Source organism: Desmodus rotundus, chromosome 4 (genome assembly GCF_022682495.2).
Source record: "Desmodus rotundus isolate HL8 chromosome 4, HLdesRot8A.1, whole genome shotgun sequence".
In the NCBI taxonomy this organism is placed as follows: domain Eukaryota; kingdom Metazoa; phylum Chordata; class Mammalia; order Chiroptera; family Phyllostomidae; genus Desmodus; species Desmodus rotundus.
The window spans coordinates 151,332,636-151,396,295 of NC_071390.1; the positions used below are offsets into that span (position 1 = coordinate 151,332,636).

The window sequence follows — 63,660 nt, forward strand, 5'->3', positions numbered from 1 at the left end:
ACAGAAAAAAGCATGCGATTTTATAAGTCCTCCGAAGATAAGAAGCATCCCTGAATGGCTGTCTTCCTTGAGGACTCTTTGTTTTCAAGTTTTTAGCTGGCTAATTGGCGATTTCTTACCTCCTATTCACACTGTCACCCTGTCTTCGCCCACGTGTACTCCCGAAAATGTCCCTTTCCAGCTCAGCCCCGAGACTTAGGCCGAGGACGCCAGGACAATGTCCAAGCTGGAGACGGCACCAGCCCTGCAGACTGGAAAGGAGGGGAAAGGGAGAGGCGTGCACATGCCCTTTCGGGAGAATCCAGAAGTGGCCGGGTCACGAGGAATCCCCGTGTGCGTGAGAAAATGTGCCCGGGGCCACAGGCCCTGGTGCAGGGGGTGGCAGAGCTCGCGCTCGCAGCTGGGCGGGCTGCAAAGCCCACTAACATGCAGGGAAGCAAGAGAGCCGGGAGCGGGGAGGGGGGAGCGGCGAGTGGCGGGCAGTCCCTCCCCGCCTGCAGAGCGCAGGCGCAGGGGCTGGGGTGCAGAGGCGGCGCAGGGCTGGCGGTGGCGGCAGCGGGCGCGGGAAGATGGCGGCTGCGGCAGCTGCGGCAGCGGCCGAGCAGGTCTGTGAGCCCCGCCAGGGCAGGGGCTGGAGGGGCAAGCGCGCCCGGGCGCTGCCGCTGGGGCCGCTGTAGGGCTTGCTGGCGGGGGCAGGCGCGGGCTGCCAGGGGCCAGTGCTGCCGAGCGGGGCTTGGCAGGGTGGGGCGGGGCTGAGCGGGAGGAGCTGTCCACACCCGAGATGCTGGCGAGGGCCGCTCGGGGCCCCGGGCCCCAGAGCGGGGAGGGGAGCAAGTTGCTGCCCTGGGCCTTGCCTGGCTGACCCTCGGCTGGGGGAGCGGGGGTCGCTGTGCCGAGAGTCCGGAGGCGTCGTGGCAGCCGGAGCCTGCGCCAGGACGTGCCCTCCGGCTGCCAGGATGTGCCGGGTGGCCGGCGAAGATGCGGGTAAAAATAACCTCAGCCCCGGCGCCGCAGGCTCCCCTGACTGCAGCCAAGAAACAGTCAGCTGTCGCCGGTGTCTGCTGGCAGCCACTTCTTGTTTCTGCCGTCCCCTACAGGGACATGCAGACGTCCAGGCGGCGTCTCCGCTTTGGCTTTTGGAGCGTTAGTCACCAGTGTAAAACTGTCTCCTGTCCGACTGGTTTAAAATAATTTTTTAAGTGCTTTATCTAGTATTTCCTGATCTGCATTGTGATCTTGTAACTTAGAATAGCTTCAAAAGCTATTTTCCCCAAAATGCAAGAGAATATATATATATATGTAAATATATAAAATATATATATTCTCTTGCATTTACATCCATATACATATATGGATGTAACTATATGTACTTATAGTTACTAGGGTGATCTCTTATAACAAAAATAACTTTCATGGTCACTTTTTTCCCCTTTAACTGTTATTTCCCTTAGGAAAAAACCAACTATGGTGACATAGTTTCTTTTGAAAAAGTCCCATTCTTATGTATTGTTTAAAAAACACGAATCAAGTAACCAACATTCTGTTTGCAGAAAATCTTTTTTTTTTTTTTCTGGATAGATTTTCTTAGGTAATTAACTGCTTTCAGAGACCTATTAGATAGATGGATCCATGGATCCATCACCAAAAGAGTCATTCTAAGGGATATAAAACACAGAGGACACAAAATCTGCCCTCAGGGAGCTTAAAGTCAAATTGCCTAACAAATGCAGAACAATCAGCAAAAGACAACAGGCAAGCTACACGTTGTAACAGTAGAATAGAGTGGAGTAGACGGAAGAAAAGGAGGGGAGTGGAGGGGAGAGGTGAAAGGAGACAAAGCTTGGAATTGTTGAGATTAAAATTGTTCTTCGAAGTTCCTGATTTCCCTCCTAATTTATCAGCTTCTGTTTTAAATAGTTCTTTTTGAGTCAATCACCTATTGATGTTCTTGAGGTTCCACCCAGATTTTATTCTTGCTTTACACATAAACCAGCATCCCTCCATCTCCACTTCAAAGTTAATGCATTTATCTCTCTATCCCTGAATTTAACTGAATTTTCCATGGGCCGTTCAAACTCAAAATGTTCAAAACTGGATTGTACTATATTTACTATTAAAAGGGCTCCAACCATTCATTCTCCTGGTTAACCTCACCAGAAACTTGGGATCTGGGCCGGCTTCGGGGTGCTCAGAAGGGACCCGTATTTTGTCTAATGCCGTGCTGTCCCAGGCTTGGCATTTGAAGGAAGAACCCCATGTTGCCTTCTTTCCTTCAGATCCCACTGACTATGCAGCAGGCCCCACTTGGGAGTGACCTCAGGCCCCATTCGGTCTCATCCACATCCAGTCCTTCACCAGGCCCTGTCAGTCCTGCCTCTTACCGCCTCTGCCCAATCTTCTTCTCATGTCCGATGCCAAAGCTCCGCCAGGCCCTCATTTGGGACTGTTAGAGAAACCTGCTGTTGATGTCTTCAACTCTCAACTCTTCTATTCCAGTTCTCTTTTGGGGTTGATTTTGCTATAATGCAAATCTGATTGTATCACTAACATATTTTAAATTTTTGGTAAAATTTGGTAATATTTAAATTTTCCCCATCACCCTAAAGATAAAGTCCATTGTTCTTGACATGGTGCTTACGTCCATTCATTTACTGGCCTCTGACAACATCTCTGACCTCATTTTTCCCCACTCAGGTACTTATCCTGTTCCCCACCCACTTAAAGCCACGAAACTAGTTTGCCCAGAGATACTTGTTGCCAGAATTTCCATGCTGTTCCCTCTGCCTGGAATCCCTTTCCTTGCACTGTTGCCTGGCTAACACCTGTTCATCTGATTCAAGATTCAACTGAAACCCCAAATTGTCTTAAAAACCTTCAGCTGATACCCCTGCTCACTACGTAGAATTGCATTCCTCGCGCGTACCCTTTCGGTATCCTGTGCACTGCCTCACTATGGCATTTACTCCCCAGGTTGACCTGCAGTTGGTTCTGGCCTTGTCTGTCTACCCTGCTTGCTTGCAAAATAGGTGCTATACCTTGCTCATCTTGGCAGTCTGAGCGTCTGGCACAAGTGCATCTAATGAGTATAATACTGTGCACGAGCTGGCAGAGAAGAGTAAAGAATGCATCCAGCAGGGGGGAATTTTGCCCTGCCCTCCTTCATGTAGACTGTATTCAAACTCGCTAAGACTTAAATTGCCCACCTCTCAGCCCCGTCACAAGTGTCTGTGCAAATGAGAAGAAAGCTCACCTCTCTCAAGGTACTTTACGACGCTCGGGGGAAACTATCAAGATGCGCGTGCCACGCTAACACGCCTGCAGTCCGTGCACCTCACAGATGTTGCACCGCCCGCAGCTATACGACCCACACAACTGCGTCGGAGTTCCGCTTTGTGAAAAAAATCTGCCGAGTAGATTCACTCATCTTCTACCAGGCCTTCCTCACTACTTCGTGGGATTTTACGATTTTCACCTGCCACATTACTCACCGTGATTATTCCTGTCTTTTCCCACAAGCCATCAAGCACCCTGCTACTCCTGACATGAGACGGCCTTGCCTTTGACAATCTCAGGAAAAAGAAGAATGTTCGCCCTTCCTTGCGCGAACCATTGCAGTGACAGGGAGCCCAGCCTTGACGACTGCTCTTTCTCCTGTACTAGGTCACTTTCCTGCTCCTGTGGGTGGCATTCCCCGCATTACCCCGCTCTACTCTGAGCGCTCTGGTCTGCCTCTCAGCATGTTTCCCCCTAGCCATCAACCATGCAAGTCCTCCCCCAAGCTGGGGGAGGGAGAAAGGGTACTGAGTCAAAAGAAGCACTGTTTTCCTCTGACGGTACATAATTCTTTGGATATAATCTTCTTTCTTTCCTCTTCTTCTGGACTCGAAAATAGATGTATACATGCTGGCATCTTTTCCAGGCTATTCCCTATTTACCAATTTGCTATATGAAGTTCATGTTTGAAAGTTACAGAGGCACTTCCTACAAAATCAAGTTCAGCAACACTGTACATCTCGGATTTTCTTACCATTTATTGTATTTCTTATTTTTCCTTTGTTCCTGCACATGTAGTTGCCCAGTACTACGTCTCATAGATTTAACTTACCTCGAGGCTGAGGGCTCTCAGACCTGTATCTCTAGTCCTGATGACCTAATACACCGCCACATCCTTCCTGCTGCCTTTGAGTCCCGTGGTCATTTCTCATTCAGTTCAAATGCAACATGTCGTACCTCCTCCTCCTTCATTCCGCATATTGAGCTAGTCACCATTTAGTAAACATGAGACTCTTTTTCTTAACATGGCTACAGGTTCAGTTGACTTTTCTCTTGAAGTATATTTTTTATCTATCCTGTCTCATCCCACCCTAGTTTAGGACTGCATTACCACAAACCTCTATTCCTGCAACATCTGAACAGCCTACTTCATGGTAGTCACTTTTCTAGCTCTCCTACAAATGCTCCCGCGTGCAGCACCCTGAAACATGTCGTTCTTGTTCCGAAACTTCCAATGACTCCCAAATAAACAGACTAGCATTTGTGCCCAGCAGTCCCAGAACGCTCACAAGCTGCCCTTCTTTTCCTGCTTTATTCTCCCTAAATTGCCAGACCCCACCAGCCCCCTCCCGCTGGTTTCCCTGACAACTCCAAGCCACCCTGTCTCTCCTCCCATCAAACTCCACACCATGTAGTGTCTATGGCATAGACAAGAGACTCTATCCTATTGGTTTGGGCACCTGAACATAGAGAATACTGTACCGCATTACTGGTTTACGTGCCCTAGTCACATTTATAATGTCTAGGGGGTGAGGGTCCTGTCCCGTGTTTCTTTTGCTTTCCCATTTATGGTATTGGTGTTTAAGCATAAAGTGCTTCCTAAATGCCCACTCAGTAAATGCATTTTCTCAGGGCTCTAAAGCACAGGTAAGTTGGGCCGTGTCCATTTCTACCCGTTCCCTTTGTGTTTGTGTTGTGTTATGCAACCGTAGTCCACGTCAGGGTCTCGGACTTTTTGGTCCCAGGTCCTCTTTAAACTCTTAAAACTTACTGAGGATCCCTAAGAGCTTCTGTTTACACAGGTTACATCCATTGATAGTTACCATATTAGAAATTAAAACTGAAAAAAGTTTTAGCACAGGAATACACAAAGCACCGTTTCTCTCGCTGTGGGAGCAGTGATGTCGTGACAGGTGGGCGCGGAGCCTGGGCAAGGCTCCCCTGTGCATTCATGAGAGGAGAGTGAAAAAGGAAGTCACATCTTAGTGTTATTATGGAAATAGTTTTTACCCTCCGGACCCCTGAGGGGGTTCAGAGCACCCCTCCAGGACTCCCCAGCCCATACTTTAAAAACTGCTCTTCTAGGGTAATGTTAACTTTAGCCAATTTTTAGCTTTGATAAATAACAAAGTCTACCGCCTTTCCAAATTCTTTTCATGTAAATGAAAGTATATAAAATTAAAAATAATGTATAAAGGACCCATGGACAAAGACAAAGGGGGGAAGGATTGAGGGTGGGAAATGGGAGTGGGTGCGGTGGGGGAAAGTAGTGGTGGGAAAATGGAGACAACTGTACTTGAAACAATAAAAAATATTAAAATACTACTACTAATAAATTAGTAATAAAGAAGATTACCCACTATAGGATGTGCATGTCCACTCTTCCCCCAAATGAGCTAACCGTACACTTTAGTAAAGTAGAACAATTCAAAGCAAAGAGTGGAAATGAGCTATCAAATGGTCACACTGAAAGTTCTCTACCCCCTTCTAACACGGTGATTAATGTCCATGCTTGGCGCACGAGACCCAACACGACTTGAAGTGTGTTAGTGGAAAATACATCACTGACCAAGTCAGCTTTCTTTGGTTACGAATATGCACTTAATAAGTGACTGTGTATCAAAGAGAGCGAGTATCTGTTCCAACATGTCGTACTTTGTTTTAGCAAAGTTCCAACGGTCCTGTAAAGAAGTCCATGCGTGAGAAGGCTGTGGAGAGAAGGAATGTCAATAAGGAGCACAACAGTAACTTTAAAGCCGGCTATATTCCAATCGATGAGGATCGCCTCCACAAAACGGGCTTGAGAGGGAGAAAGGGCAACCTGGCCGTCTGCGTGATTGTCCTCTTGTTCGTCCTGGCCGTCATCAACCTAACTGTGAGTGTGGAGCCGGGCCGCTGCTTTTAGTTACACGGGGAGTTTTCTCCTGTCTGCCAGTGAAATCGTGGGCTTTGTTCCTATACTGCCTTCTGGGACCCTCTTCCTCCCTGCTCTTCTAAACGTGTATCTCACATTGAGTGTGTGTATGTGTGTGTTAGCACACTCATGCTGCCCTGTATTCGTTGTCTTTAAAAACAAATGTGTTCATGGATTCTTACCTTTAAAGGTCTTTTAAAAGGTTAGAATCAACTCAATAGAAGAGACCTTTGCCAAGATGATTTCATTGCTTCACCTCCTGAAAAATATAATCCTTTCTCCTTTCGTTCAGTTTTTCCCACATTCAATCTTGTCTTTCCAGCTAGATTTTTAAAGTTGTAAACCCTTGGATGGCAATGAGGGGTGATATTTTATAGGCTTAAATCTCTGTTGTCCAAGCTGAAAGCATGGGGTATGCTACCTTCCACTAAAGTGCTGGGACGTGGCATGTTGCCTTTTTCAAAGATACTTGCTTTTTTATGGAAGAGCACATTTAATCCAGCTTATAACTCTCTGAGGGTTACATTTTCAGAGAGTGATTATTGGTATACCTAAGACTTTGAACATGGACTTCAGCAGTTCTAAGGTGATTTCATTTATTTTTTTACTTCTAAGACTTTCACGCCAGTCCTTTGTGTTTACATAGAACTAAAACTCTAATTCTTTACTTAAAAAGAGCTGGTACTATAAATAGCTTACTAGGAGCACATATTCCAAAACTATTTTATTTTGTTAATTTATCTTATTGGAAACTTTTGATTAAGGTGACAGATTAAAGACATTTTCATTCCATTTCTCTCTAAAAAAGCTCATCCCTGGTAAAACATCAATATCTTCCAAGAAATATCTTGGAAGAAAGTGGGAGGCAACTGAAACCCTAAAGCATAATGTATGGAGACAAAAAGGAGGGGGAGCAACAGCAAAGAACTTATCAGAGGAGAGAAACTGCTGAGTGTGCTGGGGAGGGGTGGCAGGGTGTGCTGGGGAAAGTGCCTTGCAGAATCCTGAGAAGCTTCAGGAATGAGCAGTACCAGAACTTTGAAAAGCAAGGGGGAGGTGAGAATTGAAAACAGAGTTTGCTTGAAAAATCTGTAGAAGGAGCCGTGAGATCCCTGGCCTTCCTCTCCCTTCCAGCCAGCAGTCATACAACCCTCCTAACCCCACACAAGAAAACACTGAAGCAGAGAGGGTTCCTACTGCCTGAGGCTACCCCACTGAGGGGCGCAGGGGTGGGCTTCCACACAGAAGGCTGGGAAGTCTGAATCCTGAGTACTGAGATTCCCTTCCCAGGCCCCCTCACCCTCATCCTCCACCTCCAGCTTCCTGGCACCAAGCTGATATATATCCCCTGGGCAAGAGATTAAGCTCCTTCTCTGGAGAACCTGAAACACCTAGAGGAAAGAGGTGAAGATGCTGACTCTTGGCAGGTCCCAGTGAAAAAGCCACAGGGAGCCTCAGTCACAGGCCCTGCCCACATAGAGAACCTTCTGTGGACTTTCTGCAACCTCACTGTTAATTATGAACACTGAGCCTCCAGGGATCAATATATATTTTTGGAAAGTTCCCAGAACTGCAAAATGATAGAGATAAAAAAACATCCAAACCATGGGGAAAGTAGGAATGCAAGAAGATAAACAAATCATAGAAGACTTAAAAAAAAAACCACCTAAAATCAGTATCTTCAGAGAAAAGAGGATATTGCATCCATGAAACAAGGATTACATGCCATTAAAAAAGCGATTAAAGAATAAGGAACTCATAGAACTAGATAGATAGGTAGATAGATAGATCGATAAATAGGTAGATACTGGAAGACAAAGAAAAGGAACTCTTCCATAAAGTTTAACAACATTAAAGAATTAATCCAGGAACTGTAGCATTCTGTTAATAGGTGTTTCAGAAAGAGAGAAGAGGGAACACACTGGGGAGGAAGTTTTCAAATAAGTAAGCTAAGGAAACTTCCTAGAACATATTGAAAGTACCATCCTGGGTCCAGCATAACACGTAGAAAAGACTCATGCCGAGGCCATCGATTTGAAACCGAACCAGGAATAAAGGGAAGATCCTGAAGTCCCCCAGAGGAAAAAGAAACAGGTTATGTGTAAAGAATAGAACATCACAGTGGCGTCAGACCTGTCGAAAGCAGCACTGGAAACTAGAAGGTAAGTAAGCAAGGACCTTCAAAATTTGGAGAGAAAACAGTTTCAAATCTAGAAACGTACACAAAGCTAGTCTATCGTCAGATGCAAGGGATTATAGACTTTCTAGACATGAACATTCTCAAAAACTTTTACTTCACATACATTCTTTCTAAGGAAGCCATGGGAGGATGTGCTCTACTGAAAGGGGGTACCAAAGCAAGAACGCTGAAGGCAAGGATACAGGAAACAGGGTATATCTGCAGGGAGAAGGACAACAGGAAGTTCCGGTGCGAAAGTGGGGGAAAAGCTCTGACCACAGCTGTGCAGCAGACCCCCGAGTGAAGTCCAGATCGCAGCCAGAAGACAGGGGCCCCCGAGAGAAAGAGCACTCATAGGTTCTCCGAGAGGTTTGGACTTCTAGACCATTCTATTGAGAGACATTTGGCAAAAATGTTGGAGGGTTTGAAACGATTTAGTCAGATTTTCAAAGACACTAAGCAAATGGAGGGGAGACTGTTACCCTCTGAGAGAGATGCGGCACCGGAAAGCAACTGCTGTCACGGTGCAGTGCTCGGCTTAGCAGGGGATGACACTTACATGGTCACAGGGGAAAATACTAAACGTGGCTTCAGCCAAAATCCGAGATTGAACTTGGAGGAGAAGAAATAGAAAGGAGCTAAAATTCTCACCTGTTACAATAGAAAATTAATAGGTAAAACCTAAAATTGATGAGAGAAGAAATGATACACAATATTGTTTTAAAAGATGAAGATAAGTTCCAGGCAAAATTGATAACATAGCTGAAAGGGGTTGTCCCTGGATGAGAGACGGAGGGGTGGAAGAAATAAACTGCTCTTTCTCTGTTACAGACCTGGCAGCGGTCTTGACGTTCAGGTATGTGTGGGGAACCTCCTGGTAGACGTTCAACGGTCTTGTCTATAAGTGGAAAACCCACTGATAAGTTCATCTCATGCTGAAACACCTTAAGAAGTTTTAACCTTGGGTAGTTACCTTTCCAGGTGTGTTTTCCAGTCCTGCTCCGTGTTTGCGGCCTACTGACAGCGGGCTTGTGTCCCTTTTCAGATAACCCTCGTCATCTGGGCGGTGATCCGCATCGGCCCCAACGGCTGCGACAGCATGGAGTTTCACGAAAGTGGCCTGCTTCGGTTTAAGCAAGTGTCCGACATGGGGGTCATACACCCTCTCTATAAGAGCACGGTCGGGGGAAGGCGGAATGAGAACTTGGTCATCACTGGCAACAACCAGCCTGTGAGTCTCCACATTTAACTGAGGGGCATTAGATAAAGATTCTTCGTAAAAAAACTAATTTGATTATTGCAAATGGATATTTTCCTTTAGAGAAAAATCCATAATATATTTAATGTTATTGTTGGTTTTACAGTTTATTAATGTTAGATGTTTTCTTAGTACTCTAGATTTTGTTCACGGTCGCTCGTTCTGTGATAGATATAATTACTATAGGAATACATAGTTTACTCCTTTCTTCTGTATACAGAAAAACCACTTTAAAAAGTACCTTCCCAGGTTAAAACACCCTCTACTTTCTGGGAGTCTAGAAGGGAATGTGCCGATTCACCCAGCGGCAGCCCCTGCCCACTGGCGGCTGTGGCGCAGGTTTTTAACTGCCCAGAACCTCAAGGAGGTTCCCTCCTCCCTGTGCTCCGCGCCCCACGTACTCGTGCAGGGCAGTGGAGCAAAAAGTCTGTAAGCCCCGCTTTCGGGAATCTTTCTCCCAGGTGGGTGGAGGGGACAGACAGATGCAGTTAAAATTATTTGAAATTAGTCTGTTATTGTAGAGTGTTCTTATAATGTCTTGGTGAGTTTTGGGTCCAGTGTTCTTTGAAAACATATTCACAATAAAGTGTTTTTCTGAAGATTGTTTTTCAGCAAGGGACAACAAAGCTCAGTGTAGAAAAGAACAAAACTTCCATTACAAGTGACATTGGTATGCAGTTTTTTGACCCAAGGACTCAAAATATTTTATTCAGCACAGACTATGAAACTCATGAGTTTCATTTGCCAAGTGGAGTGAAAAGTCTGAATGTCCAAAAAGCATCTACGGAAAGGGTATGATTTATTTTCTTTGCTTTATTAATGGGAGGGAATTACTGTCTAATGCAGCTATTTTCAACCTTTTCATCTCATGGCACACAAAAACTAATTATTGAAATTAAGCAGCACACCAAAAAGATATATTTTTTGCCAGTCTGACAGAAAATATAGGCATACCTTTGATTCAGTCACACGGGATGGTTTTGGTCGTGTTGGCTGTTGTCATTTTTTTATTTGACGACTTGAGGGAAAAGAAGTCAGTGCCCCTGACTAAATCAGGTATTGCATGCTTTTAAAATTCTTGTGGCGCTCCAGTTGAAAATTGCTGGTCTAAATGTACAGAGTGGGAGGGGACTTTTACTGTTTCATAGTGGCTCGAAAGAAACTCCAGAACAGTGGAAAGGATGAGTTCTAGATGCGCCGTTACCTCGCTTGCGTGGTCGTTATCAAGTCCTCTCTTTCCCTAGCGTCTGTAAATCATGAATAAAAACATTCGCCCTGCGTGTTTCCTGGGTGAAACTCCTATTCCTCTATCTCTGATAGTAATTCTCACTTTAATTTAGAAACTCTTTTCACTACTTTTTTTTTAATTTTCAGATTACCAGCAATGCTACTAGTGATTTAAATATAAAAGTCGATGGACGTGCTATAGTGCGTGGAAATGAAGGAGTGTTCATTATGGGAAAAACCATTGAATTTCACATGGGTGGCAACATGGAGTTAAAAGCAGTGAGTATTTTTAAAGAATTTTAAGAGAATGATTAGATTCTTGGGTACATAAATCTGTATGTGAAACAGTGTGCAATTATTAAAAATGGTATTGTAGTATATTTTTTGATATGGAAAGATGTTCAAAATGGGTTGTGAAGTGAAAGTTACAAAATAATTTGTGAAATAACTCATTTTTATTTTGTGGAACATATGTATGTTTATAAAATCTGGAAGGGCATGCCACATGTCAACAATGGTTAGCTATGGGTAGCAGGATAACAGATGACTTCTATTTTTATTTTTATTTTATTTCTGCTTGCCTGTAATTTTCTTTTTAAAGAGTTTACATGATGATACCTGTATTATTTTAAAATACAAAAACAACAACAAAAAACTTTCAAAAGAGAATTCTGGAATACCAAAGTAAGAATACATTCTGTGAAGTTGTTTCGTTTATTTTCAATTAAAGATTTTCATATCCCACCCCGGCTTGTGTGGGTCAGTGGATTGAGTGCCAGCCTACGAACCAAAGGGTCGCCAGTTCGATTCCCAGTCAGGGCACATGCCTGGGTTGCAGGCCCAGTTCCCAGTAGGGGGCACACAAGAGGCAACCACACATTGATGTTTCTCCCTCTCTCTTTCTACGTCCTGTCTCCTCTCTCTAAAAATAAATAAATAAAATATTTTAAAAAGATTTTTCATATCCCTTCCTGGATTTTATATCCAGTGATATGAAAATTAGCAAATGTATAAAATGTAATTTTATTTATATACCTGTTATTAAATTCTAAATGGAAAAGATTTTGCTTGTATTCTAGCTTTTGAAAAGTGAGATTTTCTTTGTGCTTCACAGATTATATCTGAATTTTAATAGGTACGTGTTTCATGTAAGGGAGCCATGAGTCTAAGAAAGTTCTACCTGCTCATAATCCTGGTCAAAGTATGTTTATTCAGAGTGTCTTTTGGCACCTGCTATATGCTACTTAATTAAATCTAATTAATATTTTTTTTACCAAGCATTAATTACAAAAATGAACTTAAACCAAAGGGCTTTTATATAATTCTTTCCTCTATTTAAATTTTACAGTTCTTAGAAAAAATACACTTTAAAAAATTAAGTCCTTTCACTTTCATAAACTGCTTTTCCTCCCTAAAGTACATATGTCAATCTCTAAATAAAAAAATTAACATAAAATTTGATTCTTGTCAGAAATTCAGTCGCAATACTTACCATTTTTTACATACACTGTAGTAAGAGACCGTTCTTCTGAGAAAATAGAGTTGGATGGTCCCAGGGCAGGGCAGCTGTTGTTCTCTACATTGGAAACTCAAAGAAGCAACAGACGGGATAGATTTGTACCTAGCCATTGGCAAGCTGCCTAAATCTTTCCTCTGTTCCTCCTGGAAATTCTACCTGTTGTTAATGTGACAAATATTAAAATACTTTGAAATGCACTTATACACATATCAGTTTTTCCATAGTTAAATAAATAGAAGTCAGTATTGAAAAGATAATTTTCTTTGTGATTCAGTTAATATTAGTGGTTATTTTTAAGTGTATAGCTAATCATTAGAGTTTTATCAAAGTGCTTTAAAAAAAACTGGTGTAGCAATGTAAAGAAAATAATATTAAATGACCACAAGATGGCAGCGTTGGAACAAAATTGGAAAATTCATCACAATTCTATTTAGTCCATAAACTATCCTTCCTGGTCAATGGGCTATCTCCATTACTTCATAACCACCTTTTCTCATTGCTTTAAATGTCCGCTATAGGCTTGTGAGTCTCAGATTTGGAATTTCTGCTTTTATCTCTCCTTTGAACTAAGATTCACATATCCAACTATCTTCTTACCTTCCCCACTTTAATATTTAATAGGCATCTCAAACTCGGCAATACTAAAATCTTCATATCTTCCCTCCCCACACATTCATGTCTCTCAGGGTTCCCAGGTGGTTCCTATCAGCCCATCATCAAAGCCTTCGGGCTCCGCTGCCACCACAGCCACCCACCACCGTGGTGTAAACCCCAGCAGTTTCCTGCCTGTGCTGCTGGAACAGCCTCCTAAGTGGTCCCTGCTTCCTCTTTCACCCCTGCAGTCAGTTCTCTGTACAGCATGCAGAGTGATCCTCTTTGAAAGGTCACATCACTTCCCTACTCAGAGCCCCCCAAATGGCTTCCCCTCCGGTTCAGAATGAAATCTGAAGTCCATTCACTGGCCTTACTCGTCTGGCCCCTACTTATTTCTTTGACTCATCCCTTAGCAGTCTACCCCCACACTCCCTCTGCTTCAGCCACACTGGCCTCCTGCTTGTTCCTGAGCCCCAGGCACATCTTCACCGTGGCGCCTTGGGGTGTGCCGTTTCCTCTGCCCAGAGTGCCCTTCCCTGGTCCCCACGTGGCTTTCTCCTTCACGGGACCCAGTTTCTGTGGGACAGGGGCCTTATCAGAGAGGCCTTCCCTGACCACGCTGTGTAAAGTAGAGCCCCCGCCTGGGCACCCGCTCTCTACTTGCCCTGACTTACTTTCTCCGATGATGCCCGGTTGTGTTCCTGTGCAGGTATATATTATCTGCCCCCGCGCCCACTTAAATGTCAGCGATTGAAGACTTGGGCTTTGCCTGTCTGTTGACTGCTGTGCCCCAGCACCTAGAATAAATAGTGTCTACCATGTAGTAGACATTTCATAATTATTTGTTGCACAAATGTAAGGAAAAGGAAAAAGAGGAAAGAAGGGAGAGAGAGGCTTCGGAGCGCCTACAAAGAAAGGGCCTGCAGTTCAAGGATGTTCCTGGCCCAGCGGGACTGCGGAGGGGACCCTGCGGGCAGTTTCCGAGGAGGAGTGCCTGGTCTTCGGAATGCCCTGGTTTGAATCTTCATTCATGGTGTTGCAAAAGCACTGGAAATTAAAGTTAATTGTCTCTGGAAGAAAATGTTTTTTCTTACCATCATCAGAAACTTATCAATCAGTAACTTTGTTAACACTCTCTTACACAGTAAATAAAAGGGTCTGAGACTTTATCAATAATAATAGCCATATTATGCACTTAGGAATTTTGATGTGATTTTAGCTAACTCACAGGAGAAGGAAACTGTTACAAGTGTATTGGTAAACATTATGAACTATTACTAAGAGGTGACTAATCTTGACATCAGTATTGTTTCCTTCGTCGTTGTTTTGGTTATGAGTTCACTCTTTCTTACTGCCTTCTTTTCTTGTTAATATTCCCGTAAGTTTTGTTTATTAAATTTGTTGTATTCACATTTGTGGAGGTAAACAACTTGTATTATTATTATTCTCCCAACAGGAAAACAGCATCATCCTCAATGGAACTGTGATGGTCAGCACGACCCGCCTGCCGAGCGCCTCCAGCGGGGACCAGTTTGCTGCGGGCGAGTGGGTGCGCTACAAGCTGTGCGTGTGCGCCGACGGCACTCTCTTCAAAGTCCAGGTGACCTCCCAGAACACGGGCTGCCGGGTCTCAGACAGCCCCTGTGGAGACACCCGTTAAAGGGCCAGAGAGGTCCTCGGCGTGTTCATGTCGTGACTGGACTTTTGTAAGAGTATGCATGCGATTATGTTTTTACCGAGTCTGTGATAACTGGTGATTATTTCATCTGCAGAGCACTACTGCACCTATTACATGATCTCCATACTTAAAATATTCTCAGAAAGCCTAAACTCGCGTACCTTTCATCGAGTTGCACTGATCTTCAAGTTATAGTTTGCCAAGATAATTATCAGAAGGGAATCAAAATTAATCTTTTAAAAAGTGTTCTTAAAATTCCACCATTTCTTGAGCAAAAGGGCTGGAGCAGTGGTTCGGCCTCACTGTAAACCAGCCGTCGGTACCCAGTGGGCGTAGGCGCACTCCCCACGTTTAACAGGTACACCGTCAGTATGTGTTACACACTCTGTGTTTCGGTTTCTAAGGGGAAAGACAGGTTTGTAGCGCATTGACTTTCAGCCGTATTCTCTCACGCAAGTGAAGTCATTAAAGAACTTCACGGATGTGCGATAGGAAGAAACTGTGGTTCCTTAGCTTTGCACTAGGATGAAATACTCTAACAGAATGTTTACGTGGTAAATATTAATAAATGTTAAGTGTTCACAGTGTGGCAGGAGTTAAAAGACCATCCCAGCTTTAACGTTCCGACAGTGAGGATAGCTGTCACTTGCTAAGCGTCTGAGACACCCTCGGCATTGTCCTAGGCATCGCGTGTGGTGGCCGTCATTCTCTCCAGAGCTCTGCAAGTAGGCGTCCTTAGCCCAGTTGTACCATTAGCCAACAGAGGGTCAGAAAGTTAAGAAACTTGCCTGATGTCACATAGAAAATAGCGGAGTTGGGATTCAAACCTAGATGTACCTGCCTCCAAACACCTTGTTATTTTCACTATCTGCAGTAGTTTTAATTATTTAAAACTGTACGAGATCAACAAAGACTAATTTAAATTTGCAGATAAGAATCAAACAAAGTAGGTATGCATACTCTAGTTAAAAAACTCAATCAATCTCGTGTCAAAAAAAAAAGTGGCCTATCCCTGTCAGATTTTAAACTATCCTAAGCCAATTCCAAAACTATATCAGACATAGGGAGGTCAAATGGGCCTAGTGATGCATTAACCCGTTTCTGACTGATGGGCGTGCTCACTGGCATACCTCAGCTGGGGGAAAGAGTTGCCCAAATATTTACACCCTCAGCCCTCAGGACAACACAGTGAGAGGTGGGGAGCCCGTGGCCCCAGGCAAGTCCGCTGGCCAGGAATGGCCTGGTGGGTTCACCCCGGCGTGCGCCATAAAAATGCTACCTTTTTAACCATGCCATGCCTTGAGAACAGTTGGGAAGCACCGGACTAAAAGGGTGCTCGTGCAGAAAGTAACACAAGTAATTTTTGAGTATGAGAATTGATCTCTCTGCTGTGATGTCACCATCCCATTGTAATGATTTGCCACCCTCCAATCAGTGATTTTCAGCGTCTTTTGTACTGACTTGAAGGAACACTCTGGTGTTATAGGACAGGCACGGTGTCAGGGACAGACTGCAGAGCGGTTTGCCGTGGGAAGCGGTGTGGTCGAGCGCGTGCCCAGCCTGCACTCGGGCGGAACAGCTCCCTGTCGTGGTCGCCTGGAACTGTGCCGACGGGAGAGTCCAACACGCAGTTTGCATTCAGTGTGGCCACAGTGCTCTCTGACAGGAAAACCCAGAGCCTTAGGGGTCGCAAAGTGTTCTGAAGTGTACCAAGACGGAGACCAACGTGCTGAGTCATAAAGCGCCCTTTTTGCACGGAGACCGACGTGCAAAAGCGCCCTTTTTTAAATGAAGATGAGTGAAATTGATGACCTCTGAGTGTTACTAGTTGCAGCGATATTCAGAACCTATTCTAATATATTCAGTATCATTTAATATCTGAATGATATTCAGAAAAAATTCATTGAAATTTTCTTTTAGATGTCCAGTATACTTTTAAATTTCACATTCGTTACTTGTCTGCTCTATTTAGATTTGTTTTGAATATTTCTTTATTTTTTACAAAAACTACAGAACACTATGTTACAACACATATTTATTGAATGTAATTCATGAAATAATCTATTTTTACTTCTCTTTGAGAGATACTTGTGTTCTTGATACATTTCCAGTAAGTGCTTTTAACACGAGAGGATACTTTCACGTTTTCATAGAACTGATTGTTAGGGTAACAGATAAAGTATTTGAGGACACTTTGAAGTTCGTCTTTGCCTTTTCCCTGAAATGTAGACGTGGAAAATTCACAGGAAAGCAGACTGAGAACAAACCATCTATTTTACCTGTGACTTCTTCTGTGAAACAGTGAAGCTTCCACTACTCATTCTCACCACCAGGTGGTATTTTTCTACAGACTGAAATGTTAACCTTTCTCTCGGTGCCAGTCGTCCCTCCCCTACACTGAGCACAGAGGTGATGAGCCACAGGCTGGGGGAGGTAGATGACAAAGACAGGATCCCAGGTGACGGGGGGCAGGCACACCCCTGTTTGAATCAGGGCGGCACTTTAGAAGTGGGTTACAGTGGTCACAGGGACACTTGAGATTAAAGCAAGATGCTTTAGCCACTGTCCAATGAGCATGTGGGAAAATGCAAAACAACACAGGTGGGGACTGCCGGCATATGGTCTGTAATACTGAAAATATAGCTGTTTGTATTCTTTGTACATTATAATAAAACAAGTTTTGTGCAGTAGCTCTGATGATCAAAGGTGGGAGTTCTACCCAGTTTCGAATGAGTGTTCTTAAGAGGGTAAGAATGTTCTGGTGCTAAATCTGCCAAAAAAAAGAGACCATTGATATGCCGATAATTTTAGTAATCTTTTAAAAAGTGCTGAGGAGGCAAAGATTACAAATTATGTCATACAAAAATAAACCAATAAATCTGATACAGATGGCTAACTTGGAGTTTCAGTTAATTCAATTTGTAGTAACTATTAATGACCACTGTTTACAATAAAGATTCTTTCAATTGTTTGCTGTTAATTTTTTACTAAAATACGAGCAGGTTTTTATTTAATCATACAAAACATGATGGATTTAAATATAGCTTGAGAATGAGACACCATCAATATTAACGTAATCCCTCTGGAATTCTAGAGCTCAAATTTAGAACTTGTGCGTCCCTACCTACCCTCTGCACATTGCAGAAGGCCTTTCTCCCTCTGGTGGCCATTCTCTGGGCGTCCCAGGGAAATATGCACGCTGTCACCGTGGCAAGAGGCCAGAGCCGGGTGGTGAAAGGGTGAACGTTTGCCACAAGGCAGGCTCCCTGGGCAGGTGGGTGGAGCCTCACAGGCTCAGGTCTAACATTCCCACCTGACTTGCTCCAGATAGAGCCCCATGTGGAAACTACCTAAAGATAAGGTATGCCTTAGAAACAGTGTTACCGCTGTGTTCTTTCCACATCTTACCAAAAACAGCCTCTCCTGTTTTTTTCTTCTAATTGTTCTCACTTACCTTCCTTTTACTTCCTGTTTCTTCTACTGCCTTCTTCCTCTGTCACTGACACCCATATACACCCAGTATTTCCAATTGCTTCCTCATACTTCAGCTTGAATACGTCCATTGGAAGGATTATATTTTACCTGTTTTCAATTTCCCCATAAAATTTTCCTGAAGTTCCGAGGGCTTCTTACCTAATACATGTAAGCTTATATGAGTATATATCATTTTTCTTTACTAGCTTTTACTTTAGAACATAAGTTTATCACTACCTGTTTTGAACTCAAATGTATTAGTTAATGTATAGATCCCTTCAACTTAGAAAGAACCAGGTCAGTGAAAATCTTTAACTTACGTCCCCTTAAGAATAAGTATTTTTAACCCCATTTCTCTTCAATACTGCAAAGTAATGTACCTATGAATTACTGTGTTTTTGGTCTCTGATATTATTATGTTAACTTGGTGGTGTACAGTTGCATGTAAAATGATTGCAGCTTTCAATTATAGAAATGATATCTTTCCAGCAAGAAATTAATTCAATTTCTGGTATTGTGTAAGAGCCACACTATAAAAATAGTCACTTCTGCACCCTGCAGGGCATCTTTGCAGTTCGTGGCTGTGTACCTGAATGTAGATGCCCTTCAGAACATGGAGGATTGGCCTTCTATGAAAAGTCTAAAAACTACCTGGTAAATTTCATTATTCACTCCATTCATTCATCTGAACTTGATGGAAAATTTTTACATATCCAACATATCACATGGAAATCATGGCCCGTACCTTCAAGGAGCTTACTGTCTTTGGGGAGTTAAAAAAAGACACAAAACAGAAACAGCAATGCAGGATAATGCTGATATTCTGTCAGACTGAATGTTACTAAAATGCCTAATGTCAGTAATGCGTTCATCCATTCAGTAAGTATCTACTGAAAGATTTCTGAAAAGACAAAACAGAGGCTAAAGCCAGAAAAAAAGGGGAGGGCGGTCTTCAGGCCCTAGGATTTGAGTGGGTTGTGTAGGATGCGGACTGAGGAGAGGAAAGGGCGTAGAGCTTGGAAATGGAAATGAACTGACAACTGACGCGGGCATGGGGCACAGGCACGCAGTGCTGTGCGCAGCCTCCTCTCGCAGGGGCTCCCAGGGATTTACGTGGCCAGCAGGTCAGCCAGGTAATGCGAAGCCCCGAGGCCACCTGGAGGCGGCGTGTGCACTCCAGGCACTAAGGAGCCAGCCCTTCGAGGATTTTGGATGAGGGAATGAAAGGAGGAAACCAGTATTATGGGGAAATAACCCTTCGGAGTCTTGCAAGATGGGCCGGAAGAAGGAAGATCAAGAGGCCTAGTGATGAATTAAAATGGTGTCAGTAGAACAGATAGGAAGGGACAATTTGTTGCAAACCTACATACTGAATAATGTGCTTATTTGTATGCTCACTGGTTTTTTAATAGAATTTAGTCATTAAAACTAGTCACGAAAATTATTTAGTTTTTTAAAAAATTGTGTGTATATATTTAACCATTCAGATGTATAAATATTGTTTTAAAACTTAATTGCTTCTCAAAAATCCTTGGTGATAAAGGCACTTGATGTTTCATACATCGTATGACCTCTTCATGGTTCTGAGGCAGAGCGCCCTTCTACAACCATTTTATTTCTGTTGGGGATATCTAAGTGATTTCCAAAGGGTTTGATAAGTCACGGAGACAAAGCTTGCCGTTCTTCTAGTCGTTAAAAAGAAAGCATAAAGAATCTCTTGTTGGAGTTGGACTTCCCACCCACACAGTTCCACAGTTCAGTGCAGCTGGAGTCGCTCACGTAATAAACCGTGGTTGATTGCACTGTTGTGGCTGCTAGACTTTGCACTAACGACCAGCAGGGAAGCAGAGACGTCTTTAGTATTGGTAGTTCCCCTCACTCCAAGGCAGACTGCAGCGTGAACGGGCCTGGAGAAGCAGACAGAGGTGAGGCCAAGTGAATACGTATTTTCTGAAAACCTGGGGGTTCTCTCTTTAGCATGTGACATAAACGTAATTTTATACTCCAGCTGTACCGTTTTTGGTAGCAACACTTTAATGCCGTTCTAAGAAATCTCTAAGAAATCAAACATTCAGTTAAATTGGCAATCAAGGCAAGGTAATTTTCCTCAGTCTTAAATTGAAAAGTACATTTTCTGCTTATTTGCTGTTTTTACACAAGTTATAATAAATAAGTCGATTCATTTTCCTTCCTCCAGGCATTATGAACAACCTGTGTTTCAGAGTCATTACCGTGGCTGTAGGTCTTTATTTTACTGGAGCGATGACAAACCCACCAAGAAAACACAGTATTGTTTCCAATGCTGCTTGCCAGTGGGATGGCTGCCTCCTGACAAATTGTTCCTTTACGGGAAAGCATGATATACCTGGTGACGTGTCACAGACAGCAGCCACAGTGGATGTGAGTTCCAATTTCCTTAGGGTTCTCTTACAATCTCCCATGGACAAAGAACAGAATATTAAAAATCTGGACCTCAGTAACAATCTCATAGCAACAATAACCTTGAGCTCTCTTGCACATTTACGCGCTTTGGAAATAATAAACCTCAGCCACAACGCCATCCACTCCATCTCATTGGATCTACCCTGTCCTAAGTCCTCCCAGGCGAAATGCCCCAGAAGCAGCTGGAGAAACGGGCTTCCGTATCTAAAGTTGCTAATTCTTCAAGGAAATAAACTCAGTGACGTTCCCAAGGGTAAGTACTAGACCAGCAATGAGTACGTGGAGAGTTCATGTTTTATGTCAGTGGGAATTCCATGTTCGCTTTCAGTTTTGATGAAAGTAGAGCAGTTGGATCCAAGCAAATATAATACAGGAGTTTCTTCATGGAATTGGAAGTTATAAAATGTGGAATTCGTAGTGAAAGCTATTCAAACTTCTCATTAATGTTACGTTGATTTGTCGAGAAACACTAGGAGGTATTTAAGGGCTAAATAATAATGCATGATTGTAAATTACCTACTTTGATTACCATCAATTTGTGACTAAATATAGAAAAGCTCTGAGAAATAACTAGTTCAGATAATTTCAGTATGTAACACAATTTAAATCTGTTGCCATATTTGTAATTTTTTCTTAGAATACATTTTGCTTCTACCTGTCCAGTTGTCCTCCAAGTATAGACTAGAAATATGCTAATATTCTATATTACTACATAATCTTTCTTATTATCAAGTCAAAATCAGAATTCCTTATCCTGGTTTCTTACAGGATCCTCCACATATCCTCCTATTAAAATAAATTCTCATCCATTCTGACATTCAGTCATCTACAGGTTGGAGTTCCTTAACTAATCCCCCAATGTGTTATTTAGAAAATGTATCGGGTTCACCAGCCAGAGCTTCCTTTGCCCTTTTTATAGCCAGCAGTGCTAGACGGTCTCTTTTCCTTGTTTGCTGTCAGTCTTGGTCACTATTTGCCAAGTGCCTACTTTATCGAAGATACTACATGCTAAAAAAGAAAGCGTAAGGGTATTGTCATTTATTTCCATCCCAATTATGCATAGTTAGTTCTCCTCAGTTTCCACTTTTCATATTTTTTTATTTTTTGCTCTTTCTCCAACTTCTAGCTTGTTTTAAGCATCATTTTGAGAATAATAGTCCGAAGGGGTGAAGGAACAATCCACCCGGTCATCACACCAGCAGAGCTGTGAGAGAAGGGGAGGAGTCTTCTCTCCCTCCTCTTTCCATAAAAGCCATGTGCGGTATTTCCAGTGTAACGTGTAAACTCATTACACTTATTTGAAAATTTTTACTGTACTGTTCTTGTTATAAAAAGGAATATCTGTTATTTCTAGAACATTAAAATTTGAAGAAAAATTTTAAGGGAAACATTTAAGTCCTTCACATAACATATATTCTTTAATTTCATTCTTTATGTCTACATATGTATTTTTTATTTCAAATTGGATTACACTTTCTATAATATTTCATAACATTTTCATATCACAATATTTTGAATGCTTTTTATCTAAGCAATCTTATAAATAATATTTTAAATACTTTCTGCATTATAATTGATTGAATCAAACAACATTTAGGTTATTTCCTTTTTGTTTGCTTTTTGTTCCTCCTTGATGAACATCATTATAGCTAAACATATTCATGTGATATAACAGTCTTTAACTATTATGGTGGATGTGAATCTCAACCCACAGATTCACCTGTACTGGAGATGTACCCTTTTATTGTCTGTAACTCAGCAGTTTCTGATTCTGAGGCCACATTCCACTGGGATCAGCTGGGGGTGGGGTGTAGGGTACTCGTACTTAACGTCAGTCTGTTGTGAGCTTTCCTCTGCCTTTTCCCAGATGTGTACCACAGCTCTAGAATCGTGTACCCTGACGGGGCATCACAATGTGCGTGTCTGTACACGTCCATCTGTTTCTTAACCCCGTTAGTCACAGAACATTTCTTTTCAGGCTTTTTCAGTTTGTAGAAAATCCTTCACCCTTTTTGTCTCTTCAAAATCGCGTGTCTAGTTCTAGAAATTCCTTTCCTCGAAAAGTTTAGACCTTTGGAGTACAAAAGCCGGAAAGACTGTGAGCGCCTCTGCTTTGTGCCTTGCAATGTACCTGGCCTGAGACAGTTCACACAGACGGAGCTTTCTGCGTGAATGGAGAGCAAGGGAAAGAGGGAAACAGAGGGGTAAAAGATGAATACTTCAGATATTATCCCACCACATGAGTAAATAGAAAAGTGCTGAATGTATCTCCTTACGGCAGTCAAGTCCCCAGAGCTAATTAAAGGTCAGGGCAAATACAGTCCCGTTTGAGGACCAAACATCCCTATCCAGTGCAGATACAACCCCACCTTCTCTTTCTCGCTTCCACTTGGCATCCCAAAATATCAGGGAAAATGTTTCACGTGCAAAGGAGAAAAAAAAGAAGTGAAATGACGAATTCGGTGTCTGAAATTCTATTCGAATTCTAGCAAATGAAACCACAGAGAGATGAATGAAGCAGATGGGTGATGGACCAGCGTATGCCCAGAATCTAATTGGATATAATGCAGAGTTCTTTTACCCATAGCATTTTGTGATAGGAATTATTTTTCCAAAAGCGACACACATTTTCAGTTTTTACTAAATTGAGTCCCTTCTGCCATCCCCTCCCATTTTATGATTTGGTGACTATGGCTGAATAACTCTGACTTTAAAATCCCATTGTGAAGGGAAAAGAAGGTGAGAGGAGGGGCTTCCTGGAGGGAGTAGCTAGCTCGCTCTGACATTCCCTTTGTTGCTTTTGACTCCTTGACTCTAAGCCCATTTAAAGGCAGCATCTGGACAATGTGAAATGTCCTCGTACAACTGTGGCGAGGAATAAAGAAAAAATGCATTTCAAGAACCTCAGTTAACATAGTATTTGGCATACTCAACAGGAGCTATTAAAAATATATGAAAAGTACTTTGTAACCTTGTAAAGTAGTTTGCAAATATTAGTCATTATTACTCTGTGGCACAAACTGAGAATAAGTTTATTTAGAAACAAGTACTAAATCTGGTTGTGTCGGAATCTCGAGTTAGCTTTTAGAATGTTACCGGACTACTGCAGTAGATAAAACTCCTCGCCTTCTGTAATTATCGAGCCAAGAAACATTTGTGTCCGACTGCCCATGTAGGTGCCCGCTTGGGTCTAAAATAACAACGCAGAGACATCTCACAAAGCAGCAGTCGAGCAGCTGGCCTTGCGGCTCACGTGCACTTTTGTAAATCGTGTCCCGTGTGCCTTAAAACGGTGACGGTTTATAGAGCCAACAAAAACTGGCGTTCACTCGCGAAAGTCCACTTTTGTGAGGGTGACTACCACACTGACTAAGCCACTGTCAGCCCTCCTGTCTTCAGAGGCAGCTGTGATGCCACCAATAGGCTCCAGGCCAGGGAAACGCCCAGAAAAGGTGCCAACCGGCACAGTTTACAAGACAGAAGCCAGCTGTGAATTTCGGCTTCACGATTGCTCCTCTCCCATAGGTTTGGAACACAGTGTCAATAACAGAGAATCAGTTCTAAACATTCGAAAAGGTGGGGTGGGTCTGCAGTTAAACCACCCCGCCTTCACCAAGCAGCATTGCGGGAGTGCCCGCAGGCGGCCTAGAAACCTTTCGGGGCCCAACTCTCCCTGGGATTCCTGTTCGGTTGATGGACCAGATGCAACAGCCTGACATTAATGAACACACTAAACTTCAGAACCCAAGAGATAAATGTGTTGGAAATGAGATGAAATAATACCTGACCTTGAAATTGGTGGAGGAAAAAAAACCAAACATATTCATGTATTGTAAAAACAAAAGTACAGGGTACTTTTCATTTGTAGGGAATTAGGCATTTTAACCTGATTGCTACTGGATAATGGAAATTCTAATAACCAGTGTTTTCAAAATCAGTTCAAGTTGTAAAGCAACAAAATGAATGAATGCATATTATTAAGCAAGAGGGCAATGTCTTTGGCTCACCTCTATTGATTTGACCACATGAAGGGCTGGCCTCATCAATAAATATCTAGGACCATTCCAAATTCTGTTCCAATTCTTAATACTCTTTGAACTTGAAGCCACGACCCCTGAATATTACTGTTCTGTGTTACCAGGTATCATACGTGGGAGAACATTTAAGATTTCCAGAGTCCAAAGCAGCATCTCTAAGGTAGTGTAATGTCTATGCATACCTTCTGTGGCCTTCTTCTAATAAACACTGAGATAATTTTTTGGAAGCAATAAAACTGCTTCTGGCCACTTAAACTCAAAGGCTAATCAAATTCCTGCCTCCCGTGGCCTATGTGGTCATCAGAAAGCAATTCAATAAATAATTCCATCTCCCAAAAGGGCCTCCCTATTTTCTTCCTGACTCTCTTTCAACATTTGACTCTCTTGACACGTAGAATCTACCTTCTGATATCCAAGTTCCAGCTAATGCGCTTCCTAACATTTTTTTACTCACCTGAATACCCACCTCCTTAACATTGATTCGCCACACAACATTTTTAATAGAGCAAATTTTCCCCCGTTCAGAATGGCAGCCAAGTATCATGCAAAAGTCCTCAAATTTCCTGACTCCCCCTGGAGAGACCCCAAACAATTAAAGTCATGTCTCTGATAATCTGGATCAGCGGGCTAACCAGGAAACATTATTTTTGTAACAGAGTTGTTTGGCAGAAGCAAGAGACCGACCCCCGTCACACAAGCACATTTCAAATCTTTGCTCACATCATGTCTGCTAACATCTCATTGGCCAAAGCAAGTCACAGGGCCAAACTCTTCAGGATGGGGAAGTATATTCTGCTCATAGTAAAGTGAATGTTTGCTGAACAATCATCTAAACTGTTACACCTGGCTTCCACTGAGCTCAAATACTTGAAGATCAAAGTAATCAAAGATAGATTTCTGTTCCACCTGCGAGAATTTTAAGGGTGGAAACTGAGGCATGAAGACCTTAGGTGATCTAAGGACTTCCTGATTCACACCAAAAGTCACAAACAGAGATGGAATAAAACAAGATCTTAAGTACCCCATTCGCCATATGATGCAAGTATTGTAGAATCACTAAACAATCTCCAATACATTTGGCAACTTTATGAATTCCATGGCCCAATTCTATTCTCTTGGGTAGAGAGCCCTGCCCCTAGCCTCCTTTTCCCTTTTCTAAACTCAAGTTATCTTTCAGAGCCTTGACCTTCCTCTCCCTCTCTTTCTTCCTCTCCCTCTCCCTCTCCTCCTCCTCCTCCCCCTTCTTCTCCTCCCTTTTTTGGTAAAAAATGGGCATGCTTAAATGGGAATGAAGGCTTAAGAGATCTGAGTTTCAATCCCAGCTCCACAGCTCTACCCACCATGATTTAGGGCAAGTTCTTAACTTGCTGCGCCCAGGTTTTGCAATTTGCAAAATGGTAGTAACCCCCAGGGCTTTGTGAGGATTAGAAGGAGATGTTGGTGAAATGCTCAGAGCATAAAAAGAGTACACAAGTAAAGTGGGGTTTTAAAATAAGTTCTTCCTTCTACTCCAAAGCTAGATGTGACCTCCCCTCCACTGAACTCCTGGGGTACAGATTCAGTTTAATGAGGCACCGAGAAGGTGCAGGAGCCGTACGTTCTCAGGCTGGCATGCGCCACGCAGGCATCACAAAAATGTCAAGGAAATGATAGCTGCTTTCATATTGGTGTCTTGCATTGCGTTTTTTCCTCACAAACCCATATGTTTGCCTATTAAAGCACGTAGGAATATTCTTCGCCCCACAAGGAAACAATTTTTTTCCGGGGGGAAATCCTGAAGTGCCTAGGACAGTGGGGTAGCTCCCAGCACTCGGCAATGGCTAATTTACCAATCAACATGGAAACATTTCCTACTATCATATGCCAACTAAATATCAGCCTTGGTTATCTCCCACTTTTTAAAATCATTCCTGCTTCTTGGCCTATCCTTTGTCTTCCTACTTTTAATAGAGACATGAGTACACAGAAGTCATATTTTTTCTATTCATGCATGCCCCATCTGAAACAGGCAGGCTTCATTCATCTCCAGCCAAACATTGCCCTGTGCCAGTTGAAACTTCCAATTTCTCGAGAAGCTAGAAATGCAGTTTTTTTGTATTAAATCTTTATTGTCAGCTCTATAATTTTTACACAGCCATGCACGCCCAACACTGTGACCTCTGGCTAACTGGATACAGTCACTATTCAGAAAGGCCAAACCTCCCTGAAGGGCCTGGCCATCTGACGGAGAAGACAGCTGGATAGCGGGGGAATAAGCTGCCTTGTAAAACGAGTAACTTTCTAGGTGTTATCACTCAACCAGACAAGGATTCTGCGCTATATTTGTCTTCAGCACCAAACGCCTGGCTCATGATATTTTGATTGCATCGTTGTCCTAAGGAGCGCTTGCTTAGTCTGCACAGCTGAAATGAACATATGATAGCATAGATGTACAACCATTTCAATTAAGTCATCGCCTTTCTGCATAATCAGTCTCCCAGTAAGTGCCTTGAGGACAGCAGGCAAGGAATAAACCCTTCTGGAATTGAACCAACTTGATCTGCTATGTAGCAGTTGGTTAAAGACACAGAAACATGTGAGAACAGAGCAGAAGGCTATGTAAAAATTCAGGGCTTCCTTGCAGGACTCAGATGGCAAATAAAATTTGGAAGACTGCTGTGACTGGCACCTCATTCCCCAGCTTTCTTTTCGGTGCCACATGGGCCTCCTGCTTCCTCCCTGGTGTCGGGAGAGACAAAAAGGCAGAGATCACAACTCAATTAGATGATTTGGCCAGAACGTAAAATCTAGGTAGAACACAAGTAGCATTCTTTAAAAAACACAAGAATGCCTAGAAAATAGTTGTAACATCAACAATGCATAGATCAAAGAAAGCCTATAGCTACAAAATAGAGTAAGAACATCTTAAAACTCAGAGTTCATCCATATAAATAAATCATCAAATAACTATTCCATTTTACCTACCGTTCAATCAAATAAATGTTTACTTACTCTTCAGAATTAGATTTTTCAAATTGATGCTTTTATTATAAATAAAATTAGCACATGTTCATTGAAAGAAAGAAATCAAAGATGTATAAAACAAAGACACAGTTTCCTTCCTTCTCTAACCCCACCTCCCCCACCACCCTGCTCCTAAGTGTAAGGACTGCCAACAGCTTAGTTCACTTCCCTCCAGGCCTTTTCCCTGCTCACTCAGCATTCACGTGTGCACTGGAATCTTTCTCTACATTGTTCAGCAACTTAGCATTTTCCTCTCCTGCAGCCAGTGTCTTTGAAGACTACGTTGTATTATATAGTATTGACACACCATGTTTTGTTTAACCTCTTCTCTACTGAGAACCTTTTAGGTTGTCTCTACTCTTTTACCTTTACAAACAATGTTGCAGTCAATAATCCCCAGTTTATACTTTAATCTGCTATTTAATTTTAATAGGACTGTGGAAACTGAAGTCATTACAGAGTTTGGATCTGTCATTCAATGGGATATCGCGAGTTGGTGTGTCTGATTTTCATAACTGCCTGCAACTGGAGAACCTCTATTTAAGGAGCAACAAGATATTCAGAATTCATCCAGAAGCCTTCAAGGACCTCAAAAAATTACAGGTTATAAAATAAGTTTTATAATATTTCAAATACACAGACATGTGGGCAATTACCTTAGAAGAATATTTGAAGAGTTTCTTCATGTCTAGTAGTACTGACTATTCACCAAAAAATGTAAGTCTATTTTAAGATCCCCCTAAATTCGCTGAAGTCTCTCTTGCCTTAAAAATCAGAGGTATCCGTAATGGACATGAATTTTACTCAAACATAACACTCAGCAGCAACAACCGGCACATTCTTTTCCTAAATCAAATTAAGCCCAACTACAAGTCTCTACTTGTGAGTTGGCGAGAAATCACATCTTTGGCTGCAAGGGCAGGCCGAGGGCCTGAGGGTCGGCCCACCTGCAGTCTGGAACACCTGCGGAGGCTCCTCTGCACCACACTGGTGGATGCTGACATGTCTGCAACCCAGGGCTGCTTGGGCCTCTGAAAGCCAATGACCTTGTGGCTTCCACCCCCAAACTGGGCCTGGGGTAACAAAAATGACCATGATAAAAGCTCCTCCTCATACAGCACTTCCCACATACCACATGCTGTTCTAAACACCAGCTCCCTCCTGGCAGATCCAGGGCACCCTGGCAGCACCGCTCGGTTAATCTCACGGAAGGTGTGCAGTGAGATGAAGGCGGGGAACCCACCCCCAGAGCTCTGCTCTAGCTTTGGTGGCTTCAGCCCTCTCCTCCAGATGCATTCCTCCATCCCCTTTCTTTTCGGGGGATATTGCAAAATCTCCCCACCACACCCCTTTAGAAACACCAGGGCAGCCTCTGGTGCAGTACCTGGAGGCCATAACCTGCATCACACACCTCCTTCTTCCCACAGGCTGGGGTCATCCACAGAAACAGACTGTGAGCCACGTGGGCAGCATGATGGGTTCCAGTAGCTAGATTTCAAAGTAAATGTAAGCAGATGAATTTCATTGTAGTAATTAATGTTAACCCCATGTACCCAACTATTACCTCATACACACATAATCAAAATAAAAATTAAGGACTTCCAGCCAAGATGGAGGCATAGGTAGACAACTGTGCCTCCTCTCACAACCAAAAAAAGAACAACAACAAATTTAAAAACAAAAACCAAACAGAACTGCCAGAAAATTGAACTGTATGGAAGTCTGACAACCAAGGAGTTAAAGAAGAAACATTCATCCAGACCGGTAGGAGGGGCAGAGATGGGCAGCCGGGTGGAGAGGACTCACGGCAAGGTGGTGGCTGGTGGACCGGGCAGTCCCACATTCACGTGCAGATAAACCTGGAGGAACAATGGAGGACTGAGATACACTGCGCAACTCAGGGTTCCAGTTCAAGGAAATAAAGCCTCAAAACCTCTGACTGAAAACACCTGTGGGGCTTCAGGCTGCAGGAGAAACTCCCAGCCTCACAGGAGACTTCATTGGATAGACCCACAGGGTCCTAAAACATAGACAAACCCACCCACCTGGGAATCAGCACCAGAGGGGCCAATTTGCTTGTGGGTAGTGGGGGAAGTGGCTGAAAACTGGCAGAGAGCAGAGCAAGCAGCATTGTTCCCTCTCAGACCCCTCCCCCACATACAGCATCACAGCGCAATGACGTGGATTGCCCCACCCTGGTGAACACCTAAGGCTCTGCCATTTATAATGTAACAGGTTCACTGAGACAAAGAAATATGACCCAAATGAAAGAACAGGTCAAAGCTTCAGAAAAAAATACAACTAGGTGATGAAGAGATAACCAACCTATCAGATGCACAGTTCAAAACACTGGTAATCAGAATGCTCACAGAAATGGTTGAATATAGTCGCAAAGTAGAGGAAAAAGTGAAGGCTATGAAAAGTGAAATAAAGGAAAATGTACAGGGAACCAACAGTGATGGGAAGGAAACCGGGACACAAATCAATGGTTTGTACCAGAAGGAAGGAATAAACATTCAACCAGAACAGAATGAAGAAACAAGAATTCAAAAAAATGAAAAGAGGATGAGGAACCTCTGGGACAACCTTAAACATTCCAACATCCAAATCACAGGGGTACCAGAAGGAGAAGAGGAAGAGCAAGAAATTGAAAACTTATTTGAACAAATAATGAAGGAAAACTTCCCTAATCTGGCAAAGGAAATAGATTTCCAGGAAGTCCAGGAAGCTCAGAGAGTCCCAGAGAAGTTGGACCCAAGGAAGCACACACCAAGGCACATCCTAATTACATTATGCAAGTTTAAAGATAAGGAGAGAATCTTAAAAGCAGCAAGAGAAAAGGACATGGTTACCTACAAAGGACTTCCCATTAGACTATCAGCTGATTTCTCAAAAGAAACCTTACAGGCAAGAAGGGGCTGGAAAGAAGTATTCAAAGTCATGAAAGGCAAGGACCTATATCCAAGATGACTCTATCCAACAAAGCTATCATTTAGAATGGAAGGGCAGATGAAGTGCTTCCCAGATAAGGTCAAGTAAAAGGAGTTCATCATCACCAAGCCCTTATTATATGAAATGTTAAAGGGACTTATCTAAGAAAAAGAAGATAAAAACTTCTTATGAACAGTAAGATGACAACAAATTTACAACTACCAACAGCCAAATCTAAAAATACTAAAACAAAAACAAACTGAGCAAACAACTAGAATAGGAACGGAATCACAGAAATGGAGATCACATGGAGGGTTATCAGTGGGGAGGAGGAGAGGGGAGAATGGGGGGGGCAAAAAGTTACAGGGAATAAGAGGCATAAATTCTCTACAAAATAGACAGGCGACATTAAGAATAGTATAGGAAATGTAGAAGCCAAAGAACGTATATGTACAACCCATGGACATGAACTAAAAGTGGGGCTAATGTTGGTGGAAGGGGGTTGCAGGGTGGAGGAGAATAAAGGGGGGAAATGGGACAACTGTAATAGCATAATCAATCAATATATATATTTAAAAATTATGTTACATTCTCTTTTTCATACTACCGTATTTTTCGGACCATAAGACGCACCTAGGTTTTAGAGGAGGAAAATAGGAAAAACACCTGCTCCACTGCCGCCCCACCCCACCCCCAGTGAGCCAGGTAGGCTACATTCAGACTATAAGACGCACCCCCATTTTCCTCCCAAATTTCGGGGGGTGCGTCTTATAGTCTGAAAATACAGTAATTCTTCAAGTGTATTTTACACTTACCGCCCACCCCAGTTTGGACCAGCCACATTTTAATGCTCCACAGCCACACGAGACTAACGGCTGTCATATTCAACAGAATCCCCATAGGCGGCGGGTGTTCTCCCAGTCTTATGTAAAGGAATATTCAAGCACAGCTGCAAGATAACTCTCCAGCTCCCCCCTTGCAACCAGAACGACCCCCAACTCCCTCCTGGATCAAAAGGAGACACGTGAAGCCATGGTGAGGGGGGTGGACTCCGGTGCCAGCTACCTGGGTTTAAACCTGGACTCTGCCACTTGCCAGCCACACAATTGTGGGCAAGTGACCAAGTCCTTCTGTGCCTCAATTTTCTCATCTGTAAAATGGAGACAGCTTGGCTCCTTCCTCGTAGAGTTTTGTGACAAATGTTTTAGTGCATATAAAATGCTTCAAACAGTACTTGGAATATAGTAAGCTCTTATCAATGTAGACTGTGTATAGGGATTCTAACATGACCACAGTACCCTGCTCCTTTCACACACAAATCTGATTGTGTCACTTTGTATTTACAATGTTCCTCAGCTTTCACAAGGGCCTTGCTGCTGCCTCTCCGACCTGCCAACCTTTTGCCTGGAAGAGCTAATTCTTACCAATTCTCTTTTTAAAAGATTTTATTTATTTGTTTTTAGAGAGAAGGGAAGGGAGAGAGAAAGAGAGGGAGAGAAGCATCAATGTGTGGTTGCCTCTCATGTGCCCCCACTGGGGACCGGGCCTGCAACCCAGGCATGTGCCCTGACTGGGAATCGAGCCTGTGACTCTCTGGTTCACAGCCCAGAGCTCAGTCCACTGAGCCACACCAGCCAGGCTTAGTAATTCTCCTGATGTCACTTCCTCAAGGAAGCCTTCCCTGGGCTTCCAGATTGAATTAGTTGCACTTCTATACACACTTACGACATGCTTTTTTCACATTGCACTTATCCACCTGAAATTATTAAGTTTTAAGTGTGGTTAGTTGTTAATGCCTATACTCTCATAGCCTTCTACTGGATGGTGAGCTCTTTAAGGACATACACTATGTTTATTCTGTTTCCTAGTGCTTAGCATATGTCTAATACATAGTACATATTTTAAAACACTTGCTGAATAAAGGAATGAATGAATGAATGATGATCACGGATAGGTGTGTTACTTACCTATTGCTACAATAACAGGTTGTTACGGACTAAGTAGTCTAAAACCACATACATATATTATCTCATGACTTTCGGGGCTCAGGAATTCAGGCAGGGCTTAGCTGGGCCCACTGCCAAGGGCCTCTCAAGAGGCTTCAATCAAGGTGTTGGCCAGGGCTGGAGCCTCGCCTGAAGGCCCAGCTGGAAGGTATCTGCTTCCAAGCTCATGTGGAAATGAAGGGGAAACCTTCATTCAGTTCCTTGTGGGCTGTTGACTGAGGGCTCAGTTGCTTGCCGGCAGCCTAAGCCTGCCCTTAGTTCTGTGCCCGCTGGGCCTCTCCACAGCGCAGCTCACAGCACAGCGCAAAGGAGGGAGCCCGCTCGTAGGGAAGAACGTTACAATTTCAAGTCATGTTAATCATTGAAGTGAGATCCCATTGCTTCTGCCATAGTCTGATGGTGAGAACCAAGTCACAAGCCCGGCCTGCATGCAAAGGGAGGAGATTTCTCAAGGGCACGAATACCAGGAGGCAGGGTCATCGGGGGCTGACTCAGAATCTGCCCAATTACCAGAGCCGATGAGAAAGCCCGCTTAGCTTGGCACTGCCTCCCAGTTCCCCACAAACAGGGTGTCAGATTGCCTGGGGACCTCATTCAGTATATTGTGTACTGATTATAAGTCTATTTGCATCTGTAACTGCCCCAAGTCTGTTTTATTTCCTGTGCATTTGTATTGTGCCTTTATAAGTCTTCTTTCTGCAGCTCACAGGTAATAGATGTTGCAGGCGAACTGAAAAACAATCCCAAGAATATTTTCAATCATCTGTAATTCTCGATTCACCTGACCTGCCCCGAATTATGAAATTTCTCCTTCTCTATTATTCCTTCTATATGTCTGGTAATAACTTAAGAACTGGTTTTGGAACAGGATGAACACATTTGGTACCAGAAAGCTGCATATTAAAATAGATATTTTTCCCCCTCAGGAGATGTATTTACTACTTACACAGTGCAATGTATCTTCCCCTGTCAGAATCTTCCTAGAAGCCAGACAGAGTTTTCAAATCATGAATTCATCATCGTGTTTAGATAGAATAAATTAAGTTTCATTGGCATTTCAAATTAGCATCTTCTTTCTTAATCGTATTCCCTTCTTCTTAGACTCAGTGATTTGTGTGGCAGCATATGCTTCCCCCCAGCTTCCCGCAGTGCACACTCCCGTCAAGCGACGGTGGACGGCTGGTTCGCAGCCATATTGGGCTATTCTGTTTTAATCTTTTCTCAGGAATTATTTCCCTTGAATTATCTTATTAGTTTTCTGGCCTCTCTCCAGGTTTGCTTTCATTTCAATGATTTGTAATATCATAACTGCTAGAATGGAAAAAATGCAGACATGCACTAACAAGCAAATAACTACCTGAAAAACATTAAAATGTTTCACTCTGTTGTTGAGGAGGGCTACCCAAGAAAATTATTGGTCCTAGGCAAAGCCAGGCCAAAGCAAAGTTTTGGGGGGATTTTCTTCCCAATCCCAGTGTCCTCCTTCCTACTTGTAGCATCCTTGCTTTGGAAGTCAAGACTGCTTGGGTACTCAGCATGGGAAAGGCCACCCTCATTACCTGTGTTCAGGGAGAATTCTGATTCTGCCTGGAGTGGTCTCAGTGACGGTGCTATTGGATGGGTCATTTGGCTCAGCTCTTAGGGATTCATAGAACCCAATATGTCAATGCTGCCTTTTCCCCAATGTTTATAAAACGATTGACCTATAGAAATTCAGCCTCTCTGGTTATCATCCCTAGCCCTCTTTTTATATTTCAGCAAGATTTTCACTATTTCTTCTATGGTTCCCTCTTCTAATCAGCATTTTCTCCTTCCCAAACCCCAAGATCCCACTCTAGAGCCTCCTGCTCCAGGCCTCCCCCACCCAGCCCTTCACTCTAGGGCAGTGGGAGCTCTGGCTCCAAGAGGGCGTGTTGTGGAGGAGAGGGCACACAGAGAAGCCAGGTTGGATTTCACTTCTGCCCTTTCCTTCCTTCATTCCTCTCTCCGCTATTTACGGAGCACCTGCTATGAGCCAAGCCTACTACTAGGGCTATGTGGGATTCACTGTGAGCTCTAGCCTAGTTTTCTCCTCTGTAAAAAAAAAAAAAGGGGGGGGGGATGAGGAAATTTTTACAGATTTTATGCATTTATTTTTAGAGCGAGGGAAGAGAGGGAGAAAGACAAGGAGAGAAACGTTGCTTGCCTCTTCTGTGCTCTCTGACTGGGGAATGAACCAGCGACCCTTCGCTTTGCAGGACGATGCCCAACCAACTAAGCCACATTGGTCAGGGTGGAAAATGAGGAATTTGTTGTGAGGTTTAGAGAGAATGTATGTAAAGCACCCAGTAAGATGCCTGGCACACAGCTGTGCTCTGCAAATGGTAGCTGGAGCTCCACCCAGCTGTGCTCTCCCTGCTTCCTCATACCACTGCCATATCCACCTTCAGCGGGTCCTCCTCTGAGTGTCTGGTGCCACCTAGTCCTTTTTGTTCCCTGGGTTCCTCTCCATTGTTGATTAGACTGGAAAATTAGTCATCTTGTATGTACTGAGTAGTGTAGGTGCAGAGAAATGTACTACTACCCTTGATGCAAAAAAAGATCTCTCTTTGCTTCTTCTGGTCAGCCCCAATTCTGTGTTGTACGTTCACATCATTCAGTCTTCTGCCACTCTCTCTCTTTTTTAATCCTCACCCAAGGATATGTTTATTGATTTTAGTGAGAGAGAGACATTAATCCATTGCTTCCTATACGTGCCCAACCAGGGATCAAACCTGCAGCCCAGGCCTGTACCCTGACTGGGAATCAAACCCCAAAACTTTTGGTGCGTTGGACATCACTGCAACCAACTGAGCCATCCGGCCAGGGCTTTTCTGCCACATTCAAGATCACCGTGATTCTAGATATTTTAGACCCGGTATCTAATTCTAGGCCTTGAAAACAATGGGGAGCCTAGGTTTTATCTAACAGTACCAATTACAACCCCCAGGAAAGAAGGAAGGGAAAATGGTTGGGCATCTAATACAGGCACCATACTTAGAGCTTTGGGTACATTTAATCCAAACAACGGCCTTGGCCAGTAGGCTCGCAGAGAGTTAACTAACGGCTTGCTGAGGTCCACAGAGCTTTTAGAGACAAAGCAGAGATTTCATCCCGGAGCCTCTGACTCTCCAATCAGTGCTAACTTCTTACTGCCACCACAAAGATATAAGCAATATCTGTATCTCCTTACTGTCTCTGCGTCTTTATTCACAGACTGTCCTAAACTTGTTTCTGCTCGAGCAGGTTGTAGACCTCAGCAGCAACGCTCTGACTGCCGTCCTGCCGATGATGACCATCGCTCTAGGACTTCCCCGACTGGACGCTGACTTGGCGGACAACCCATGGCAGTGTGACGAGAGCGTGGTGGCCTTCCAAAACTTCATTTCTGAATCCTGGAGGAGAAAGTGGGATGAAATTTGCAAGAAGTCTATAGGTACCTCTTCTCTCTGAAAGGGTTCCAGCTGCACTGAACTGGAAAAAAAAAATACCAACGAAAAATGTGGTCCTGTTTGAGACAATGAGCGCAAGAGTGGCGGCGCCCCACAACACGGCTCAGCCTCGGGCTGTGGGCATCACAGGACAGCCACTGGCACCTGACTGCCTTCTTCAGTTCATGAGTGGTTTTCCTGACGTGGTCAAAGAAACCTAGGTCAACCACCTCAGAAACCACTGGATGTGGGCAAATTCTGAAATTTATACAGAGAGAATTTTGTCCTAAAGACCCCCAAATGTCATATTTTTAATCCAAATTCTTAATGAATAATCAAAGAAAGAACTTTTAAAACTTGAAACATGATCATTTAGAATATTCACTAACACTCTAAAAATATAATCCTATACAGAAACAAAAAACACATATTTCAAAAGTCTATTTTTTCTTTGGTTTGTTCCCTGCCACTCTCTCAAAGTGCTAGAATATGTGTCACTGGAGTGGAACATTCCGGAAAGGTTTTTCCACTATAATCTTGGCTTAATCTGTAGCTCCTAACTGGAGGGTGGGGGAGAAAGTCAGATATTTCTTTTAATGAGCCCTGGACTCTGCTCCATTCAGGACTGACGTTAGAGTAGACACACGGCCACACCACCAGGTGTGGAAGAAATGCATGAAAACCAGAGAGCAGTCTTCGGCTTGTTGGCCACACTGGTTTCTTTCCTCTCTAGAAACCACACCTGGCATTCTGAGCGTGAAGGGCAGAATGTCAGGAGCCAGCAGAGAACCCTGGGTATTTTTGCTGTTACCAGCCCTGGGGAATGGCGAAGAAATGCTGAGGCAGATTTTGCAGAACGCTGATGGAGTGTCCCCACAAATGTGCCACGGGTTAGCGTATGGAAGAAGGAGAGGCAATGAGGCTATTCCTCCAGTCTGGCTTCTCTCCTCCCATGGGCAGCCATTGGTCAGGAAGCCTAAGAAACACACACCTCCTGGGCCGATGAGCAGCAGACACTGTGCAGGCACGTGTAAACGTGCACAGCCATATACACACTGCCGGCACCAGACCATCAATCAGTCACTAAAGCTGCTTCTCATTATGTAACATGCACTTTAAAGATGGCTAGATAAGGAGGGGGACTCACAGAAGCTTTTAAAACCACTGGACTCTCATCTCAATGTGTTTTATCCCCCACTTTCAGGGAACGAGGAGGCATCCTGGCAGACTCCCAAACACAGAGTTTCCAGGGAGATCCAACATCTTCACACCAATCTGAATCACACAAAAAGCCTCATAAGGAGCAAAGTGGTGAGGCCCTGGGAAGGAAGGTACAGGCGCTTTTCTACCCTGCGGAAGAAGGACCACGCAGGCTCTGATACCCCTGAGCAGCAGAGATGGCCCCCAAGATGGGTGAGGAGCACCCAGGACATGCAAACAGCAAGAGGGAAGGAAGCTGCCTCCCAGGACCTCGCGCTGGCCGTCTGCTTAGCGGTGTTCATCACGTTCTTTGCGGCTTTCTGCCTGGGGGCTTTCGCAAGGCCGTATATGGACAGACTGTGGCAACAGAGGTGCAGAAAGAAACAACCTAGTTCAGACCATGCATATTACAACGAGGGCTACAAAGACATGGAAGCTGCCGGGAACATCCAGCGCCCGAGGGTGGATCTGCACCATGCTTGCTATGATCTAAACCTCTGTGGGAACCAAGACCCTTTCTCGGGGATGGAGGCCTGCCCACAGTCTGCTGTCATTCCTGAGAGAAGCCTGGGAATGAGCAGAAAGGAGCCCGGCAGCAGGCAGAGCAGGGAACTAGGCGGGGATGGCACTGGGGCAGGAAGTAGGGAGGATACTATGCTTCCAAATGGCAGTGCAGCCTGTTCCCTTATCCGTGGACCGCCAAATGCTGCCAGCAACGCACCCATTTCAGCAGAACAGGACCACCTCTGCAGGAATGGTATTCTTGGAGAAATCAATTATGAAACTGAGGCCCAGAATTATTCTCTTGGTCAGTATTCACTGGGGGTCCCTGCGACAGCTGGCAGATTACCAGCTGGCTCTGACTCAATCCGTAAGGGTGCGAATGAGTTAGACCCGCCGCTGTCAAGAGACACGACAGCTGCTCTCGCTAAAACACAAACACATACAAAAGCACAGTGGACTGGAGCGGATGAGGACAGAGGGGGCACCGAACAGTTGCCTTCGGAGTCTTCTAAGGACATGCAAGCAAGCACTTCCATTAGTTTGCTGAACACACAGGAGCAACGACTCGAGGGAGCCGGTGCTGAGGAAGAGCATTTCACCTACTACTGTTCGGCCACACTCAGTGATCTAGCGGATATGAACCTGTCCCCACCGGGCTCTCCTCCCAGGTGGGGCAAGGACCCACCCAGCACTCCTGCTAACGAGGAACCAGTGCAGAAACCCGCTCCTTGGGACACACAGCACGAGTTGGACGTCAACTACGACTCTGATTCTGATGAAGGGTCTTTATTTACTCTAAGTTCGACAAGTTCAGAAGATGGAAGAAATGTGCCTGAAGAACAGGCAGATGGTGAGGAGAGTCATAGAAGCAGCGAGGCCCCGGGGGACAAGGACTCAGGGGTGAGGAAGGACAACCTGACGCCATTCAAGAGTCTGGAGGACTACATCACCTTCCAGAAGAGTCAGGAGAAATGTGAAAATCAGGGGGATCTTTGTGAAAAACCTCCCATTTCTGGTTCAGACGCTGGTTTGTACTGGAGTCATCTGGAAAGTGCCGCCAACACCAATGAATTTGAGAATGCATCGACCTTGCCTGGCTCACTGGGCAATCGTCCATCCGGGGACAGGATCCCAGACACGTTCGTTTCTGATTATGTCTCAGCTCTCCAGTCTGAAGCAGCAGACGGTCATTGCTCACTTGCAAACCTAGAATTTCCCGGCGTGGACACTTTACCACAAACACCACCACGTTCTGCTGAAGTTCCCTCGGATCCCGGTAAGACTGCCTATCGTGAAAGCGACTCGGACGATTGTCCACATGAACCTTTCACTGAGGCAGCAGACACAGACCCAAACAATATTCCCCTCCAGATCCCTTCAAGGGAACACTTGCGACCCTCCCAACAAGATTCTGAAGACAGCAACATGCATTCCGACCCACTGGACACTGCTGCAAATGAGGACCGTGATTCCAAAGAGATTATAAGCCTAACACAATTGTTACCTTTCTGTGGTGATGAACCAGCTCTTCAGTATGAAAGAGGAGGAGGGAAGTAATTTGAAAAGGGTTCCAAGATCCAGGTACCATTATTACCAGAGCTTCCAAATAAAAACTGTTCACTAAGCACTCAGGAGCCCTTCAGCCATGAAGATAGGGGTAAATATTCAGAGGAGAATCAGTTGCAATTAAAAAAAGATAATTCTGCCCTGGCTGGTGTGGCTCAGTGGATTGAGACTGGCCTATGAACCAAAGGGTCACCAGTTCAATTCCCAGTCAGGGCACATGCCTGGGTTGCAGGCCAGGTTGCCAGTTGGGGCTGTGTGAAAGGCAACCACACATTGATGTTTCACACTCTCTTTCTCCCTCCCTTCCCCTCTTTTTATAAATATAACTAAAATCTTTTTTAAAAATTTTAAAAAAGATCCTTCTAACTTCTAGACTCAAATGCAGACCCAGAGCAACCCAATGGCAGCTGACCGCGTAGGTGAGAACCAGCTCTGCTCTGACAAAGACAAGGACACTCAACGTGAAAATCAGCGGGAATGCAAGTAACGCTTTCATACCGAGGGAGGCACTTAGGTGGGATGGCTGGACGGATTTCAACAAACTCTGCAGAGAACTGCCCAGCTTTGGGAGGTTGGTCATGAAACTACAAGACTGGAGGGATTCAAAGAATTTCCAAATGTTTTTAATAAGCTGTGTTAAAAGTTGGACCATTTTATAGAACAAAGTACAAATTAAAAATCAGTTTTCATCCTGGCTGGTGTAGCTCAGTTGGGTGGGCATCTTCCCACAAACCGATAGGTCACCAGTTCGATTCCTGGTCAGGGCGCACACCTGGATTGCGGGCCTGGCCCCTGGTATACAAGAGGCAACAGCCAATCAATGTTTCTCTCACACATCGATGTTTCTCTCCCCCTCTTTCTCCCTACCTTCTCCTCTCTCTAAAAATAAATAAATAAAATCTTTTAAAGATATATGAAAAAATCAGTTTTCAAGAAGAGAAGAGATGTTTTTGTGTAAAAGGAAAAGGGACTCCACCGTTATCCTTGCTTATCCCTCTCTTGGCCTTACTAGCCAATCAGGGCTCTCATGAGCTCTTTTCTTCCGTTTATCTCCCAGCTTCTCTGCCACTTTCTCCTTGTCTTTCCTGACACTCCTCCTCTGCTTGTCCTCTCACAGAGCAATCCCCAAGAGTCTGGTCGCAGGCTTTCTTTACCTCCCCTCTGCCCCCTCCTTGGACGGCACTGCCTCACGGCCCTCTCTGTACAGATGACATTCAGATCTGTACAACGAGGCCCAACCTCCCCCCCCCCCCCCCGCCCCCGTCACGTCCCCAACTCACATTCTCAACCCCAACCGCCCAAATTCAATAGATCCTCCTGGGACCTAAAATATTCATTTTCCTTTGCAATCATGATTTCCCTTATTATTTTTCTTGGTCGATAATATCATGACATCCACACAGTGAGGCCAGTTAAAATTAGACTTATCTCTGATTCTTCATTTCCGGACTATATCTCAGTAGCCACTAAGTTCCATGAGTTGAAGTTCCTGTCTGTCGATACAGGGGGACATTTAGTATGGCCATCTGGAGGGGGGCCAGCCAAAATTATGTCAGATCAGTGTTTGCATCAAAAGCAGCTTGTCTTTTACTTCGAGTGTATATTTAGGGCAGATGCAGATGGAAGGTAATTGAGTTTTGAGAAAAGGCCTTAAGGATCCCCGCACCTAACTGTAGACATCACTGCTGGTCCTAAGGAGCTAGGTCCTCAGTAACTCTACTCTTCACCCCCAGACAGGCACTCCTTATTCCTTATCCATCACCTAGATTATTTTAAGGCCTCTTTGTGATCCTTAGTACTTCTCCTTGCCCTCCCCCAAGTAATCTTATGTCCTATTCATCGCCCCACTACTCAGAAACCATTGATAGTTCCTCCTTTCCTATACGAAGACCAAATTCCATAGACATGGCCTACCTTTCCCACTTAATCTCGTAACATTATCACTTCACCGCACACTCTTTAGTCTAGTTCATATCATCGATGTAATCATGTATTCACTTACTTCAGCAAATTTTTGAGGGCTTCACTGGCCCCTGATCAATCCCCCTCCCCATTCAAAATCACTGTCTTGAAATTTCCCTGTCCTTGAACTTTCACTGAGAAGATAGGGAAGAAACCCCCTCACTCCCCTACCCCATAGCAGTAAACGCTTCACTATTCATACCTATCTCATTCCTTTCTTCCACTCTAAGTAGTCAGAGTTCTGTGGTCAAGGTTAATTCCTCATGCCTGCTCTTGCTGCAGTCCTGGGCACGAGTCCATTCATATTTCCCATTCCTGCACTTCCGAGCCTTCCCTATGTAATGGCTCCTCCCCACAGGCTAAAAGAAGGCTCAAGTCTCTTCAACATTAAAATGAAAGAAAACACCACCCTGTAGCTGCCTCAAAACATCACCTTCTTCTCTCTTCCATAGCTAAGCACCTTGCAGGAATGGTCAATGACTCGCCATTGCCTCTTCAGGGCACTGCAGTCAGGCCTCAGCTCACTGTTCCTTTAACCTGTCCCAGCAGCCATCCCCCACAACCCCTATTTGCCACATACCATGGACTTCAAGCATAACCTCTGCAGCATTTGACACTGTAGGTCACGCCTACTTGACCCCGTTTCTGTGGTTTTGTTACGTGACTGAAAAGGTGAGGACCCCAGCAGGACACAGACAGCAAGGAACAGAGATAAGGGACGAGTAAGGAGAGTTGAATGAAGGAACCATTGGGCAAGATCTGGGCAGGATTGAGGGAAACGGGCAAGGACAACAGGAAAAGCCTTTCTTATCCTTAGGCCTGAAGAGACAAAAGGAATTGCAGCCACGGACGCCCAGCAGGAACTGTGGTCTTGGGTAGAGGAGCATAGCCACGAAAGAGCCACAGTCCAGCAGGAGGAAGCCCAGAGAATAATCACCCAGCCTCACTCTCTTCTCGCCTTCCAGTCTTTTTACAGTGCCCCCCAGTGGCCAACCCCCAAAGCCAGAGGGGAAGTCCGCAGAGGTCAGCCTCTTCCAGGGCAGCCTTCCAGAGCTGGGTGACAAAGGGTAGAAAGCAGACTTGGAAGGGCAAACCCAGCACATTCTTTCTTCTGTTCTTCTACCTCTCTGGTCACCCTTCCTCCAGCTCCTTGTCTCCTTCTTCTTTCTATATTCACTTCTCAAATACCTGCGTTCTCCACAGCGTGGTCCTGGAACCTCTTGTCTTTCCTCAGTTCACCGTCCCTGTGTGAGCTCTCAATTGTCAAAGCTTCCGCCTCTACCTACAAGCTTATTTCCTTTTGCTGTAACTCCAGCTTTGAAATCTTTCAGGCACTTTGCACTCACATCCAGCTGCCTAACGGAGATCTCCATAGGCACTTCAAGTTAAGTATGTCCCAGGTGAAACTCATCGGTGCTCCCCAGCCCTCTCCACCCAGCGAATCTTACCCTCTGTGTTCCATTTCACTGTCCACCCGCCACTCCATCCGCAACCCTGAGAGTCATTTTTTTTTTGACTCCCTTCTCCTCACTTCGCACATCTAACTCATTGGTCATTCAGCACAGCTAATTGTAGCCCCTAAACAGCTGTCAAGTCTATTCCCTCCTCTCTGTCCACGCTGTCACAGCTATAGTGCTCACCTCGACACTCCCAGGGATCTCTGACAACAGCACGTGGACTGGCTTCTTTACCCCCTTCTACCTGCCTTTATGATTCCCACACTCCAGCCAGGACATGGTTTCTGAAATGCAAATGGCACCATGGGGCTCCCCATTAGAGGCCACCCCGAGGCTACAGGCTTTTCTGTCTCTAAAGCTCCCCCTGACCCCGTCTCCAGGCCTCTGCCCACATCACAACCTCCTGAAATGTTCTTTCCAGCCCTCCCAACAGCCCGCCCAAACGCAAGCCCTCCTTGAGCTCCTACTTGGTTCTCAGGTTTATCGTCAGGGAAGCCTTCTTGGACTCCAGACTGTCAGATTTCCCTCGTACAAACTCTCTCATGACGCAAGCGTTGCCCTTCACAGAGGAGAGCTTACACGGTAACATTACACAACTATCTGGGTGATTTTTGAGTCAATGTCTGCCTGCCCCCTTTTTACACCGAAAGCACTCTGAGAGCCACCACCAGTAAGAAGCGTCACGTCTCCCCAGAGCCTTCGCCACGTAGCTTGTTGTTTTTGTCTGTGGGCTGTCTTCCCCAAAGCCCTTTTCTGTAAAGCCCCAAGCGTGCCCCCAACCAAGCAGGCCTCCCACACAGGGCGGTGACCACGGGACCGCTGTCCAGGCTCTGTGGGAGTTACTGACTCCAGGTCAAGTTCTACATTAGTTTTACAGATTGTGGAAACAGTGTAGGATTGGAGAGAGTGAGATGACCATGGAGACCACTGGGCACTTGTTAGAGAAGGCGGGGGGGGGGGGGGGGGGGGGGAGGGGGAGGCAGCGGGAGAGACACAGAAATAAAAGGACCAACTGGAGACATTACAAGGGTAAGATCCACAGTGTTGCCCTGGCTCGTGTAGCTCAGTGGATTGAGCACCAGCCTGTGGACTGAAAGAAATAAATAAAATCTTTTAATTAAAAAAAAATACACAGTGTTGATTGACTAACCCAGCACCTGTCACATAGTAAGTGCCAAGTAAGCACTTGTCAAATCCATGAGTGAAGCAACGAAGGGAGGGAGAGCGGGAGGGCAGAGAATCCCGTCGTAATGGGGAGCAGTGCTAGTTTAAACCTAGTTAACCCTCCCTCCACTAGCACCTCTCTCCAGGCCATCGCCTTGCTAAAGAGAGAGGGTAGAGTGTCCCACAGAGTGGCCTGCCCCCGGATCTGGCAGACTGCTTCCTCCGCATCATTTGTTCCTTCCAGTATTTGGGACTCCTGCTGTCCCCTTGCCCAGGAATCAGGTTTCCCCCATACTTGCCTGTGAGGATCCGCCCACCCCCTCCCCGCTCAGGACCAGGCGCAAAAGCTACTCTGTCTTTATGAAGCCTCACCTGAGTTACAGAATCAACCTCCCCTATTCCTCTCTCTGTGCTCCCCAATGGAGACCTCATACTCCTATCTGGCCTTTATTTCATTCCGCTTGACCTACATTATTTTTCGACATAGCTGCATCTTGGTAGAGGTCCCTGATACTTTCCTTCGGGAGCTTGCTCCTGCCCTAGACCACCAACACTTTCGACTCGCTGTGTTTAGTCATCAGACTGTCCTCCAGCTGTATGGAGACAAAACACGGGCAGACGGAACCTGGTTGCTAAACAGCAGCTTAAATTTAGGCCCCAAGTTATGTTTGAAATGTAAACGTGGCACTAACTTTCACCATACAGTTTTAATAGGACTGGGAAGGGCTTGCACCGAGCTGCCCAAGCCCTTCAAGCTGGCCTTCCTTGGTGCAGGTCAGGACCACACCACTGACCCTATGTACAAGGAGGGACCTCTGACTTTCTCCACCGGGAAGCCCGAGGCAACAGGGCGAGCACTGGGCACCACTAGGAGACTTCTGGCAGTCAGAACCTCCCCTCCTTCCCGCTCTTCTCCAACGGCATTCTGCACTCCACCCGGAAGAGCTGGCACTGAAGCTTACCAGGGTTTGACCCCCACCTCACGGGGTGGCATAAAGATCCTCACCTGTACAGACAAAAAAGACCTGCTTCCCATTTTATCCCCAGAACTAGCGAGTCAGGCCTTAGATGAACACAATCCGTGTCCTAGACTGTGTGAGCTCACTGACAGCCAGGCCCACACTGTAGACACGCCTCCCACCCCTACATTGCAGGATCAAATCCTGAACAGAACTGAAGGACAAGTCAAATTTCAAATAATCCTGATGTGGGGAATTATTTTATCAAAATCAAAGAAACAGAGTTGACTCTTCAGTTTTAATAAAAAGTAGCTAGGTGCAGCTAATAACCGAGGAGCATTAGCAGAGCCTAAACCCACGTTGCATGGGGCGGTGTGGCCCATGCAACACGGATGTCACAGGAAGGAGCGAACCACAGACGGGTCCCTGTCATTGTTGCCTAGCATCTGCTGCAGAAATAGAAATGCTTGTCCAACTAAACGTAAAGTTTTAGAATGAACAAAGCTGAAAAATAGTCCCTCAGCGCCTACCTTTAGAAAAGAGAACATTTTTAATACTAAATATTTCCCATAAATTCTTTGCATTCATGTAAAGTCAAGTCCTTCTCTATGCTTAATGCCCTTAATAACTAGTCTACATATTGTGGTCATTTCTTATCTTATTGATTTAAAAAGCTCACTTTTCATTTAACTGCAAGCTTTGACCACTTAAATAGCAGTTACCTGAGTACACCTAGAGTTACATACACTTTCTTTAACTATTTTTAGATCCACTCGTTAACATCTTTGCCCTGGTTGCAGTTTCACCCTCCCGCTATACAAACATAAATACATTGGGTACGCGTGTGTGTGCTCGTACGCAGGGTGGGCAAAAGTAGGTTTACAGCGGTGAGTAAGCGAAGCACAGAGTTTATTCTTGTGTTATTTATTAACTATTGTATTATTTTCCATACGAACAACTGTAAACCTACTTTGGTCCACCCCTGTGTGCATATATAGAGTATGTATGTATATAGCGTGTATGACATTTTATCAGATATATAATTATTTTATATGTATAAAACCAGGTAACTATACAAGGAGCCCATAAAAGCCAGAAACATAAGTGAGTAAACCAAACGTTGTCACACACATCTTCAACCTGAAGAAAAAAGGGAAACGGAATTATCTGTGTCCAGACCCATGGACACCTTGTAGATATTTGTCACACAGGGATGTTTCTGTTTTGCCTCAGCTCAGTTTGTTAATATTTATCACAGTCCCCAAGTGTGATCCACACACCCTTCAGGAAAAAGAACGGCCTTCTGATGCTGGATGGTGAGAAACGGTGCTGATAACTATGCAGGGAATAACAGATTCACTTCCCTTTTTTTCAAACTTGTCCTTGTGTTATTCCTCCGATGATAGACATGCCTGGAGTGACTTTGGGGAAGCACCGTTGCAGCTGGGAGCGGTTTCCAGGACAACAATGAGGTCAGAGCTGGAAGGCCCACCATTCACACCAACCCTGTTCCGTAAGTGAGGAAACCGAAGCGCAGATTAATGAATCTGTGTGCCCAAGGTAACCCAGCTAGTTCTTGTTTAGGGCCAGAATTCACACTGTACAGCCTCCATGGGTGAGGAAGATCCCTACCCTTTCGGCCCCCTGGCTAGCTGGCTGGCTTGACAGGAAGGGCCCGCCACCCAGGAGGCTTAGGAAACATTCTTTCCAAGATGTCACAGCACCTTCCAGACATCCCTTCCCAAGAGAACTGGCTGCCCGCAGCAGCACACACCCTGCCATAGTCTTCCCTGCGTGGGACTGGGGGTGGCGCCCGTGGCTGGGTGTAGCCCTGTGCTTGCCCTCATCCCAGCCGGAACTTCGCCTCCCTGCCCTCTGAGATGGGCTCTGCTAAGCCAGCTTCGAGGGTCAGGGCTTCCACGTTCTCGCTCTCCGAGGCTCCCTCCAGATCTGGGGACACTGGGCGCTCCTCCCTGTCCCTCCCGATCCCCGTATCACCTGTTCCCTGAAGTCGCCTGGACACACTTGGTGTTAGGCAGCTGGGCCGTCTACACCCGTAACAGCAGTAACAGCTAAAAGGACCTCAATTCCTTCTCCCACTTGCTTTATTTATTTATTTATTTATTTATTTCAGCAGCTGGGGTGATCTGGACTTGTTCTGCTATGGACAGCCCTGTCCCAGCCAGCAGGGGCCCCAGTTTGCTCTGAGACCAGCCCCCTTGCCCCGTCCCTGCACCTCGTGGTGGCCGCAGGCTGCGGCCTCGATCCCCCTCAGGGGGAAAGACCAATGGGCACAGCACAAGACCTTGAGGAAAAGAGAAATGCCCCATTCAATGCCTCCCCATTCAGTGAGGGAGAGTATCAGCCGGCAGTGCTGGCTGCCACTAGGGGCTTAATTAGGGCTTCGAGACTCAGCAAATAAAAACACAAGTTTGTCTTCAGGTAAACAACAAGCACTTTCTTAATACTTAAGGATTTCCCATGCAACATTTATACTAAAATATTATTTGTTGTTTATGTGAAATTCAGATTCAACTAGGTGACTTGTATTTTACCCGGCAACCTTATTTTAATGTTCAAATACTAAAATGAACTGAAAAACCTTCCTCCATGCCAGGAACCGAAGGGGTCTGCAGTTAGCTGGAGCAAGGGCAGAGGAAAGTGAATGTTGCTGAGCTCCATTTGCAGCAGCGGAGACGTGATCGATGCGTGGTATGTTCTGCATTAGGCACTAAGCACATGCCATCCATGCCTACAGAAGTGCCTCCCTCAGTGCCTGAGCAATGATTTACAAAGCAGTAAACGTGGAAAATCACTCACACCCAGATCTCGGGGGAAGGACACAGAACACCAAGTCCTGCCTGCAGTTGCCAAGGAAGAAGCAAAATAAACCGTGACAAAATCAAATAGCTGCAGAAGTGGGGGGTTTTTTACACCAAAGCGAAGAGTTACTTGTAGGGAGAGTGGATTATATAAAAGCTTGCTGTTGTAAAAAGAAGAGGCTCCTGAGAACCTTCTGTTCTGTAAGTTCTGCCGCTGGTGATCACATCACGGACACACACACACACACACACACTCCACCCAGGCCCCCACCTGACTGCTTCAAAAGGTACCAGCTTTTACTTCGGCTGACTCAGCAGCCTGGAATGGATTACTTTCACTTAACTCAGTGGCATATTTAAAAATACTGTACTACTTTGGCTAGCTGAATTGTACACACACATGCACAGAAACAATCTTGTATTTAACTGAATCCCTCTAACGAGCAACATGCTGTGGGAGCCCTGGGGTGAGGATGGGGTGTGGGGCGTGAGGGATCACAGGGTGGGGCTGGACCAACACCGTCCTGCCCTCACAGCACTTAGCATCCAGGGAGAAAGACTCACAGAGACAAGCTCCCGACACCAGAAGTACCAACAATTGTCCAGAGAAAGCAATGCTGTGGTTGGGAAGGGAGGGGTGGAGGTGAGCAGGTAGCAACGAGAAGCTAGGAAGGTGGGAAATACGCATGCTAGACTTCTGTCCATATTATAATTTATGAATGGAGGCAGAGAGATGTCAATGTATTATTTAGACCACATATCTAAATAATAGATGTTAAATTGAATCCAAAAGTACTAAAATGTAATGGTCTACAGACATATGTGGGTCAGCAGGGGAAAAAACGATTTTCAAATGCATGAACAAGATTCGGTTTACCCTTAGTGCTGAAGGCCCAGCCATTTCAGGCAGCCTGGCAAGGCTGGAAGCATACGGAAAGTCTGTCTGAGCACATAACGCTCTGAACTGTGGTGCGTAAGCAAAACTCCACACACTGGAATAAATGCTAATAATGCTAAATGCTAATAAATAAAAATACCATTAAACAAAACATGACTTCTTTCTTTTCTTTTTTTTTTTTACAAAAAAGTGCAAACCCTGACCCAGAAGTGCATGTATAGATTGCTCTTCTGTCATTCTCCATGAAAACATGGTTGGGACATGCACAGTTTCCACAGGGCAGCCAGGTCATGTCACCGTCCTGTAGAAAACCTTCCAAATCAGCTCCACCCTTGCTTGGCCCACAGCACCCAGCGTCACCTACACTGCCCACCTCCACGCCAACCTCCCCACCTGCTGCTCTCCTGGTTTTACTTCATCGGCCACACTGGCTTCTCTCAGCTCCGGGAACACAGCAAGTGTGGTCGCACCTCGGAGCCTTCGCTTCTGTTTGCTGTTTCCTCTGCCTGGAACGTGTTGTCTATAGTTCATACCATGACTTCTTCTCTTCCCTCCCCTCCCCTCCCGTTCCTTTTCCTTCCTTCCTCCCTCTTTCTTTCTTTCTTCTTTCTTTCTTTCTTTCTTTGACAAATGAGATACTATTTAATCAAAGTTTTGAAGACAAATAGCTGTTATCAGGCATATTTTTTGTATTCACAGATACTTACTAGATTACTATAGCCAGTTTGGATTATTGCAATTTAAAAATAAAGTAGAAAGCCAAAGAGTTTTTTTAAAACATATTTATCACTGCTATAAAGGATACTGGCATTTTCTAAAGCCCCTGGAAAAAATCAATATTTTGATTTAACATATACCTAACAGCAGAACATACTTAACTGAGAAACTCGTAGAAGTTAGTTCTTAGAAGTTCTTAGATAGCCTTTTTAGTTTAAACAAATTTTTTCCCAATGGAGATGAATTTTTGTTTAATCAAGACTAAATTCAAAAGAAACTTCCCGGCGTAGTTCGCACTGCAGAGCCTTCTTTGTCTGCTGCTTCCTCGCGCTGAGCGCGACGTCCGAAGCGCACAGCACGGATTCACGTTGTAATATAGGCCTCAGCTCCAATCTCATGTCTGCACACCGGCCCTCTCACCGCACCCGTCTACGGTGGCACTCGCCCCAGCCAAAGCCGCCTTTACTGCATTTGGGCGTTGCCTTCAGACCTTCGTAAATTATCTACACAATTATGGTTTCCTTAAGTGTTTCCTTGTGTTATTGTCTGTCTTCCCAATAAGGGCAAAAATCTTACTTGTCTTGGTCACTAGAGCACCCAGGGCCAGGGCCGGGCCGGCCCAGAGTAAGTGCGCCGTAAACATCTGCTCAGCGAGCAAGCACATCTCACCTGCAGACAAACCAGAAACGGCGCTTTTCAACACACTTACATCAACAAACACACGGACATTAGTGGTGGGGAAAAAGCCTCAGACTGTTCGCTTCTCAGAAATTACTAAAGAAAAACGCATTTAATCTCTTCTAATAGCAACTACATGTGCTTTCTTGGAAAGTGTTCGCATGTTCTAGAAAATTAAAAAATTTAGAGAAGAATGCTTACTATTCTTGACTTTCAGGCTAACTTTTTCTTTGAATTTTTTCATAAAATTTAAAACATTTTCACAAAATTTCAGTAGGTATGGCTACCAAGTACCGGCTCTCTGACAGCTTCCACCGCTGGAAGGCGGCTGTTTTGACCTAATTTTTACAGGCTGTGGTGGAAGGGAACCCACCGGGAAGCACAATGTAAAACGGGGCTGGGTAAGGATTCCCAGCCTTTCTAACTCCCCAGTGGTATCTAGCCTCACCTTTCGGCTCTTGCAGCAGGCACACCGCCCTCAGCGTTTTGCAGTGGTTTGAACAAAGTCCTGTACTTGCCTTGGCTTTTCACTCTTACTAGGACACTGCCTTGCTTTCTACAAGGCCCGTGTGCCTGAGGCACGGTCACGCACCGGGGGAGCCTCGCCAGCAAGTCTGTGCCGAGTTTTAGCACTTCTCAAGGGCATGGAGCAGGTTGACGTCATTCTCTCGGTGCAGCGCCCCAGTCTCCAACACTGGGACAGAGGGTCCAGTCAGCCCAGGGTGTGATCGTTCATCTCTCTCCTGACAAGGGAGTGTCTACAACCCTGGCATAAATCAATTAATCCTAAGAGCTTTGAACGTCCGGATGGCTAATAGTGTCATCTTCCTCCCACTACTGTGCTGGCACTCACCACAAATCACAAATCAGATTATCTGGATCCAGGGAGCCAATAAATAGCTGGCTGTTTCTGGAAACAGACAGCCCCTGGCTTTATACACCTTCAGGCTTCCAGCAGCCACTGATTCAAGCTGCCTACAATGAGAAAAGAGGCCGATGTTGCACACCAGCCCTCCCACTCCCAAATTCTTCACTGGCTTTGGCAGGTGCTCACAGGAAACCCCGGGGAAAGGGCGAGAAGGGCTGTGTCCTGGCCCAGGAACACTGAGTGTCAGAGGCACCTCTCTCACAAGCAAGCCTGCTCTTTGCCTAGGGGCCTGTGGGAACATGTTACCCCTCAGTCAGCTCCCCACAGACACAGCCCTGAGAAGGGGCCAGAAAAAGGGGGTGAGAGCCTGGCATTGCTGACACACCCGGTAGGACCTTGCAGGGACCCATGTGGTGGATCACCTCTCCCAACAGGGAGAGCTCAAGGACCAGTGTCTGAGGACCCAGCCCACAGAGTTCTGCTGCTGAACAAGGGGGATCCCTTTGCTGCCCACAGGCTTGGCCTTCAGGACAGGAGCACACAAATAGTGAAGCGGGAGGCTGGAACCTGCCCTCCTGGTCTCCAGGGGCTGCAGGAGGTGCTGAGAGGAAGCAGGAAGGGAGGAAGATACTTGGTTCTGTGTGACCAGGAGACTGCTGAGAGCATCATTTAGGACTCTGGGAGGGGGGCCACTTGGGACACCCCCACACCCCAACACGCACACATATGCACGCACACACACACATGCTGGCCTGGGGCCGCCAGAGCCATCAGACTCAGTGGGGTAGCAGGGTCAGGAGTTGGGGCTGCAAGTTCGCTTTCCAGAGCTGCTCTTTGCACCATCGTGGTGTGTGGCTCAGGTCCAGGCCGCCCTGCAATGACCCAAGGGGTGTGCTGCCCTATTCCATCCTCCTCCCAGATTCCTTTGTCCACGTGCACCTGGGCCCAGTCATGGGGCTGCTGCCAGCCACGCTGGACCCTTCTATCCCCTGCCACAGGCTAGCAGCACATCACTGCCTGTAAACAGTACCTATCCCTTAAGCTTACATGCCTCAGCTTCCTCGTGTGCAAAATGCAGATGATAATGTTACCTATTCCTTTTTTCCAGTTTAACGAGATGTAATTGGCATACAGAAATGCGTAAGTTTAACGTGTGCAGCGTAACGATCTGACTGGCATGTGTTGTGCAGTGTCGACCACAGCAGGTTCCGTCAACAGCCCTGCCTCACAGAACGCTACTGTTTCAAATGACTGCTGCAAGGATGAGACGGTTCAACAAATGTAAAGCACTTAACTCAGTGTCTCGCGCTGATCAGCACCGCGTAACTGTTCATGGTCATTCTATGTCCAAGTTTAATTTGCTTCATCGAACTTTCTCCGTGAAATATCACACTTAGGAAGTGAAAATATTGAAGTGTCATGGAATCGTAGCCTTTTACAGCTGGAGCAGATGTTTAAAAATTAATCAGGTCCAACTCTTTTGTGCTATAAATGACAAAAACAGGCTGAGGGCAGCACACCCGTAATGGCAGGGCCGGGGCTAGACCCAGTCCAGAGCTCCTTCCAACACGCCTCACTGTGCTCAGTGTTTATCAAACCAAGCACCACGTGCCAACGGCCACGGTCAAGCCAGTGCCTTTACTGCCACAGTCCAGCGTGGGTCCGAAAGGCAACACAGAAGCATGCTGGGATAACTTGGAAAGGCCCCCGACACCACCACGATCCCACTGTTGTTGGCTTTGGAAAGAGTATAAAAACCTGACTCTAATCCCACACCCTCCGGAGCTGTTGTAGGACCCCCACCTGGCCTTCTAGGGATTCAGCAGGTAAGTTCCTCCAGTTCTTCCCAAAAGGACTCTGTCTCTGCCACTTCTTAATTCTCCCTAAGAAGTCTGTTGTCCACAGAGAGTTTGTGTAACTTTCTGCTAAGGTCAAAGCACTGTTCTCTTTTGGCAGCTGGGTATTAATTGGTCATTGATCTTTGAACTCTGCTTTTCAGACTGCTGGGCCAAAAAAAAAAAAGTCCTAGGAAAGAAAGAAAAACATTCATTCTTTTCTCTCTTTGGCCACTGCAACTACCCCAACGTAGACCCTTTTCCCTGACCAGGTGATTTAACACCGAGGTGCTATAGGGCTTTGGTGAAGAGGACAGTTTGGGGAGGAGAACTAGGTCGGGGCTCTGGCTCTACCATTAATGTACAGGGAAGTGCTCTTGGGGGAAGTCACTTAACTCCTCTAAGCAGAGACATGCTAGAGTTGGCTCGAGTCAGACCACGGGAACGACTTTTGTGTGTCTCTTCCCAATTCTGTGTTCAGTGACATCGTGTAGGTAGCATGGAATTGGCCATGGTGCCGTTTACACCATGGAAACTGGCAAACACTACAAATGAGCATCCCTCCCTCCCCAAGCTGGATGTTAGCATTTACCAGCACATCACTGCCTCTAAGCCTCGGTGTCTTCATCCACGTAATGGGATGACCACGGTACCTACAACATAGGGTTGTCGTGAGAGTTAAATAAGACAAAGCATGTACATGCCCATGAAGCCTCAGACATATAGAGTGCTCAGTGTCACTGCTGTTATTATCCACTGGTCCCGTAGCTCCAAGCCACTTCCATCCTAACCCATCACTTATTCACTCAGTCACTATTATGAGTATATTCAGACCTGCCATGGTCCAGGTAATTCTTCCTACATCATTATGCCCGTGCTTTCCTGCCATCTATGATCACTTCCCCCAGTCCCAACCCTACCGCAGACCTATTCTGCATCAGAGGTTCTGTGAATGGGGGGAGCAAAATGGGGGGGTGAATGAGAGGAAGGGAAATGGAGTAAACATAGCACTAAATCCCCGCTTCCCTAGTTCAGGGACTGGATTTTATTCCTGGATCCTCCACTAATCCTTTGTTGTTCTGGAAATGTGACATTCTTTACCTGCCTCTGTTTATGCATCAACAAAACATGGGCAGATGCACCTGTGAGTGTGCCTAAGCATAGGCACACACACCACACAGGTGCACACATCACACACGCACACACACACCCCAACATCTACTGTGGGGAGGGCTTTGTGGTTTAAATGGTCCTGGTCCAGCTTTTCCCATGGAAAGTGCCGCCTACTGCTCCATCCTTCAGGATGCTCTCCAGGAATTTTGCTGCCTTCTCTATTTCCTGCTTGGCTTTCAGTTTTTCTTGTCTGTCAATATCATAATCTCCCAATGGAAGAAGGGATAGGAGGTTACACTGAGACTGTACCCACAAAATGCCAAAAAACTACTGAGCCTGAATGTGTACAAAGCTCACTTTTTCCAGAACTCACCAGCTATTTATTGGTTTGCTGGCTTCAGAAAATCTGCTTGGTGATTGGCTATGAGCTCCAACAGTGTAATGGGAGGAAGATGAAAACTATTAACTGCCCTTGCCTTTAAAGTTTTCAAGGTTAATTATTCATGCCAGGGTTCTTCCCACTCCCCTGAAAACTGGGGACAGAGAGGTGTTTTTCCACTAGCTCCTTCCGACTTCTCCTTGCCGACATCCTTACCACAGCTCACCCAACTCCTCCCTGATCTTCCGGCTGGCTTACGGAGGACCATCCCTCTCCTGACCCCTCTCTCAAACCCATCACCCCGACCTAGGGCACTGTGTGTCCTCTAGCTAGCTTGGGAAACACCAATACAGACAAATCTCCTCCCCTCTCAGGTCAGTACCACAGAGTTAGGATGCTTTTAGAAAAAGCTTTATTAAGAACCTAACGGGCAAGCTAGTACTGAGCTGGCATTCACCGGTGTGGTCCTACTGACTATTGAGATATTGAACCACTGCAAATGACATGATCTTCTACATAGAAACCCTTAGAGCCCCCACCCAAAAACTGTTAAAATTAAAGTACAAAATCATCACACAAAAATCAGTAGCTTTTCTATAACTAAGAAGACAATTCCATTTGTCTTCTTAATACGTCATCAAAAATAATACATACTCAGGAATAGACATGGTCAAGGAGGTAACACTGAAAACCATACAACGCTGAGGAAGGAAATGGAAGACGACACAAGTAAGTGGAAATACATCCTGTGTTCATGGACTGTGAGAGTTAGTATTGTTAAAATGTCCACACTACCCGAAGTGGTCTACATATTCAATGCAACCCCTACCAAAATTCTAATGGCCTTTTTCACAAAAATAGGAAGACAATCCTAAAATTCATGTAGAACCAGGAGACCCCAAAGAACTGAATCAATCTTGAGCAAAAAGAACAAAGCCAGAGGCATCAGACTTCCTGATTTCACAATACCCTACAAAGTTACAACAAACACAACAATATGGTACTGGAATAAAAACAGACCAGATATGTCTCTGGCCTAACCCTGGGCTCCCTTCTAGAAGCAAGAGGCCTCCCAGCCCAGTGATTCTAAAACAGGCACTGAGGATCAGGACCCACCTGATGAAGAGGAAAATGAAGGCTTTGTTTGTTTTATTTTTATTTTTTATTGTGGTGAAAAACACATAACATAAAACTTTCCACCTTCTTTTCAATTACAGTTCACATTCAGTACTATTCTGCATTAGTTTCAGGCATGCAATATAGTGATCAGACGACCATATACTTTATAAAGCGTTCCCCCTGATGTTGCAAGGACCCTCCCAGCCCCGTACACAGTTACTGCATTACCGACTCAGTTCCCTACGCTGTACTGCACGCCCCGGGACTGTTCCGTGACCACCAACCTGCACTTCTTCGTCCCTTCCCCGTTCTCACCCAGCCCTCCAACCCCCCTCCCCTCTGGAAACCATCAGTCTATCCTCTGTGCCTATGACTCTGCTTCTATTGTGTTTATTTTCTTCTTTACATTCCACCTATATGTAAAATCTGACGGTTCTTGTCTTTCTAGATCCATGCATGCTGTTGTAAAACGGGAGGTTTCGTTCTTTTTTGTGGACAAGTAGTGTTCCCAAGTGCCCAGCATAAAATCTCGCGCCCCCACCATTTTCAGAGGTACGGTCCAGTAGTTCTTAGTCCACTCACGCTAATCCTGTTGTTGGGCAACACGTCGCTAAGACTCTCATCATGCAAAACTGAACTCTGCGCCCCTCCCGCCCAGCCCCTGGCAGCCTCCACCACGCTTTGTTTCTGAGTCCACTATGCTCCGTACCTCACATACATGAATCATGCCGATTTGCCTTTTGGGGACTGGCTTATTTCACTTAGCATAACGCCCTCGAGGTTCATTGACACTGTAGCACTGTGTCAGAATTTCATTCCTTTTCAATATATACAGGGTGGGGCAAAAGTAGGTTTACAGTTGTTCACATGGAAAATAATACAATGATTAATAAATAGTAATGCAAGTATAAACTGTGTTCCACCAACTCGCAACTGTCAGCCTACTTTTGCCCCACCCTGTACATTATGTGGTGTAATATACACCACCTTTTGTTTATTTACATATCTGTCAGTGGACAAGCGGGCTGCTTCCACCTTTTGGCTGTGGTAAATGATGCTGCTGTGAATATGGGCGTGCGAATCTCTCTTCAAAACCTTGCTTTCAATTCTTTTGCGTCTATACCCAAAGGTGGAATAGCTGAATCATATGGTGGTTCTATTTTTAACTTTTTGAGAAACCTCTGTTTGCCATCGCTACTATACCGCTTTACATTTCCACCTGCAGTTCACAAGGGTTCCAATGTCTCCACATCCTCATCAGTACTTGTTATTTTCTCTCTTTTTTAAAAGACTTTATTTAATTTCTTTTTAGAGAGAGGGGAAGGGAGGGAGAAAGAGAAGGAAAGAAAGATCAATGTGTGGTTGCCTCTCATGTGCCCCCTACTGGGGACCTGGCCTACAACCCAGGCATATGCCCTGACTGGGAATCAAACCAGAGACCTTTGGGTTCACAGGCTGGCACTCAATCCACTGAGCCACACCAGCCAGCGAATTTTCTCTTTAATAGTAGCTATTCCAATGCATGTGATCATGGTGCGATCACGGTGTGAAAAGATAAATTTACTCCATTGTCCTTTATTCTAGGATTATGTCTTTTCATACTTGTTTAAAGGTAAAAATCTCCTTTCTTTGGTCAAATGATGGGAATTGTAAATATTACTTTTTAAAATATTCTTATATGGAAAAATTAGAAGCTGACATCACTGTGTCAGTCCTTGTAATTAAAAAAATAAAAAACGTTCAGGCTATGCAATCCAAGTCTAGAAACCTACTGGGCAGGAAACAGCAGTGAATGCACTAATATCTGTTTGGGGCAAGAAGAGAATGTGTTTAAAAAACAAAAAGAAAGAAAATAAACTGATCCTATCACCGATGCCATAGAGACAGAATAACAGATCGCCTAGCTTGAAGCCGACCCCACTAACTTTAATCTGAGAGGGAGAGCAGAAGGATATCAGAGACCAGGCAGGGGCACCCTGCCTCACCCACCCTACTCCCAGGGGGGCCAAGAGTTGAGAACAGATGCAACAGAAGTAATGATCTATTCAGCTAGATGTACTTTATAATTTTTGTCATTTCACATTTCCCTTTAGATCTTTCTAATTTAAATAACTTATAGAAAGCCGAATTCTTTATGTAGAGCAGCCACTAACGACCTTGGAGTTCGTTTCCGACCACAGACACTGAGGGAAAAGTGCACGTAACAGGTGCATTCGGAAACGCTGTGCTACACGGAGACACCTCACAGCAAAAGTCTAGGAAAATCACCCAGTGCACACTGTTCAGCTTTTCAAGATTTCAGACGTTATCCTATTATAGACCTAAAACCAGTCAAGTTCCTACCTTGTTCATAATTCTTAGACTGAGAGACAGAGCGCGCAACAGAGAAATGTTTGATTTTATGCGGCAGAATTTGCAAGGGGTTATATCACAGCATCAATCAGAATATCCAACCCAGGTAATATAAAGCTATGAAGCCTTATATTAGTGGCGGGCTTTGTAACTAATAAGAATGTGAAGCGATGAATTGGTGTGTCCTTTTAAATGCCATTACCTTGAAGGCCATAAACGTATTTTAATGATTGCTGAACACATTCTTCTGAATGATTCCCCAGGCAGCAACCCGCCATGCATTCGGAATGGACGTGATTTCCGGAAGTAACTAAAAGTGATTCAGGGCTACATCTGGTGAAGATGATTGGAACTTCGCAGGGAAATGCTAGCATCATCAAAAAAAGGAGTTACGGCTACGAAATAATAGTGCTGATATGTAACCCTTTCTGAAGGCAATTCCAAAAGAGGAATTCCAGAAATATTTCAAGCCATGGAAGCATTATTGGTAAAAGTGTGTAGGTGCCCAACTTGAGCACTATGAAGGAAAAATTACAAGTTTAAATTCTGCTATGAATATTTGGGGGGAGTCAAAACACAACCAATAGCGTTGCTTTCCGAGAGCACCTCATTCTCTTGGAACGGCCAACGCAAACTGGTAACCCACAGGGCGTGTCTTGGACCCCACTTTGGTTTTCTCTGCCTTACAGACTCCTTTTTTTTTTTAATACTCTTAATATTGGGGTATTTAAGTTTTTTTAAATCTCAATTTCTGACCAATCATGAACAATAAGCAGAATTGCGCTGTCATAATCACGCACGCTCTGGAGCCCAACTGCCTGAGTCTGAACCCCAGCTCAACGACTTTCTCATTCGACCTTCAAGCGACTAACCTCAGTACCTTAGCACCCAAAGTACCTGAAATTATTTTCCTTGCCTGGAAAATAAGGGCAATAATAGTACCTCCAGCATAGGGTTACTGTGAACTTAAACTGAGATAATCTATTTGTCTCAATAAATGTCAGCTATCCTCTGGGAACACTGCACCCCCTTTTCTGCAGGAGTTGAGCAGTGGCCGCCCTGATTAGGGACAAACATACCGCAGTTTGACACAGCGCCCATCCCAGCCACTCCACCCACGAGCATCCATGCCATGGGCATCCACCCTGGCTCCCGCGGGCATTTGCAGTCAGCAACCCCTGCCTTAGAATTATAAATCTGGCCAAAGAGCCACACTTCACAATCAAGAATTACCTCCCAATCACAAAGTTAGCGAACAGTAATGCTTGCGGTCTGTCTGTCCGTCCAGGGCCATTTCTAGTGCTCCTTGAACTATCCCTAGAATCGCAGCCCACAGCAAAGTCTCGCACCTAGTACTTGGGCGAGCTGCAGCAGGGCCAGCCACTCCCAAGGCACGCACACTTGCAGAGCAAATGGAATTTCTTTCTTTCATCTATAAAGGATATTCTTCCTGGGATAACAGGAATATAGACTTGCCAATGAAAAATACTTGTATCTCTTCCGATCTAAATTGCCTTCTTTCTGTTTAAAGTTTTAGTATGTTGAAAATTAATTGAACTCTCTATCAGGACTGGTTTAAGCCGTCTCGTTGGAATGACTTCATGTATCCAATTTCTGTCTCGTCTCCATTCTTTCCCTCGGATTGCTGTCTGGGCATCTGAGACCACACTCTGTCTTTGAGGCTTTGGGGAGAAAGGGTCCTCAAATTGGGCTTTGCAGGTGTTCCTGGACTGCCCAGGACTGCTTGTTGTCATCCCTTGGCTGTCACTTGTCTTGGTTTTGTCAAGGCCTGGCAACCTGCCCTACCTGGCTCACCCCACCCAGGCTCTCACGAACACTGGGACTCGCCAACTCCCCTGCACACTCATCTCTAAAGCCCTGCACTGAGGGCCATCCTGCCCCATCTCTATGATCCTCACTGACAAGGTCCCCAGGGAAGCCTTTAACCTCCATAGGTGCTGTCTGAGCCTGGGTCCCTAGAAAAAACATCTGCAATAAAATGTAAAAGCCAGAGTGTGATTGGTAGAAGGATGGGACAGGGAGCAATGCTAGGGAAGTCAGAGAGCAAAAAGGTAACTACAGCAGGGGTGAGGGAATGCAAATACAAGAGGGGCACAGGGAAACAGCTGGTTGCACAGGCCCATGTTCAGCCCTGGAGGGGCTGTGTGTAATCACTGAGTCATGGAACAGTCAGGAGGCAGAGGGTGGAGTAGAGGGAAGAGGAGGAAGGACAAGGGCTCTTATCTATTGGTTTCTTCTCAACTCAAACTTCTCCCCACCAATCAATGCTTCTGTACTCCGGGGTGGTGTTCCCTGTCCCTGAGAAGCCAAATCCCTGTCAAAGCTTGCTGCATGGGAACTTGAAAAGCCCGGGGCTGTGGCTTCAGCTGCAATGGTTCCCTTAGGGACCACGTCTCCAACTGTTAGAGGGTGAATGGCATGTTCAGGCTGTGCGCTGCAGGCTGAGCTGGCCAAATCGTCACAGTTACTGGCCCAAGGTGCCTACAATGAGTAGAGTGAGAGAGGATGGAAGGGTCCAGCGTGGATGGCAGCGCCCAGGTGCACATGGCCAAAGGAATCTGGGAGGCAGATGGATTAGGGCAGCACACACCTTCGGGTCATTGCAGGGCGGCCTGGGCCTGAGCCACACACCACGATGGTGCAAAGAGCAGCTCTGGAAAGCGAACTTGCAGCCCCAACTCCTGACCCTGCTACCCCACTGAGTCTGATGGCTCTGGCGGCCCCAGGCCAGCATGTGTGTGTGTGTGTGCATATGTGTGTGTGTCAGGGTGTGGGGGTGTCCCAAGTGGCCCCCCCAGAGTCCTAAATGATGCTCTCAGCAGTCTCCTGGTCACACGGAACCAAGTATCCTCCTCCCTTCCTGCTTCCTCTCAGCGCCTCCTACAGCCCCTGGAGACCAGGAGGGCAGGTTCCAGCCTCCCACTTCACTATTTGTGTGCTCCTGTCCTGAAGGCCAAGCCTGTGGGCAGCAGAGGGATCCCCCTTGTTCAGCAGCAGAACTCTCTGGGCTGGGTCCTCAGACACTGGTCCTCGAGCTTGTTGGGAGAGGTGATCCGCCACATGGGTCCCTGCAAGGTCCTACCGGGTGTACCAGCAATGCCAGGCTCTCACCCCCTTTTTCTGGCCCCTTCTCAGGGCTGTGTCTGTGGGGAGCTGACTGAGGGGTAACATGTTCCCACAGGCCCCCAGGCAAAGAGCAGGCTTGCTTGTGAGAGAGGTGCCTCTGACACTCAGTGTTCCTGGGAAAGGACACAGCCCTTCTTGCCCTTTCCCCGGTGTTTCCTGTGAGCACCTGCCGAGGCCAGTGAAGAATTCGCAAAAGGTGCATATTGTGAGGCTCCATGGGGCTCTGTATTCTCATGTTAGTCGCACCCAGCCTCCAGCAATTCATTAAAAATCTTGCTGAACTCTTCCAGTAGGGCAACTGGAAGCATGTGCCCTGGCCAACCAAGTGCTCACAGCACACTGCTCCTTGGATGTTCCTGTGTGTCCTTGGACTTCAAGTTGGCTGCATGCATTCTCGGCTCTCTGATCAGGAAAAGTTGTGAATTTGTAGATATTCTCGCAGATTATAGATTACTAGATTACGGGGTAAAATAATGAATTTACTGAAGATAATGATTCAGCAGTAAACAGATAAATCATCATAGAATAAGAGAAAACTCTTGGATATGAAAAATATAGTAAGGAATGAGTACTGTAGATGACTGTTGATATTCATTAGTATCCTTTCTAAACTCTACAATTCACAACCAGGGTCACATATGACTTTGATAAAAAGACTTTAAAGTTAGGAAGGCACACATCTGATTCATATGCTGTTGGTTGCTGCTCTGGTTTGGGGGAACATCAAAACCACAGAACTCCGCTCTCTCCCGCTGAGAGAATTTGACTCAGCTCCTCTCCAGGAAGCAGAAATTGTAAGTTTGGAAAGTACTGCTTCATTGTAAAGTTGGCATTTCTATGACTTGTCTTTACTTCTTTGATGACTAGAAAAAACTTGAGTTGCTTGCAGCACCAAGTTGGCATCTCAGAGTAGCCTTAAAATTAGTATTCATGTAACTGAACGGCATGAGAGGAGCCACGCATAGCAGGTCTCACACGTTGAGACCGCTGCCCAGAGAAGCTGGACACTGCAGTGGGTGCAGGTCCACTTGGCTTCAGAGAAGCTTCCTTCTGGCAAACGAGCACTTTGCCACCTGCCGACACCCTACAGTTACCTGGGCTGGAATCGTAGCTCCCAGACAGCCTGGCACCCCAAAACCACCTGAGCCATGCCAGGGCTCTCCTGGTCTTCTCTTAAAGCTCCTCCTTTGATCAAGCATTCCCAGAATCTCATTTACAGAAGGAAATGAGTCATAAGGATATGATGTGTCATATTTTAGCTGCTGGTGAATTTCTTGGGCACTTTCCATGTAGTGACGACTTAGGACTCAATTTGAAGTAACTGACTTTCAGTTACTATAAGATGAAGTCAGGTCAAGCAGAAATTGAAACTTGGGAAATGCAGAACATGCTCTACAGCTTTGAGGAGGGAGGGAGGAAAGGTCAAGATCTGTGTCGCTGGTTCCCACGTTGGCCAGCTTTTCATCAGAGAAACAAATAATAAATTCATATAATTTCATGTGTCTTCAAAGCAACGGATAAATAAATACCAAGAAGCTTTGATTCCCCCAATAACGAAAGGGGTCCAACAGGAAAGAATCTGATACGACAATATAATGTGCTGTCTATAATCATCCTTCCCCCTAAGGAACTGGGGTTTGGACCAGATAGGGTGGTGGGCAGAGCAGGGCTTTGAAGAGAGCGGACTCCTACTGCTTACAGAAACGGGTAGTTACTCGCCGTCTCCGCCAAGCTCTGCCAAGACCCTAAGATTCTTCTCCTTGGTCAGCAGCCTCCCCTCCACCAGGAGGCCCGTTTATTTTTTCTGTTGGCATCTTTTCATCAATTGTATTGCCACCTCTTGGTGACAACCACAGACTGTTTTCCTTAAAAGCTTAAAGCTCTCTCCTGCCTCTATTGCCATCTTTGTGTACACTCTCTGAGAGTCTGACACTGAGTCCCCACCCATCCCTACACCCCTCTTTCCAAAAGGAACATTCAGCTCCAACTGAGTTGGTGTCTTTCTGGTCTACCATTTATAAGTGGCTGATGCCACTTAAACCTAACAGGCACAAGACCTCCCATTCAGAGGTCCTTCTAAATTCTTCAATCTACTTCCTGCTCTGCATGTTTATAAACTTTAATGCCTGTTTCCAATTTCACATAGGAATGCTGCCTAATGTACAATTAAAATTTGTTGATACAATGACTACACTGTAACTCTGAAAACCAACCTTGCTGCGGGAAGAACAAGGTCTCGAAGGATGTAGGAGCACTAAGACATGCAGAATGGGCTGCTGGGAGACACCTCATCTTCTACTCAATGATTTTGGGGCGCGTATGATAGGATTAATACCCTTGTTAAATCCTACTCTCAAGATGGACTACTTAGCAGCCATCACAGGTCATGAAGCCCAAATAAGTAAGAACCAAGGAGAGAGAAAATACCATGGCTTTCACTATCTGTACTACTGGAAGCCGGCCCGAAACTTTTTAGGGACTTGTTCATTGGTGCTGAGTTCAGCTGCAGCTCTCTTTACCATCACACATTTATGGAGAGATTTCTAGAGAACAAACCATTCAGAGTCAGGCCAGTCTGAGATGCCCCCGCTGGAAAGTGCCAGAGGGAGAAACAAACGCCTTTCAGCTTCTTTTCTCGAGGCCAGGATTCATCACAGTCCACATTCTTCAGTGATTGCAAAGAAATCTCTTTCAAAGGACTGAATATATTTTGTCAGGAGAAGGGATTTACATTTTAAATGATGTTTTTAAAAATTTCCATTTAATGACTAGAGTCATTTTTGTTTTTCAGCTTCCAATTAGTATTCTCGGCATAGCCTCCTTACTTACCACAATTTCTAAGCAAGTCCTTCTACATACATGGGATGGTTTTATTTTTTGTTAAGGCAATTGAAGGTAAATGCCAGGAACGAATTCAGTAGGAAAAAACAACCCAA

At 45.1% G+C, this 63,660-nt stretch overlaps 2 protein-coding genes across 3 annotated transcripts; both read left to right on the plus strand.

The window, feature by feature from the left end:
* The first annotated feature begins 466 nt into the window (after window positions 1-466).
* Window positions 467-17,613, plus strand: SGCB (sarcoglycan beta). The gene is made up of 6 exons (XM_053922296.2): window positions 467-605; window positions 5,939-6,148; window positions 9,412-9,597; window positions 10,225-10,416; window positions 10,999-11,130; window positions 14,421-17,613. Exons 1-6 carry the CDS (start codon window positions 570-572, stop codon window positions 14,622-14,624), a joined length of 960 nt encoding a protein of 319 aa, XP_053778271.1. The 5' UTR covers window positions 467-569; the 3' UTR covers window positions 14,625-17,613.
* A 2,323-nt stretch (window positions 17,614-19,936) lies between these two features.
* On the plus strand, window positions 19,937-39,945 carry LRRC66 (leucine rich repeat containing 66). Of its 2 annotated transcripts, XM_071221296.1 has the most exons (6): window positions 19,937-20,041; window positions 20,314-20,811; window positions 28,032-28,201; window positions 35,800-35,989; window positions 37,189-38,964; window positions 39,628-39,945. In XM_071221296.1, exons 2-6 carry the CDS (start codon window positions 20,319-20,321, stop codon window positions 39,663-39,665), a joined length of 2,667 nt encoding a protein of 888 aa, XP_071077397.1. In that variant the 5' UTR covers window positions 19,937-20,041; window positions 20,314-20,318; the 3' UTR covers window positions 39,666-39,945. The 2 variants fall into 2 exon arrangements, with proteins under 2 accessions (XP_071077397.1, XP_071077396.1); XM_071221295.1 differs by having other exon boundaries at window positions 37,189-39,945.
* The last annotated feature ends 23,715 nt before the right edge of the window (window positions 39,946-63,660 follow it).

Bases quoted from the DNA above. Each gene is read 5' to 3' on its own strand.
- LRRC66 (XM_071221295.1), top strand. From the start codon at position 20,319: ATGAACAACCTGTGTTTCAGAGTCATTACCGTGGCTGTAGGTCTTTAT. The intron at 28,202-35,799 runs GTTATAAAATAA...CTGCTCGAGCAG, and splicing joins AGGACCTCAAAAAATTACAG to GTTGTAGACCTCAGCAGCAA. The intron at 35,990-37,188 runs GTACCTCTTCTC...CCCCACTTTCAG, and splicing joins AATTTGCAAGAAGTCTATAG to GGAACGAGGAGGCATCCTGG.
- SGCB (XM_053922296.2), top strand. From the start codon at position 570: ATGGCGGCTGCGGCAGCTGCGGCAGCGGCCGAGCAG. The intron at 10,417-10,998 runs GTATGATTTATT...TTTAATTTTCAG, and splicing joins AAAAAGCATCTACGGAAAGG to ATTACCAGCAATGCTACTAG. The intron at 11,131-14,420 runs GTGAGTATTTTT...TTCTCCCAACAG, and splicing joins GCAACATGGAGTTAAAAGCA to GAAAACAGCATCATCCTCAA.